Here is a 72089-nt window from a genome sequence, read left to right as displayed (position 1 = left end):
AAGCAAACCCCAAATTAGCCTGTGCTCTTCCCCATGGTAGCTTAGCACAGAGCAGTCAGGCTTAACTTGGAGGCAATGTGTAAAGTATTTGTGCAACACTTAAAACAGTAACACAATAAAAACACCTCACAAAAAAGGTCCCACATCAAGTTAGAATGAGTAGAACAGGAGCTATGCATTTTTGAAGATTAAAAAGTAAAGTATTGCCAAGAAGCATAAAGTGCCAACGAGGATATCTGGTTGGGCTGGACCAAGTCAAAGTCACATTTTCAGGCCGACCGAGATGGAGCGCAGGTCAGCTACATTCACCATGTAAGGCTTGCTGAAGTTTTGCTTTCTCAAGTTCATGCCAAGAGTCACATTGCATTGAGGAGGGCCATGAGAAACAGGGAGAGCATCATAGGAGGCGAAGTGTGAGGAGCATGCAAGCATGGCAGGCAGGCAGTGCTTGAGCTTCGCGGTGGTGGTCCCTCAAGTGGTCAATGCTGCTGTGCAAAGAGTCAGGCTGACAGAGCTTTGAGCTGGTTTGCAGTGCGAGAAGCGAGGTTTCTGTGTGAATGGGCCCGTTTGCGGCCATGAAATGCTCAAAATCTTGATTTCAGCACCCTTGATCCATACCAAGTTTCCAAGACCTGAAAGGCACCACTTGAGGGGGAGGAACTCACTGCAGCTGGGTCCAGGAGATGGTGCAAAATGTTGGAGGGCCTTTTATGTCCCCGAGGTTCAGATCAGGAGGCCAGCAGACTAGCCCTTGGAGTCACTCTGAGGTCCTGGGAGCACGATGAAGTTCCAAGTCCAGTTTTTCCTCCCCAGGTCAGCACAGCATAGCAGTAGTTCCTTCAGAGCAGAAGTCATTGAAGCACCACAGCAGTCCTTCTTCCTGACAGAGCATCCACAGGTCCACAAGTGTATTGAAGAGTTGGTGTTTGAGGTCCTGTACCTTTGAAGTGAGGAGAAGCTTTTAGAGGCATGCCTTTGAAGTGAACACAAGGAGATGATGGACAGAGTGCTGAAACTTTTCAGACACTCACCCTCAGTCACAGATCTGGGTTTAATCCATCATCATTTTTAGCTCACTTTGCCACCCCAGTTCAGACCCAGCCATATGCAAATCAGGCTTGACCCTGGTCCTTATATGAATAACCCAGCCCGAATTGCCAAGCCAGGTCTTCCCTGGACTGGAATCAAGAATCCTGGGACTGGCTTCAGGGTTTCACCCCTCATCAGCCAGGCTAGCTTGAATCCAGTGGTAAAGTGAGCAAGTAATGTTGGGAGCTCCATTGAAAACAATGGAATGCACCAGGCTTTAAATGGCCGGTAGAAGCCCGGAGTTCCAACATTTCAAAGTTATCTTTCACAGCTGTAGCTGTGAACAAAGGCCTCACAGAGCACACTCATACTCCATGAGGGCTTTGTTTTATTTGTTAGAAAATTCTGCCCTCTAGTGGCAGAATGTTCTAATAGCCTTATGGCCTCCGTAATTGGGCTATGCCGGCATTAAAGTCCTGCTTTCTTGTTTCTTTGGAGCGGGCCTTTAATGGCCGGTATTGCCTGCTACAGCAGGCGATAATGCTATATTAGAAATCCAGCTGGACTGCAGCCTACACACAACCTACTGAGCAATACTGTGAAGGGAGTGTTTTCTGGAAACGTTTCAGTTTCATAAGATAATTTCAGGGGCATCAGTGGAACTCAAATCCCTCTTTCTTTAATGAATCACACATTTAGGGCGTCACTAGAAATGAAATGTGCATTTAAACTTTTTCTTTTAAAATTCCTATTTTAGTGTACACAATATTGAATGGTAACATCACAAAAGACAGTAAATTAAAACACTAAAGCATTTCAAGAAGAGTGAAAACAAAAGGGAAAAGTTGTAACATGGTCACTGAGTTTTGTAGCCAGAACACCCTCAATGTGCTCTCTCTAGATACCGTTAGGTCTAGCAGAATCAATAAATAATAAGCCTGTCTTTGAGTTTCAGAGGTAGTGTGCATACCTGATTTGGGATAACAAAGTCTGTTGTCTGCCTAAAATAGCTTGAGTGCTATTCTGAGCACAAGGCAAGGACATTCTGTCTGTACGAGAACAAATAGTCCTGGCACCAGGCAGTGAAGGTTAGATGCTTCCCAGAACATCGGATGAGTGTCCCCGGAGCGGCCTCTGATTAGGGTGGAATCTGGTGCCATGCTGCCTATCTTGATCTTCGCCCACTTAAAGTTCTTGGGGCGGATTTACAAGCCCCTTGCGTCACTTTTACGCTGCTGTTGCAACACTTTTTTGACGCAACAGCGGTGCAAACAATGCGGCCTATTTACAACGTGACGCATCTAGGGAAATGTGTCACGTTGTAAAGCCCTGCATCACATTATACCTGCGTCAGGTATAATGTATGCAGGGTGGATTTTCCCACGCAGGAAGGCCTCGTAAAAGTGACTCAGTAAAATCTACAAGATTTCACTGCGTGACTTTTAGGACGCCACTTCATCAAAATCTTATGCTTGCTTGAAGCAGGCGTAAGTAGTGACGCAGTGTAGTGGGAATAGGCCTCAAAATGCATTGCTGGAGTTGCGTCGTGCTTGTGACACGACTCCAGCAATGCGTGACTTTTCCGCCAACAGATGCGTCAGAATTTCTGACGCATCTATCAATCCTTGCGCCATAGTGCGCCGTATTTCTAAGGGTGGCGCAGGGAAAGTGACGCATCTGTACAGATGCGTCATTTTCTTGTAAATCTGGCCCCTTATCCTATCTATGGTAAAAAACCTGAGGTTTTACATGATTCTACCCCTGATTTTATCTTGTATTTTTTAAATAAAACAGGGCATGCAGACTCAAAGGAGCCTACATGCCTAAACTAACATGGCGCACAATACGTCATCTCTATCCACATATTTACATTATGGGAAAATATGTCAGCCTACACAACGAGCAAACATGAGGATAGCATCAGTTCCTGTCTGCATTTCAAGAACTTCACAGTTTCTTCTACAAAGAAATAGAAGAATATAAAAATGCATTTCTGAGCATGCAACACTTTCTATTAAAGAAATGGAAACATCTGAAAAGACAAGCGATGAAAATAGAATAGTTGAGAGAGATAAATGATTGAAATAAAAGAATCTGAATGGGAACAGTTATTAGGCCTCATTTATAAAAAGTGACGCATCGCTGCGAGAAAACAGCGATGCGTCACTTTTCATTGCGCCCTCCTTGCGACACCAATGATGCGTCATATTTACAGTATGACGCATCATGTCGCAAGGAGTTACAGCTACATCAGTATTTCTGACGTATCTGTAGGCGCAAAAATGACACATTGCTGGAGTGTGTGACAAAAGTGATGCAACTCCAGCAATGGGTCATTACACATGGGCAAGTCTCAAGTTAAATGTGCCTGCGTCAGTCTTACACGTGCCATGAGGCAGGTGTAAGATATTGATGCATTCGTGTCCTAGAAATGGTACTGTGAAATCTTATATATTTCACGGTGTCATTTCTATGAGGCTTACTTGCGTCAGAATGCCCCCCTAAAGACATTACACCTGGTGCAGGTATAATGTGACGCAGGGGTTTACAAAGTGACGCATCTAGGTAGATGCGTCACTTTGTAAATATGGTGCAAAAAGGCTCACTTTTTATATCACTGGTGCGTCACAAAAAGTGACGCACCGGCGGCACAAAAGCGACGCAAGGGCTCATAAATAAGCCCCATAGTGTTTAAGACATCTGTAGAATAACTCCTGAAGCAAAACAACAAACATGGTGCCTCCAAGTGTTCTTGTAGCTACTTGTTGAACATTTCTAAACAGTCACGTAAATATTTAACCATTATGAATGTGTGTTTCTGAAGCTTGATTACCACTTCATTACACTTTTGCAGAACTGAAGAATATGTTAGAAAATATGCCAGTGTCAGAATTGTGCCATTAGTGCCATGAATATGCCATGAATGAACTTATATAAAATAAATACCTATGGTATGGCCAGCACCCACAGCCAAATGGTTTTTAAGAGTTTTGCCTCCAAGGGAGGAGGTTAACTCATGCTGATGGAGGCCACAAAGCTGCACTTATCAAAAGCCCCAGTGTTGAGGAGCAATTTACATTTTTGCAAAAACGGACATTAAAATCACTCACATGAAGTAGCTAAGTGTGATATAACTTTTGTGAAAGAAACAATGCAGATTTCAACTTTATTCGTTTTCTTTAGCCAAACAAAGAGCTTTGAAGTGTTCAGAATATGACACTATATAAAACTGTTATAAAAGATACAACTAAAATGTATAACAACAACATTTCTAAGAGCGAACGAGCGAAGAACACATTTATTACCTGCCTGTTTCTAGGTGGATGGAATTGGAATGCAATTCACCTGTTCCTGGAATTACATACATAAATAGTATAGATTAGAAAACGTATGCCTTAGAGAGCAACGCTTGCCTGTACAAATGTAAAAGGTAAACCTCTGTGGCAAACGTATGAGCAGTGCAGCTTTTAATTAGGGAAGGAAATAGCAGTACTTTAAAGCTCAAATTACAGAGGAATTCAGTAACAATACTCATTGAGGCTGATTTGTTCCTCAAAAGGGCTATTCTGCAGGGCAGAAGAATAAATGAAACATTTTAACTTTCCTTTTACATGGGAGATAACATTTGACTTTTCTGCTTTTTACAAACCTCAAAACCTCAGGCACAAGCTCCCAGACAGGCTCCCAGACTGCACTGCGGCCAATCCTGAAGCTGCTTTCATATATGAGAGTAGCTTCAGGATTGGTATTAGCGCCATGAATTTTCACCCCCAGTGAAACTGGGAGCCTGTGCCTGCTCTCTTCAATCCGGCAATGCAGCTTGAGTTGGAAAGAGCTTTAGTGCTCATGGCGGTTTAGCCAGCCTGAGACGGTCGGCCAAACCGTCATGCACACTGATAACAGTGGCCTCCACTCACCTCCAGTACTGTCACCTCCATGGCCCCGTCCCCAAGACTCACAAGGAAAAAAAAAAAAGACGGGTTTTAAACTTGTTTTATTATCATTTTATTTTTCATGTTCTTGAGGGTGCTGGCGGGGGGTAGACGCTCCTCCGCCAGAGCGGAGGAGCCGCAGCTGAAAGGATGAGGGCACTTGTTGCAGTGGCAGCAGATTGCTCACTCTCCCTAGATGCCTGTTTTAAATACTTGCATTCTTATCCAGTCTGGAATGGTCCTCATAACAGTTGAAACTGGAAAGGAATAAGTACTGCTGTACTCATTTTGCACTGCCCACTGTGCCCAGGATGCTGAGAACTGAGACGTGTATAGTGGGTCAGCGAAATGCGTTCTGATGACTGAGCAGGCACCAGCCCTCAGTTTATTGCTTGCAGCCATGCTAATTGTTAATCCCACCTTTCACGATCCGTCACAGAGTAGGGTAGGGTTAGTGAGGCTTGATGCCCCTATCCCCCCTGTGAGAAGCTGTGAAAGAATGTGTTGTGATCTGGCTTGTAAATAGTGATTGGCATGATTACTGTGCGTTACAGTGTTGAAACCTGAAACGCCCAGGCCTCACTTTGTCTGCGATGCAGCTAGTGGTGGTCCATCAACGTGGATGGACAGAGTTTTGCTGGGTTTATGAGATCAGGGCCCTCAGGGCTGTGATGACTGATAGCACAGCAGGCTATAGTGCACGCATGAGAGGGGACTAAAGATAGTCGCTTGACACCCACCATCAGACTCACCCGCCGGCATGAGGCTCAAAGGTGGTTCTCACCCGAACTGAAGTCTCAAAAACGCTCCCTTCGCCAATCAGAGAGAAAATGGAGACAGAACTATTTACCAGAAGGGAAAGATATTTATGTCAGAGCCATGAAGGAATATAAAAAAGCCATCATCACAGCAAAGGCAACTTACTTCTCTTCACGTATCCTTAACTCTAATAATCAAGTCAAAGAAATCTTCTCTATTGTAGATGAGCTGTCGAACCCAGAGAGAGTATTAAATAAACCGAAACTCCCTGAACACCTACCTTATCGACAAAAATAAATACCATCAAAGCCAGTATTCCCCCCATAACCTTACAAAACACTGTCTCACCCACCTTCAGGAACCCCCACACAACTGATTCCTTCACCCCCATCGACAGAGAGACTCTGAACGAACTATTGGCCAAGGTCAGATCTGGCTCCCCTCGGGACCACTTCCCCCCTCATGTACTGAGAACAGCCTTCATGGCTTTCCCAGACCCATCTCTTGCCCTCCTCAACCATTCCTTGGACCAATGCCTTTAAGGAAGCCATTTTAGTCCCCCTCCTCAAAAAACCAGGTGACGACCCACAATTGCCAGCCAACTACCTCCCCATTTCTGTGCTCCCTTACATGGCCCAGTTATCGGAAGCTCATGTGGCCAGATGCCTATATAACTTCCTGGAATAGACAGACTTCCTCGACCCCAGTCAAGCCGGCTTTCGACCAGCACACTCCACGGAAACTGTGATCTTAGCTGTACTTGACTCCCTACATGAAAAATCAGATATAGGCACGTCACAGTCTCTGGTGTGGCTGGATCTCTCGTCGGCCTTCGATACGGTCGACCATGGGATTTTGGCCGACCGGGTCGAGGAGGCAGGCATCAGGTGCCCAGCTCTCTGCTGGATCAAATCCTTTCTAAACAACCGCTCTCAGGCAGTCCGCTCTGGCCCGTTTACCGCCCCCAAGCTAATAACAACTTGTTGGGTTCCACAGTGCTCGTCCCTCTCCCCCACCTGTTCAATCTCTACCTCCACCCACTAATAAGCTCCCTCAAGGAAAGAAGAGTTACCATTTTTAATTATGCCGACGATCTCCAACTCCTGTTCCAGACTGACAACTACCCCCAGTCAATCTCTGACTTCCAAGACACCATGATTTTCATCCGCCAATGGATGGATCACAATCATTTAAAACTGAACCCCAGCAAAACTGAACTAATACTGGTAGGTACTGCACAAAGACACTGGGGCCCACATTACTGGCCAAACAACCTGGGCTCCTCACCCTCTCCCGCCACCTCAGAAAAAAGCATTGGGGTTACCATAAGCAATGACCTGTCCCTTAAAGCGCACATAGGCACCACCTGCTTCCTGCAGCTTCGCAAAATAGGGAAAATGAGCAGGCTTTTATCCCAAACTGCACTGGTCGAGGTCGTGATAGCCCTGGTTCTATCGCGGCTTGACTATGCAAGCGCCACCTTCCTGGGACTCCCAATTGGACTCATCAAACGACTACAACTAGTTCAAAATCAAGCGGCAAGACAAATTTAACAACAACCCAGACGCCAACACGCCTCCCCTCTCCTCAGGAAACTCCACTGGCTACCAATTCCCCAGCGTTGTGCCTTTAAAATTGGCTGCCTGATGTACAAATCCCTAAACAGTCGCAGTCCCAAATTTATCACCAACCGCATTTCCCGTTATACCCCCTCGGACAACCTCCGCTCAGCCCATCTTCACCTACTCGCAGTGCCCACTTTTAAACTGAAGCGGCAAGGGGGATGCAGGTTCGCGACCCTTGCCCCACGACTATGGAACTCCATCCCACTGGAAATTAGATTAAGCACAAACCCGATCAATTTCAGAAAGTCTCTCAAAACATGGCTTTTCTTATGCGCCTATAATTAATCTGTTCGGACTGCCTCATTAGCGCCAAGAAACCAACCGGTGAACGAGCGCTCTACAAAACCTTTCTAACATAACATAACATAACATAACATAACACCCGACTGGACCAGCATGGTATAGGCATATTTTATTTATTCTTTCCTGATTGTAATACAAAATATAAACCAAAAAAAGTCAGAAAAAATAGTGAGGACAATGCCCTGACGCTCACTTTTAGTAGCTACCCATAGCAATGTGTGAAGTATTTATGCAGCACTTCAAACAGTAATAAAGTAAAAACACACCACAAGAAGAACTCTACACCAATTTAGAAAAATAGAGTTAGTGAATTTATTAAATATTTGACACCAAAACGTCAAAAATCCAATCTGTAGAACTTGAGTTATGAAATTTTTAAGATTTTTTGCTAAGCATAGCGCCTAAAGGCACAAAGCACCACTCACAGTTATCTGATCATGCGAATTTGTATCTAAACACCATGTCTTTATTCTTCCAATCAAACGTTGTCACTTATTAAATGTAATAAGTTAACCCAATGTTATCCTATGTGCAGGCAGGCCTAGCAGTAGCGAAAAACGAATGTAAGAGTTTATCACTACCATAACATGTAAAATGGAAAAATACGTTTTAAATACACTGTATCCTACCCCCTGCCTCCCCTTTCGGTTGCGTAGGGCCTACTCTAAGGGTGACTTATATGTATTAAAATGGAAGTTTTATTTTGCCAGGTTGAAGTGGCAGTTTAAAACTGCACAAACAGGCTGCAATGGCAGGCTTCAGACAATTTTTAAAGGGCTACTAGAGTGGGTGGCACAATGAGCGCTGCAGCCTACTAGTAGCATTTAATTAACTGGCACTGGGTAAATGTAGTGCCACTTTACTGGATACAAGTAAATGAAATATGGCAAATGGGATAAACCCATGTTACAATATTTAAAGAAGAGTGCACAGGCACTGTAACAGTAGTTAGCAGTGGTAAGGTGGACAGAGTCCTAAGGCCAGCAAAAACAAGAGGCTAGAAGGCAAAAAGTTGGGGGAAAACGTTGCTGACAATGTCAGGTCCAACGCATATTGACCCAGAAATTCTAGCTGGTTGAACCCGTTTGTTCATTAGGTAGCGCAAATAGTGCTCTTTTCACGGACGACGTGGGTCGATTCTCCTATGCATTGACCCAAAGCTGTGCAATTTGGCCACTAATGAGGTTAGCTAAGCCACATTACTAAGCAGCTGAAGGTCTTTTATTTGGAGAACTCGCTGTCTTCGGTCATCTTATGTTAATGTTAAAACGGGTCTTTTATAGCGCACGGCTACTCCGAGGAGTGTCCCGGCGCTTTAGCAAAAACCCGTGAGGTAAAACAGGGTAGATGGAGCAGCCAAAGATTACTGAGAGAAAAGCCATGTTTTCAACTCTTTTCGGAAGGCCAACTGGGTGAAAGTACCCAGGATTAGAAGAGCTAAACTTGGGGAGGGCAAGCCTTCAGTGTTGCTGCAGCACGACTCTAGAACAGCCGACCAACGGAGTTGCGACAGATGAAAGACCTACTGTCGTTCAGAAAGAAAATTAAGACCTGGCTCTATCCTAGAGTATAATAATAGTCTTTTTTCTCCATGCCATCCTCTGGACCCGTGGTTACAGGTCCCCCGTCTCTCAGCGCCAGGATACCCGTTGGGGCACAGTGCGCTTTACAAGTAGTGTTTACATTATATTACATTACATTTGTTAAAGAAGTAACAAAGTTTGTCAGTACTTTCACCTTTTTCTAAAAGGCACCAGCAGCCTTCTAAAAATTCTTCAATCAGAACCTTTTTAACAGGGCCAGGGGAGGCAAGGGGTGCTCTACTGCCTCAAAATACCTCCCAGATCCTTTACAGAGGTTTCCCGGGAAGCCAAGGCATGTGGGCAGACTATCAATGGGGAGAAGGCTTCTTATCCTCTAGATCCAGATCGCACAGAGGCCTAAGATACTGCAGACATGCCAGCCAGAGGAAGAACATCCGTTCCCTTTTTCTCAAGTGAGATACTACATTTATTTCTCTATTGAACTAGGGGGCTATGGAGGGCCAGTCATAAATAAGGCTTGGGAGGCTTTTCCAGTTTGTGTATATTGGCTATTTATTAGCGCTGCTCAGGACAAATGTATATGGGGACATGACCAGATTGTATAAGCAGGGTTCTTTCCAGTTGATAGTACTCCTGTGTAGCCTCTCCTTCTTTGGTCTTGATCATGCATGATGCCCGGGGTAATAGACTTTTTCTTTTCCTCTTCTCCAGTTCCTATGTAATGGCTGCCAATAGCCTCCTCAAAAAACAGGAGAAGTCTAAGTTAAATGACTCATAAATACTGTAGGAAGTACTAAACTACTGTGATGAGATCCTTGCTTCCTGTACAGTAGTCCCAAATGTGATCCTTTTAGCCAGTCAAGTGGGTTCCTGTCACCAGTGCATATCGCGCGAACACAAGGGAACCCCTTTTATCCTTTCGTGGGGGGTTTAAGACAAAGGTGTGCAGGCTTAGGCTATCTTATAATCTCGTAGGGTCTGGCCTCTTTCTCCCAGGTACCCTGAACCAACCAGGGCTGGGTTTTATTGTCCTCCAAATGTCCTTGGCTTCTCCTAGGCCTGGTAGCCACTTTGGCGCATGTGAATAACCCTCCCCTTTTGGGATTCCTGCGGCTCCCCTTTTGAAGGTGCCCCCTCCCTCTTTTCCTCCTTCCCCTTTGTGCTGGCTTTTGACCCTTGTGAAGGATGGGGCCCGTCCCCCTCCCTTTCACTTACTGCCATAGCCACAACTCGCCGGAGTTGTGGCAGGTGTCTCCGCATGGGCTGATGGTGACCGCCACCCCTCCAGCCAGCATTCATCGTCCTATTACTCTAGGTCCTAGTAGATGTCTGCTGCCCATGTTGCCTTCCTCAATTCATGGGATCTCTCCTCGGTCATCTCCTTGCCACTTACCAGCATCCCATGGCAGTCCTCACGGTTCTCCTCTGTGTCATCATCTTGCGTGTCCTGCAAGTTGGCGTCCCTACCATCATCCGTGTCAGCATCTCTCCTCTCCCCAGAGACCCCTTCCTGTGCATCCAGCGTCCTTTTCTCCATCTTTGCTTCACCCCCCCTTGTGCTGCAAAAAATAGTCTGCCATCAGCGTTGGAGTTTTTTTGGTTGACATGTTAACCCCTTCCCATTTCCAAATGCAGCGTTTCTTCTTTTGTTTAACTGCTACCAGCGTTCCTGGGGGAGCTCTGTGATATTTGCACTTAAGCTATCAGGCAAGTGGGGGCGGGGTGGGGTCGTACTCTTTCATAGGGGCAGGATTCACCTATTTTGCCAGAATTGGTTCCAAATCAGTCATCACGCATTGGTGCTGCATGCTGTACCTATGTTAAACCTAGAATTTTGCAACACTCCTTGTCAAAGCACCTTCCCAAAATAACTATATTTTGTCTCTAGAGAAACAAACCTTTGTCGATCAAACAATTTAGTCTTTAATTCAAAAGAAAGCGTTGTGAAGCATAGTACTGTCTAATAGCTATTGTAAAAGAAGTTACAGGGTAGTTACCAACCTCAAAGAATTCAACACATTGTTACTCTACAGACACTTCAAGATGAAGGATATCCACCTACTGAGAGATATATTGAGAGGAGGAGACTTCATGGTCCCTCTAGATCTAAGAGACAAGTATCTCCCAGTTCCCATTTTTCCACTGCCCACATGCATCCTCCAGTTTCTCTGGAAGGATTCTATTTACCAAATTGATTAAACCAGTGATACAACTCCTTGTGGAACAAGGAATATGCATCATAATATATCCCAACATTATATAGGTCATGGCACAAGGCCCAACTCTCTTACACCAACATCTTTATTGAACAATCTCTGTCCTCTAAGACTTGGGATTTGTGATGAATCTGAACAAATACTTTCTATCTCTGAGCACTCAAATCAAATTCCTTATTTTTGCACGGATGTGACCACAGCGACTCATTCTTTGCTTGCGCTAAAATCCAAAGCCATCTAAAAAAAGAGATTTGCAGAGTTTTGGCAAAAATCTTGATTACTATCAGGTGAATAGCGAGTTTGGAAAGGTCTAATTCCCCCCTCCATTCTAGTTATCTTCCCAGGTCAGCTTCAGTACTGAGTATTACAAAGACTAAAAATCCAACAGTTGCAGAAAGGTATATGCTCAGGTTATTACATGCCCTCCAGAGGTGAAACAATAGCTTTAATGGTGGTTAGCCCACATGGAAGTCTGGATTGGCTGGGCCATTTTCAGATGGACACCAGATTTAATAAAAAATAGGATGCCAGCTCCATTGGCTGGGGAGCAAGAAGCAGACTGATCTCTACGGGAGGCAGATGGTAGCAGGAAAAGTGTAGGTTGCTTATCAATTACCTTGAGCTTCTGGCGGAATCCTTTGAAATTCAATTATCTTTTCCCCAAGAGATCTCAATGTTGCATCCTTCTTTACATGAACACTATTTCAGCAATTCAGTAGATCAATTGCCTTAAAGGAACAGGATTCCGATTCTCAGCCGACATTGCAAAAGAATTCTAGCAATTCTGTTTGACCCACAATGTAACAGAGTAGCAATTCATCTTCCAGGAAACGACAACCAGATTTCAGCCTGGAGATCACAATTCCTTCACAATTTGAGCATGTGGAAACTCCACCCACCTTTGTACTCAATCTTAATGGACAAGTGAGGTTCATGCAATGTCAACATGCGTGGATCTAGATTTACCTTTCAAATACCGTTATTTAACAGCTGGTGACCAGATCCTCTAGCCCTGGCAACTGATGCCTTTCTCCAGTAGAGGAGAGGAGACAATTACTTCTACCCATATTATTCTTCCTTGCATCCTATTGAACAATCTCCAATGTTAAGGTTTCAGATCTAGCAGGTAGGTGCTTTACTCCAGAATAAGTCGCTTTTATCATTTCCAGAAAGGCAAAAGCAGACTCAAAGCAGATCAATTATCAATCTTTCCCCACTTTGTGTTATGGCTTGTTTACATGCTTATGAAAATGCCACAAAAGCAATCCGATCTTCTCTGTCTGGCCCAGGTTTAATTTCACATCTCTGCTCTCAAAACCCCTTTTGGTTCCCAAGCTAGCCAAGTTGGTTTGTGGGATTTTTTCTCAAGCTGGCATTGATGTGTCCAAATTTGGGGCTCATTCGGTGAGGGGTGCTATGGCCTCTAAATCCTTTCAATTGGGCACAAACTCTCACAACATTATACACATGGCTGATTGGTCACCAGATTCCACATTCAAACAATTCTACTTAAACCAGTAAGTAATCAATTTTCAAATATTATTATTCAGCTTTAAACGTAATCCAAAGCCTCAGGTTCCCCAATAGCATTGAAAGTTTTCTAGCATTTGTGAACAAGAATTTTATTACGGCCATGGAGGCAAAGATTATCCCACCCTCTAATTTATCAGGGGTATTGTTGTGGTTCACAACCTATTATGTGCCAGGTCATAAATTTGTTTCCCCACTCTGGGTGGAATTCCTCCACTTGCCACACTGAGTGGACTGGTTGTTCCCAGTCTGAAAACTCTGAACCTAATATTACAGAGCCCAAAGCCATTTGGAGCCAATTTCACAGGTTCAGATGTCTACTCCATGAAACCAATGGAGGGACACAGGGCAGGAGGACAAGTCAAAGCTCTGCCCGTCCCCAAACCCTGCAACTAAATGGAGAGGCCATACCACCCTTCAAACCCTCGGACCCCCACCACGATTCCCTGCCAGCCAGGAGAATGACAGCCCTAGGCCAATTATAGAATTCGGAGCTGAGTGACCCATTTACCCCCAACCCAGATCATAACACAGAGGAGCACACGCCGATCCCTTTGGACTGCCCTTACTATCCCCCAGACCTTTTGACACCCGCCTGTGCATCACTGAGCCCAAGTTCCAGGCCCCCAGAATCACTGCACTAAATCCAAACACATTTGAGATGAGGACCTCTCAACTCAGAGTGCTGGCTTTAAACAAAAAATACACACAGCACCTGTGTCTCACTATATTAATTTATAGGAAATGTTTATAGAAAGAAATCGTGTGATTTGGTTCCAAACACGGGAACACACAAAAAAGAACAAGTGTTTGGAACAAGCAATCCATTTTTTTACCAATGTTACTTCACCACTAGGCTTTTAAGTACCATCTTTGCAATATGTCACAAAAATCTGGGGCCAATCTCTAGCATTGAACCCTGAAAAGTTACTTTTATATCCTATACAGCTTTAACCATTATTATAGTTAAATATCCTCCAAAATGTCACATGCATCACTTTTTCTAACAAATTCCTTGGAATAGAGTCCACATTGCACGTTATAAATCTTTCATTTCATCCTGTTGTTTGTTAACCTATGCAACTGATGCAATGAGCATTAAAACGCATTAATAATCATCTGCCCAGGTTTGATCTATGTACCGAACTGACCCGATGTATAACTGCCCTTAACATTTCTTTAGAGGAAAAACCTGAAACCTATAGGCAAAATTGGCCTCAGCTCTCATCCAGTTTTGACTTATTTTTCTAGTTAAAGCACTTTAAAATGTACTAATGTCCTCATTAATATTTAATCTTTCTTTTTGGGAGAGCCACCGAAGTTCTTTAAATCCTATCTACTCATGACCGGTATTTCAGATTAAATCATTTCTTATAATTAACAGAGTTTCACCTGAATCGATAACTCTAAGTGGAATTCTGCCAGCCTCATTTCTGAATCTATGGTCTTAAAATTACGATGGCCACAAAATCTGGTCCTGATAATTCCAGTACACAGAAGGGGGTTTGAGGAGATTTAATGGACCGGTGAGGGCACTCTCCCCAATACAGACAATTTACAACACAACGAGCCCTCGGGTCCGAATAATTGACTGACATTTGTCCTAGTGGGAGAAAAAATAGAAAAAACACTACTGTAGAAATGGGGAGGGGGTGTCCCTTTTAAGGACAGTTTCCCTCACACACCAAAGGTGTCATGCTTCATCATGGGGATACCTCCTCGCGTCACGAACCTAGTCGTGACGTGGGCTACAAACGTCTCGCTGCGAGAGAGGAGCTCAGGGATGTTTTTAGTGAAGAAGAGGGGTATACCGAAAACCCAATATGAGCGAATGTGTGGATGAGGTAGTGCAGTGCTAATTAAATAGTGGTGAAACAAGGTGGGTAAAAGTAGCTACAAGGTAAGACTACTGTGGTTTATTGATGCTTCCTGGTGCCAAGGTTAAAAACAGATATGCAGGCACATGCATCAAACATGCCATTTGCGATTCCTTATCAGCAAAAAATAAGGATTCGCTAATAAGGAAGCGCAAATGCCTATGCATGTAGGAATCGCTGAGAAAATAGCGATTCCTACAAATTCCTTAATTGCGATTCGCAAATTGCGAGTCGCAATTAAGGAATGGCTCCCCATTCATTCCTATGGGCCTACAGGCCCAAAGGAAGGAATGGGAGATTGCATGCGCAATTTGCGAGTACCAATAGGTACTCGCAAATTGCGCATGCAGTTTCAAGGGTGCAAGGGTGTCAAAATGACATCCTGTTGCACCCCTGATATAGTGATGTGCACCCATGTTGCGCACACACATGCCCCAAGGGCATGTGTGTGCGCAACATGAAACTTTGAAAAATGCACTAAAGTGCATTTTTCAAAGTTTTTGCAAATTACCATCAAGTTCAACTTCATGGTAATTTGCGCCCCCTATTAGCTAAATCGTATTCTTAAGTGGTTCTTGCATTGCATTTAAGGAATCGCAAATTGCGATTCCTTAAATGCAATCGCAATTTGAGAAATCGTATATTATTGCGAATTCTCAAATTGCGAGTTCCTTGAACCTTGATGCATCGCAAATGCCCTTTTTGCGGGAGCAAACAGACGATTTTTGCGAATCGCACCGTTTGCGCTCGTTAAATGATTGATGCATGTGCCTGATAGTGTAGTGTGGCTGCCATCATTAGAAACAGCTACACACAAAAGTGACCTGATAATTCCAGACCTGGATAAACTGGACTGTTTTAAATTCTGCTGGGGCTTCGGCCCCTGCCCAATTCTTGAAGTAGCATAAGGAAGCAGACAGCCCCCCCTGTCAGAGAGGCTGAAGCTGCCCTGACCCATGCCACCCCCATATCCATCACACTCCTCAATGGCCCTCTCGTTGACACTTTCCTTCTGCTCTGAGCAGGGAGAAAATGTCTGCAAATACGACCCCAGAATTGGGAAGAAATTGAGCTATTCTGCCAAATTGCAGGGATTTAGGGGGATATGTACAAGGAATTGGCGGAGCGCACCATTAGCCTCCTTGGCTTAACGCCTCACTCCACCGCTTTTGAAATGCAGGGCTGCATCATATTTACAATAATACGGTGCAGACTTGCGATTCCCCATGTGCTGTCGCTAATTTAGCTGCCTAGCGCCAACGCAGGCACCCTTGCACCATAGTGCAAGGGTGACTGCATTGAGGGGGTGATTGTTTGTGTGAACGAGGGTCTCCTTTCCTGCACATATACAATCTGAAATGGTGTTTTGAAACTTCTATAAGTGCTTCACAATGCAGCACACATAGAAGTTGCAAAAAATCATTTATTTTATGATTGTTTATGTGCAGGAAGGGACACCTTTCTGCACATAAACAACCAATGGTGTTTTGTGTTTCTATGTGTGCTGCACAATGCAGCACACATGGAAACAGCAAAAACGAAGAGAAATTAAACATTTTTCCTCATTGCGCCAGGGTAAGACCAGGTTTTCCCTCATATTAATTTTGACACTGTCCCATATTTTCGCCACCCTTGTAAATATGGAGCAGCATCAAAATCAATGGGTGTTGCAGTAGAACCCATTGCCTGCCCCTTTTAAACTCAGTTTAGCGTGAAAGGGTGCCTTATTCACAAGGTGGTGTTAAGCCACATTAAGTTTAAACCCTGTTTAATCTTAACATGGAACCCCTGACTGTAATCCTCAAACACTCCAACATTTCTAGCCATATGTACGCTGATGATACCCAATTGTACATGAAGATTACCTCTCCTAACGACATCAGCACTCTCAATAACATCTTGAACAAAACTCAACACTGGTTAACACTTAACCACCTCAAACGTAATGCCCTTAAAACTGAATTCCTATTAATCTCACCTCCCAACACCACCTCTAACATCAAAGACTGGCTGCCACTACTCACCGCTTGAACTGTACCCCACATATTGTTGATTCAGCAAAATCCCTAGGAATAACACTAGACAACAACCTCTCCATGATGAATCACATCAGCTCCACAACCAGAGCGGTCAATTTCCATCTCCACATCTTAAGAAAACTAAAGCCTTCCCTGCGCCATGCAGATCTCAAGATGGCGGTTCAGGCTCTTGTGATCTCCAAACTTGACTATGGGAATGCTGCCCTTGTTGGCCTACCGGAAATAAAACTAGCGCCGTTGAGGGCTACCCTCCATGCTGCTGCACGGCTCATCACAGGCGTAAAAAAAAATGATCACATCACCCCAGCCCTCCACTTTCTGAACTGGCTACCTTATGAATCTAGGATCCACCTAAAAATAGCATGCATGACATACAAGCCATCCACCACAACACTCCTCGCTACCTGGCTCAGAAACTGGTGCTGTCCGGAAGGAAAAGAGCTTCTCATAGTACATGCTCCCTACTGCTGAAACCCCCAAAAAGTAAAAATGAGACTACTGAATAAGGTCCTACCTATCTGAGGCGACTATCCATGCCAATTTGATTTCTTTGCTGATGTTTTCACAATGTCTCTTTGTATTATCTTTTCATGCTGTATTTTCTATATTTTGCTCCTTGTATATTTAATGCTATTTATTAGGTTGTACAGCGCTCTGACACCAACATTCTGGTCATGTTTGCGCTTTATAAAACTTTATAAATAAATAAAATAAATAAAAATGTAAATAAGTTGAAGCCCATATCGCAACCAAAATGTCAAAAAAGTGATGTTGTGGTGGCGATCGGGGCTTGTAAATATGCCCCTTAGTGAGGGATACTGTCCAGAATCGAAGTTCCTAGACTCCTGGTATCTTTTCAACAAATTGCGACACATTCATAATGAGGGCTTCAGTTTGCTTTAGAATGTCCATTTTGCCACAATGTTCTTGTCTATGTTGGAAAGCCTCAGAAAATGTGTTTTAAAAGCAGACTAAAACTGTGTTAATTCACTGACAATCATTTTCAAGTGATTAGATTGCACATAATGCTTAAGAAAGAATTCAAACTAGTCACTGTACCCTATAGATAAACAAATATAGATCATCACCTTCAGTGCATATAGCTGCAGTTTATGGGCCAGATTCACAAAGTAATAAACTTACACTTGCGTTTAAAAACGCACGTTTTTTTCAGGAAAAAAAATGTTTTTGCTGCAGGGAAAATATTTTCCTACAGAGAAACCTGGGGGCATATTATCCAGGACGGCGTTAAAAATTATCGCCGGTTTAGCGGCCGAAAACTGCCGCTAAAGCGGCGATAAAGGGCTTGATAATATGCCCTTGAGAATTCCAATAGAAGCCCATGTTGACATCAGAATTTATGGGAATTCTCCAGGGCATATTATCAAGCCCATTATCGCCGCTTTAGCAGCAGTTTTCTGCCGCTAAACCGGTGATAATTTTAACGCCGTCCTTGATAATATGCACCCATATCCCTTACATCCCCACCAAATTTGAGGGTGATTCAATCCCAGGAAAGGGATTTTACTAGATTCTGATAAAAGTAAGAATATGCCTAGTGACCACACCGTCATCCGCTTCAGTCAACACGCATACACAGACGTCACCCAAAGATTACACTGACACTTTATTTGTGGGTGAAGAACTGCTGCAGGTTTATTTCATACAACACAGTATGATAATAAAATTGGGTTATCTTACGGGCGATCCAGGGCAGGCAGCCCCTTGCTGCTCCGCCCGCCTGGTGAGCCAGCACACACGGTGGGTCGATGCCCGGCAGTGTGGCACATAATTATTTACAGATCATCCACTGGGTCACGTGATCTGTCTCCTACTCCCGCCCCTTCCGACAGGGGCGGAGCGTGTTGTGGCACACCCCCGGTTGGTCAGGCCCCCCAACCGCCCGAAGGACTAACGGGGCGCCGTCGCGGTCTTCCCAGAACCCCCTTCGGCTCCTGGACCTTGGCTCGGGCACCCTTACTGTGCCGGACAGGGGTACCCTTACTGTACCGCCTGTCGCAGAGGTACCCTTACTGTACCCGTCTGCATCCAGATCGCCCTGTAACTCCGCCTGCAACGCAAAAAGAAAACATTAAAACATTCCAATAACGCGCTGTGCCTGACACGTGGGGTAAGTGGAAAGGGTGGGATAACGCGTGTCCAGGCTGGAGCGGCGCGCGGGGAACAGAGGAGGAACTGGGCAAGGGGGCCTCCTAAGTAGAGGGGGCAAGCCGCGCCCCCCCCGCCCCCAACGGCCCGCCTCCAGCTCCACACAATTGGGGGTCATAACCCTAGTGGGCGTAGCCTCGCGCGCGAGGCAGCAAGGGGGAAGGCTCCGACGGGCGGCCACTAGAGTGCTGCCCTGCTGATGTCCCACTGCTTGGGACGCGGGCAGCGGCATAGTGACCACACCGTCATCCGCTTCAGTCAACACGCATACACAGACGTCACCCAAAGATTACACTGACACTTTATTTGTGGGTGAAGAACTGCTGCAGGTTTATTTCATACAACACAGTATGATAATAAAATTGGGTTATCTTACGGGCGATCCAGGGCAGGCAGCCCCTTGCTGCTCCGCCCGCCTGGTGAGCCAGCACACACGGTGGGTCGATGCCCGGCAGTGTGGCACATAATTATTTACAGATCATCCACTGGGTCACGTGATCTGTCTCCTACTCCCGCCCCTTCCGACAGGGGTGGAGCGTGTTGTGGCACACCCCCGGTTGGTCAGGCCCCCCAACCGCCCGAAGGACTAACGGGGCGCCGTCGCGGTCTTCCCAGAACCCCCTTCGGCTCCTGGACCTTGGCTCGGGCACCCTTACTGTGCCGGACAGGGGTACCCTTACTGTACCGCCTGTCGCAGAGGTACCCTTACTGTACCCGTCTGCATCCAGATCGCCCTGTAACTCCGCCACAGCTCTGGGGAGGCTACCGTCGCTGCCAGAGCCCCCCTTCCTCCCTTCGCTGTTATAGGTGCCCACCCTGCGAGCCAGCTTTTAGTGGGCTAAATTATGGGTCCTGTTCTGCAACCAGTAAATGACGGCAGTAATTTGCAACATTACTCCGGAGCCCAGGGCAGACTACCAAAGGATGTCTTTGGGCCCCACTGCCGTTCAGCTTAGACGTTACTGGTGTTCCTAACTTTCTTAGCGATGCCACTGCAGATCTTCCTAACGTATTTATGGGAAGATCTAGCACCTACATGTGGAGCCAGAACTGAACCATAGCTGAATTCGTCAGTCCATCGATTCCCTTCACATCCTAGCACGAAGAAGGTTTTACTTTCCACCTTGTCTACAAAGGTGATGTATAGATAGCGTCATGGTTCCTGAATTGCTGCTGCTGCTGCTGCGAGGGGTGCATGATTTCTCAGCAGGACAAAACATTTTAACGTAACTGCTAAATGGCCGGCTTTTATCATGCCTCCGGATAAAGCCAATGTGACTGACTGAGCTGCCGAAGAATACATCTCTCAGCTCGAGGACTAAATTTGTGAACGTTTCCCACCTCCCTGGCTCCAAGGAGAGGCTGAGCGAGAAGAGCAACACCTAAATCTGTTTCTCAGGCAGGAAAATATGGCATGGGTAACAAGGCATTGGTGAAATAGGCGCTTATGGACCTGCAATCCTATTAAGATTTTTCAATTGGCCAAATTAGGTGCCTTCCTGGCTTGGAATTGTGTTCCCAACAGCTACAGCACAATAAGCAGGGTGAAGGTAACGTGTGAGTTAACCACCTTACCTACGTATATAAACACAAGCTGACATCACAGGTATCTCAATTTTCTTCCTTTCACATCTTATTATCCTACTGTTTGCTACAAACTGACCCATATCTTAGCCACATCTCCTCGTTATAGCCTTTCTACTTGCAAATTAAGTTACATTAAATTTGACGATCGAGTCTTATACTAGTCCCGCTGTTATCCCAATCTTTTCTTACTCTCCACTGGGACAGCGTAACCAATTCCTTGCTTGTTGAATAGAAGCTAGCTTTTGGACTTTATTGCTGCTGAAAGGAGTTAATAGGTTTGCCTACAGTCCTTGTTATACCGGTGTTGCTGTGCTATAGGTAATTCATTGCACCGACATCGTGGCTTGAAAATGAAACGTCTTATTTTATCAAATAATAAGTTGTGAGCCACAGTGATGATTTCGTTCATATCTTCATAGTTGGCAGTGTCTCTATCTTGCCAATACCTGGGTCACGTCCGCCTTAAATGACGACAATACATCTGGCTTTTCCGCTAGCCTTGCCCATTAACCTGTCAAATGACTGTGGAGAGCAGCACATCTCTGGTCATGCTCAATTCAGAAGGTGTTAAGCCCTTTCCATTACTAGAAAGTTTAAGTGCAAAATTCAAGAGGTATGGTCGCTCTCTGCTCTCTCAATCATTACCATGTAGCTGAGGGCATGCCATTCACGGGAGTCTGGTTGAAGTATGCACAGGTCATTGACACTCTCCCACGTGCAGTGCTGTGAACCGTTTGAAGTAGTTCATCAGATTCAGCCAGCCACCCCCTAGGTGGAGGCTTGCACTCCCAAACTTCTGCTAGTGTAGAAACCTGGCCACACCTCCAGTTCAGTGAGATTTAGTAGTTCACGACACTGACAACCCCAACGCAGGTAGAATAAAGAGTTATCCAGCCCTCCTTACTTCCTTTCCCAGTTCGACACAGGTCGAAGAAGAATGCCCCTTCCAGAAAGGTCATGGCCTTAACCCTGAAGCCTATCCATACTGCATTCTACCGGAAATCTACAGCATTGCTTTGTAAAGCTTTTTCTGGTTCCACAATTATTTTGTGGTCGATATGCTCTCCCTCAGTTTGAACAGAATCTTAGCTAATCGTACGCCTGCCTAATTCCCAGGGCTGTCTGGCTTAATGCTTCCCGCCTGGAATTGCCCCATCAAATGTGGCCTTGCACTGAAACTTAACTTGGTTGTCTCAACTTGTTTTTTTTTTTTTGCATAATTAGAACCAATATTTGTAGCAATCAATCAGTTTTAATACGTGAATTGGCTCGGCACCTCCTTCCCCAATTCAAAACCTAATGCTAACCACAACAATCGGGAACATATGTGCAAAGTCTTTTAAGAGGCACTGAAAATGTTACCGTTTGTGTACTGATCGTTATATAATGTTGTTATTTGATGTTATCGACTGCTACAACTTGCACTGCAATTTAGAATTGCTTTTGTTAAACGATGTAACCTTATCTCACCTTTAACCATAACTATCCGTCCAACATATCGTTAAACTTGTTGACTTCCATTCAATTAATTTCAAAATAATGTAAATTCTTTTTCCGTTATTTGTTTATGCCAACAGTACGGCTTGCTGTCACCTTGTGAAACATCCTGTGTGGTTACACAGCTCTGTTTTCGAATCTCTCAGTTTGTGCAACAAACACATTATGTTCTGCTCCTAAAAGATTATGAAAACCTATCCAACATTTGTTATGTTATACCAAATTTGATGGGCACCGTACCAAATTGGTTCCCTGGCGCTACTCTGAAACCGGTTAGGGTGGTATGTTACTCATGTACCTGTCTAACTAGCCATGTTTTAAAGACTTTGCGGGAAGTCATGAGGTCTGTGCGGGACCTAATCTCTGGAGGTGGGGAGTTCCAATATAAGTGACCTGGTGCGCTAAAGCTTGTTCCACCAAAGAGTGTCCCTGTAGAGGATCCCTGGGGAAGCCACATGTAGTTTTATTCTTGTGGGTCGTGACGTGGCCAAGGTGAACATTTCACGTCAACACATTAACATCGCTGAATGTATAAGTTAGAGCAGTATTGGTGGATTACCTAACAAATTGACTTTCTAGATTTTGCACCATGACCCCTTGATGTGCCATTGGCTTGCCTATTTGGCAATGTCCTTTTCGCAGGAGTAAAACTCTCAGACGTGTATGTAGATGCCAAGGCATTGAAACGCTACGCATGAGCCCAGGTACATTACATATTCATCGCAGCCATTGCGTCCCTATATTTACTACAAAAAGGGGGGGCACTACCTCCAACAAGCCCAATTATTGGCTGATCCCCAATCTGCGGATAAGTAAACAATGCACAGGAAACCAGTGCGCCATGGGCCCGAAGGCCTAGGAGCGCTTGACATATCGCCGCATTTGCACTTACACTCATAGGCGAGGAGGAATATAATTGCCCCCAACAATCATTCGCCCCACATAGTTACAACATAACAGCATCAACACACTCCGCTGCGCATTGTGCTTGTTGTGGGTGTAATGACTCAAGACTGCCTTCCGCATGTCTCAAAACAGCTCAGGCAGCTGCCTTCCTGTATAGACTAAGCTGCCACTATGACTGAGTTGCAGAAAACATTACCCCAGCTGCTTCCGAATAGCAAGGCTAAAGATGAAAGGCAGCCGCATCTCTTGACTTAAGCGTGGAACTCACAATAATAAATACCTTCCAGATGTTATGTATGACACACAAACCCAGGCCTACCACTTGTCTCAAAACGGCTCAGGCTGCAGACTTTTCTGTATAGACTAAGCTGCCACTATGACTGATTTGAAATGGACCTTACCCCAGCTGTTTTCGAATAGCAAGGCAAAGATGAAAGACAGCAGCATCTCTTGACTCAAGCGTTGAACTCACAATAATAACATTGGTAGATCGATTTCTGTGTTACACCTTTCCACAAGCTGACCATTGCATTTTGGTTGAGACTGGGTTTTGGGCTGAACCTTGACATATTTGTACTCCTGCTACCAAGATAACATATCTATATATACTCCCTTATCCTGTTGCACCACTTGGGATCCATAACTTCGTCCCTCGTACCTACAGGCATTGAACTAATGCCAGTGAGATTCCCCACTTGTACCGGATAACCCTAATAAATGCTGGATTTTGGGACAAAGATACCAGGGAATAAATGTAAAGGGGGCCTTCCAGTGCGTGTGAACCCATGTCATTGCGATTAGTAACTGTCGCTCAGTTTGAGCTAAAAACATGCGACTTCATTCATTTAATCAATTAATCAGCAAAGCATGCTGGAGATGAAGGAACGTGTGGCCGGCCCAAGGATATACAAAATGAGCCACGGCATAGCATGGTACCAGAGACATGGCTTAGTGAAGCGGCCTCACGACTTTTGTGACCGTGCAGCGTAGGTACGACTGCCCCTCAAAATTTAATATAACTGACAACACAAAGAAGAAGCCCTACATGTGTACATACGGACAGCTGCTGTATTGCCGGCGGCGCCGGAGTCTGCATAAGACACTGCATAGGGGCATAAGCAATGTGGGTTTTTATTCCTATTGACTTGTAGTGATACATAACACCTGCTGCAACCCTCGGATATTGTTGCACTTTGATGACCAATTCCTTCTCATTGAAGATCTAGTTTGCTTTCATTTCAAAGATGCTCAGGATCTAATGACCCACAACTTATCATCTACTACCGTCACCATGGTCTATGTAAGTCTAGGGCACCCTATAGTCGCCACAATTACATTATATATGTCTTAGCCTCTTCCTCCTCCATGAAACACTGTTTCATAATATGCAAAGTCACCAAAGTCACTTTCGCTCGAAAGGTAGGTAAGGTATAACACCTGGTGATATGAAAGCAAAGTGCTGTAGAGAGTATGAACAAGGCCACGGTATCCCTAGAAAATTATACTTAGTTGCCGGAAATAATTTGGTTTGTATCCTGCGCTATGCTGGTTATGATTAATGTAATTCGGCACGCCCCTAACAGTGTTGTAGAACTCACGCACTCTCGCGGTAAACAGCGATGCCGGCCTTGGCAATGGTGGCGCCTTGTGCAAGAATGTCGTTGGCGCCCCCCCAATGCCGCCTCCCCCACGGATTCTCTCACTAGCCCCCTTTAACAGTTGACCAAGTCTCCATAATCACACTCCCAGTTGCATTGAATTAGTTATAAAGCGCCACTCCTACCAGTGTAGGGTGTCCGAGAACTTTGCATCTCACACAAAAAACCGCCGGGCCAATCAATCATATGCATGTGAATCTGTGTACAGGGAATGTTACCTGAGCCAAAGGACTCAAAGTGTAGGAGACTCATGTCATCCCTACTGGCGATCTTTTGATGAGACTGACTAAGAATAATTTCCCCCATTCTAAGTCTTAGGGATCGGGGAGGACTGGGCAGAACGGCGCATGTAGTGACTGCCCTCTACAGCTTCCCAACTGAAGCTGAGTCATCCCGGTCCTCAGGGCACAGTATGCTTAACACAGACATAAACATTCGCCTTACCCCTCCGTGCAACAAAAATTGTACAAAGAACGGAGGAGCCCTAAGAAGCTCAGACATTATCCTAAAATAGATAACATTCCTAAAACCCTTCTGGTGTAGCCAAACGTTCACCGACGATGTGTGCTGCGTGAAAGGACTTTGAGAAAAGTTGTCAATAAAACCAATAAATAGAGCGGTGTGTTTGGTATCTGCCGTCGGAAGATAACCCCTGCAAGTTACGAGCTCGCATCTCATCCAATTATGATAAGAATGTGACAGTCACCAATCGTAAGATTCCAGAAATACATCATCGCGCTATCATTAGTTACAAGATTCGGCTTCTCATTGAAGAGAATCTCTGATAATCCGTGGGTTTTATCCTCGTTGTCGCGGAACATGCCTTGTGTCTCAACTGTCTTCTTGACCAAGTTGTACACTCTAACCTTCAGCATGCACACTCCTGCAACCTTCTCTTGGCTTCTCGGTATTGTGAGCATTCGCTTTAATAAATACACAGCAGTGCAATAAACCCGTAGGAACCCTAGGGAGTTCTCATTGACCCCCGAGCATTGGCCATTGATGGGGATGCTACGGCCAGCTGCTCATCCCTATGTAAAACCAATGAGACTGTCAGACCTGACTGGGGTTCTCACGACCCGACTTTTAAACATGGGAATGGATTTGTTAGGGGGCTGGGACGCTTCACGACTAACAATGGCGAAAGCTGTTTTCTGACCGGTTACCACGAGCCGGCGGCCCAAGAGGGGGGCCAGCGCCCCGACTGGACAGCAGGTCACCGCCACGCTGCTCCCCCATTGCCCCATTCACTATTGCGATCTGACAAGCACCAAAATGAGGCAGGTTTCCAACCACTATCAGAATCCCACTCTGGCCCTTGATTTGCCCAGAATCACCAGATGTTTTATCGTAACTACCGAGACTCGAACCCAGTTTCCCCCGGTCCGAGGTAGAGCGCCCTAGCCGTTAGGCCAACTCCTCTCCCCTTGACTTAGCTGGAAAACGTGAAGTCCCCCATTGGCGCGCAGAGAAACATGGCAAGGTGCCTGAAATCACGCAGCACCTCTGAATTGCAAGAAACCCATTACAATCGGGACAACAAAACTCTAGCCCGTACGGAGACCGTACATGAGGAACAGTGCCACCCCGTGGCATAAACACCTAACTGCACCCAGGGTATTATACATGGACAAGCAATCGGTGTAGTGCTGGTTGGATACTATCATTACAATGATTTTGAACATCCTCCTCTCCCTGTTAGTGGACAGACCTACTATTTACAAGGCAAAGTAAAATTAGAGTGCCGACACGACTGGTGCTCAGTGAGCACCGTTCCCTCAGCTCAAATGACCCCAATGCTCCGCTCGCCGTATCAGAAACCACACGACAATTAAACGAGTCGCGAAAAACCGTCGGCGCCAAAGTGCCCCCTTCAACACTAAACCGAAGCAGCCTGCCTCTCCTCCTCTCGCCGCATGAAGTTAAGGGCAGCCGTTCCGCAGGTCGCTGTACCAAACTGATCCCCACTCAGCCAAACACCGTAGCAAAAGGCTGCCAAATGCCTGCTTCTAGATTAATGCCCCTCACTGCGCTTACCACAGTGACAAACATGATCGCTAAATATGTATAGCTGCGCTGCCTTTAAGCGTCTCTACAGCCGAGAAACAGAAGCAGTTCACGCTTTGCCTCAATATGCTCGCAACCATTTTTTAAACAAAACAGCTTCCTTCCCAGCTGCCTCAATATGCCCGCACGCGTCTTAAAAACAGTGCTTCGTTCCCCTCATACACCAGCAGCAGGAAGCGGCAGCCTGGTGCCACACCCGCGCTTACCGGCTTCCCTCAGGATCCCGTAACCACGATCGGCTTCCCCTGGACGCGCAGCATCCTCTGCTGAACGAGGCGCCACGAATTGACGATGTGTCGAGGCCTCCTCGAATCCGCAACTTCATCTCCGCCCCTCCGATCCAGGAACAGCTGATCGGACCGGCTCCCCTCCGGATCCCGTAACCACGATCGGCTTCCCCTAGACGCGCAGCATCCTCTGCTGAAGGAGGCGCCACGAATTGACGATGTGTCGAGGCCTCCTCGAATTCGCAACTTCATCTCCGCCCCTCCGATCCAGGAACAGCTGATCGGACCTGAAACGATAAAAGAAAATACATTACGGGCCGCTGGTGGCCCGGGTGCTGTGCCCGTGGGGAGCGATCTCGCGCGGCCAGGAGGGACCACGCGTGTCCAGGCTGGAGCGGCGCGCGGGGAACAGAGGAGGAACTGGGCAAGGGGGCCTCCTAAGTAGAGGGGGCAAGCCGCGCCCCCCCGCCCCCAACGGCCCGCCTCCAGCTCCACACAATTGGGGGTCATAACCCTAGTGGGCGTAGCCTCGCGCGCGAGGCAGCAAGGGGGAAGGCTCCGACGGGCGGCCACTAGAGTGCTGCCCTGCTGATGTCCCACTGCTTGGGACGCGGGCAGCGGCAAAGTTCAGGCAGGAAATAGGGATGCGAACAGTGTGTTGGGTTGCATTTTTGGTCCTGTCATGAGCATGGCCCACACACTGGCTGAGCCACTTGGCAGAGCCAGACTGTCCAGTAGACCAAACCCTCGCTGGACAAACGTTCTTGTTTGTGGACGTTCACAGGCTTCCGTGGCTAGACCACATCTTCTGAGAAACGTCTGGGTGCAGCATCTCAGGGCTCCTGGCAGAGATCTCCACGAATTCCTTACAGGAAGGAGTCCGTGAGCGAAACTTAGTCGTAAACTTGCGTTTACAACTGGAAATACCTTTGTGTGTAGTTCCCTACAGGTTTCCCATGAAGGTGGCCCCAACACTTGCCAAGTGGAATGTTGCATATTTTTCAAGAATTCTGAAAAGGCAAACAACCAATTTCATGCTCTAATGCTGTTACTATAAAAAGAAGAGGGAGAGATAAAACATGCCAATCAGCTAAATAAACAGGAATGTTAAAAAACCAATATGCTTCGTGCTACTGTAATCCGTCCCTGGTGGTGATCAAACCACAAAATGGAGGTAAGTGGAAAATAAAGTTCATCTCGTCATTAAAATCGGATTTGTTTCGTTATCTTTGTGGCGCAGAGTCGAGCTGAATAACTTTAAAAAAAAAATACACGTAGGTAGGGCCTGTATTATTAATAATTCATGCTGCCTCCAAAGGACACAGAGTCGTAAACACGTTTATTTGCTTTTCCGCCCGTCTCTTTGAAAACCGGTCACACTTCACAATGGCTGACAGGCAGCAGTGACAGTGACTCTGGGCGACTATCTGCGCCTATCAGCTGCAGACACGCATCTCTGCCCTTCCCCTTTCATTCGACTCCTGACATTGCTGTGACAAATGTCGACATCCAATGTTATCCTGTCAACCTCGGATAAGGGAATCTGCCACAACACTTCAATTGACGCACGGCTGGCTCCATTCGAGACGCCGGTATGCTAATGGCCCCCGGTGATGTATCATTGGTTTGATGGCTGCTTCCTCCAGTCACATATCTGCTTCGACCATGCCTCGAAAGCAATGGAGACTTTACTGAAACATTCGCTCTGAGATCGCCCCTCAGCCGAGCCCCGTCGACGGCGAGATAATGGTACCCCAAGGGGAAGAAATGCGATGTTCGCTTATGCCGAGCTATGAAAACGGAACTAGACAAGGGACCATAAAAGGGAAGCTGTCTCGAGAGGGCTGCAGAGTTTTCAGAATGTTTGCAGCTTTTCAATCTGCCCTTGTCACGCTGATAGCCTGCATTTCCTTTAACGAGCAATGTGACCTGTTGATATATTTCCTTTTCAAGGGGCTGAATGTGTGACAGTGAGAGAGCGAAGCAATTAACTTCGAACGTATCATTTTTATTGGACTACACAGACAGTATGTTTCTTAACTGACTGTCACAAAACATATAGTCAAGATTGGAATATTTCTAATTCTCTTAATGAGAATCGTTTTACCCCATCGCGTTTTACAATTCAAGATGGGCCAGGGTTTCGAAAGTTATCAAATGTGACGTCTTCACAGTGCTTACACATTTTAAATGTGGCAGCAATTTCACATAAAGAGGACGGCAAAGCATATAGAAACAGAAGGGTGCCTTACAACACAGTATTTACCACACAATGCCTTTACCACACAATGCCTTTACCACACATCCTTTACCACGCATGCCTTTACAATTAAATTATAAGTCTATATAAGGTAGGTAAAGGCATTGGGTGGTAATGGTATTATAAAGATTTTTGGTGAGGGTATTGGGTATTGGGTGGTAAGGTTATCTTTATGGTTTAGGTGTGGGTGAGGGTATTTATTGTCGAGGGTTTTTTAGGAGTTAGGTGTGGGTCGGGGTATTGGGTGGTAAGAGTGTTTTTAGGGTTTAGGGGTGGGTAAGGGTATTGGGCTGTAAGGGTATTTTTAGGGTTTAGGGGTTGATAAGAGAATATGTATATTTATATATGCAAATAAATATATATAGATATACACACAAATATATTACCCACTGGCAGTCGCCAGTAGGTAGTAATAGTTAGGACCTAATTTTTATTAAAAAGCTGTTTTTCAGTTGCCTATATTTTTGGTGCTGGTTGACGAATCTTCACTAAACAACTAGACTCTCACTTTAGCTGCTGTCTGTAAAGTTTCTGGTGATCTGTGAAGTGGGGGCCGAGAAGAGTTGTGGCCACCATTTTGTTTGTCAGAAAATGGTCCCTGGCGCTGAAAACTTTGGTGCAAAGTGAATAAAGGGGTCATGTTAGAGGTACCCTTCTCCCTATCGTTGTATTAGATGGGTCCCAGAGGGACCCATAAAAGCCAATAAATTGCCTTAGAAGGTTTTTTTCTGAACGTACATGAATCCACAGATCCCCCGCGGAGCTTAGCACGACCCTGTCCCCGGATGAAGTGCAAATCGTGACGCACCTCATCAGAGGCCCTGCTCCCTTTCTCAACCACTCTGCAGATGTGCCTGCTGGTGTTTCTCGGAGGCCTCACCCCTTTCTCAACCACTCTGCAAACACCCCTCCTGACAGACTGCTCTTGGGAGATGAAGTCTAGGGTTGAGTGCGCCAGTAAACTCAGCTGTGCCAGCGGTTGGCAGAGTTTTTACCAAACTCTGCATTCTAAGCAGAGTGACAAAACTCAGCAAACTCTGCTGGCAGAGCGGAGTTTACCGCTCACCCCATGAAAGACTCACACACCCACTCACAGACCCACTCAGACACTCATATACCCACTTACAGCCCCACTCAAACTCTCTCACACCCACTTACAATCCTATTCAGACACTCATGCACCCACTGAGGAACTCATGCACTTACTCACACACTCATTGTCAAAGATCAGTGGTTACAGTTGCAGTTAGGAAATACAATTGATAAAACCCTACAAATTCACTTAAAACTAAAGGTTACAGGGATGTTATAGTTAGGAAACAGATTTTTTTTAAGAGTAGAAATTCACTAAAAAAACATTACAGGGACGTTATAGTCAGGAAATAGAATTTCAAAAACTTTAGAAATTCATTGAAAAAACAAAGGTTACAGGCATGTTATAGTTAGGCTCAGATTTCACTCATATAAAACCAGTGAAATTCAGCAGCTGTAGTTACCTGAGCTAACTATAACGTATGCCCCTGCAATGCACTGCTTATGACCTCACATATTGTATCACTCATAACATGGTCAGTGACATTACTCATGACACCACTAATATCTCAAATAACATCACTGATGACATTATCTATAGAACCACTCACATACCTTCTTACACTGCCACGCAACCTCTCATATGCCCACTCACACACCCACACAACCACTCACATTCCCATTCACGGACCCATACAAGTACTTACACAACCACCGACTTATCCATGAACTACTCACTCACTCATAGAGCCTGGTCATACAACCAGTCACTCACCCATACAACCACTCACACAGGCACACTCACCCATGCAGCTATTGACACATACAGTTATTCCCATATACAGCCACTCACACACCCACTTACTCACTCAACAGAGCCGCTTACTCACCCATATGACCACTCACACAACCACTCAAACACCCACACAACCACTTACATACTTATTCAGACATCCATACAACCACTGACCCAGCCTTTCACTTACCCATACAGTCATTCCAACAGATGCTTACTCTTTCATACAGCCACTCACACACACCAACTCACTTAACCAAAAGCTCACTCAAACAGCCACTCACTCATCCATACAGCCACTTACACACCCCATCACTTACTCATACAGCCATGCAGACAGCCACTCACCCATAAAGTCACTGACACATATACTCACTCACCCATACAGCCGCTTACTCACCCAACCATACAGCCATTGACACACCCACTAATCGACCCACACAGCTACTCAAACACCCATTTATACACCCCTACAGCCACTCACACACCCACTCACACACCTGTACAGTCACTCAGACACCCACGCACACACAGATACACATAGTCACACAGCGACTCACATACACAATGTTAAAAAAAGGAATCATTCATTAGTAATACACAAAGTATACTGATCCAACTTTTGTGGCACCTTAGTATATACGTTTAATAAACAAAAACATTTAGAAAACCCTCTCAATCACTGTATGATGTCATCAGTGATGTCATTTGAGATGTTATCAGTAATGTCACTGACCATGTTATGAGTGATGTAATATGTGAGGTCATAAGAAGTGCATTGCAGGGGTGTATGTTATAGTTAGCTCAGCTAACTATGACTGCTGAATTTCACTGTTTTGTACGCGTGAAATCTGAGTCTAACTATAACATCCCTGTAACCTTTGTTTTTTTCAAAGAGATTCTAAGTTTTTTAAACTGTATTTCCTAACTATAACGTCCCTGTAACCTTTGGTGTTTTAGTGAATATCTATGTTTTTTTAAATTCTATTTCCTAACTATAACTTCCCTGTAACCCCAGTAACCTTTTTTAAGTGAATATATATATATATAAAGCACCCCTTTGTATGGATTATCAGCGCCAAATTAAGAACATTGGTTCCCACAGCAAGTACTCACCCGGCCAGTGGCTGTAGTCCAGGACTCGAGATTGTAGAAGAGACTTTAACAATCTAAGTGGGGACAGCTGAACTCCCACCAATGGGAGAGCCGTAAGAGTTTCAAAGGTAGTGTGGGTGTTACCTTTGATTTATCAGAGGCATCTGAGGAAGGCAAATGTGCCGAAATGCATTATGCCGGTGGTGTTCAATAAATGGATTTCCTGCTCCCCGCTGTGTCCTCTGGTTGCTTTGATGGAGTGATCGTTGGTGTAATGTTTTACGCGCCTTCCAGGAGCGCGTTTAGAGGACCCGTCCTGAAGTGTCATGGGCTTTTCTGGCAATGTTGCAATTTCTCTCAAGCGATTGAGCAGCTTAGGACCGCCTCGCGATCGGGCCAATCAAGTGGCGTCTGCCAGGAGCAATCCGTGACTTCACGGGGAAGGCAGTCATTGTATTAGCATTCCGCGGCCTGGCTGACTCTCGTAATTGGGGCCGGACGTAGGGGACCCAAGGAGATCTAGGACACCCCCTGACCCAGGTTCACCACTAAACAACATAGCACCCCTTTGTACGGTATATCAGCGTCAAATTAAGAACATTGGTTCCCACAGCAAGTACTCACCCAGCCAGTGGCATGCTGGGAGCTGTAGTCCAGGGCTCGAGATTGCAGCAGAGACTTTAACAATCTAAGTGGGGACTGTCGTGTCCCCACAAAGACGAAGGACACAGGTAAGGGTTATCTCTCTTCTTTATTTCGTGCCTACGCAGCGCTGCTTGTGCCCACGTCTGCCCATGCTCCCTCGTCCCCTCAACTGCCCCTACCCCACACCCTTGACCGGATGTAGTGTCTGGTTACCCTTGAGTCCACATTGCCCACTGCAGGGTCCTAGTGCCCTGTCCCAGGTCACTACATCTCCCCCCTGTGTCACAAAGAATGACGAGAAAGTGACAATACACAGGTCTGTCATGGCATAGTTCAGTATGCTCCCCATCATTACATTTCTCCTATTAGTCTCTTTGGGCGCCGGCATGTTCTTCGCGGGCCATCCTCCGTCCGTTGCTCTTCCTCTAGCCGCTCTCTATTTTTTGTTTCCTCCTTGTCGTGCTCCTGCATTCCTTGTTCTGCTGTCTCCGTGTCATCTTCCTTTAGTCCTTTGAAGTGGGAGCTATTTCTTGTTATCCTCTGATGCTCTCACTATGCCGTGATCATTGGGCCATTCACTCTTGTTACTGTTAGCGGGTCTTTGGAGAACATGCTGTCGGATTTTCTTTGTTGCCGTTGACGCACAACTACCGTGTCTCCTTCCTTTATATTCGACGGGATGGTGTGTCGCTTGGCGTCTGCATATCTTTTAATTTTTTCTTTCGCCTCTCAGTCCCTGTCTGCAATGCTGCTGTGATTGGGTGGCACTGTTGCTTCTATCTGCGGTAGCCTCGTCCGACTCGTTCTTCCCAGTACTAGTTCTGCCGGGCACCTTCCTGTGGAGTTGTGGGGTGTGTTTCTGTAATCACGTAGTACTTGGCACAGTGCTTGACTAAGTGATATCTACTCTAGCTTTGCCCTTTGAGCTGCCTTTTTGATGTTCCCAATGAACCTCTCCACCATTCCATTCGCTTGAGGCCATATCTGTGTTGTTTTCCTGTGGCTTATCCCTAGATAGACCATGAATCGGCGGAACTCTTCTCCTGAGAATGGTGGGCCATTGTCTGTTTTTAGTGTTTCTGGTGAGCCCCATGCTGCAAAGATGTCATCCAATATCGGTAGTGTTGCTGTGGCTGATGTTGATGAGACCTGGCATACTATCGGGAACCGTTACTATTCGTCGATGACTACAAGCAGGTATTTGCCTGTGTCCTAGGAGCCCAAAGAAATCAGCTGCTAGTGTTGTCCATACCGCTCTTGGAAGATCCGACATTTGTAGTGGCTCATGCTTAGCCGGTGGTCCTATCACTTGACAGAGGTGGCATGTCGCTATAGTAGTCTCTTCTACCATGCGATCCAGGCCGGGGAACCATACTTTCTCTCTTAGTAGTTTCTTGGTTGCTACCACGCCTCGGTGTGACTCATGAGCCAGATTGACCAGTTGTCGCCGGAGTGAGTTTGGTATCACGATTCTTGTCCCTCTCATCATGATCCCTGTGTCTGTTTCGGACAGTTCCTCATGGATCTTATTGAGAGCCAGCACTTCTTCTTTGCATACTCCTGTTCCCCAGGTGCAGTTGTTGTTGACGTTCTTCCACCTCTGCTTTCTTGTTATGTCCATTGCTGTTTGCAGTGTGGCATCGCCCTTGCTCTCCTTTGCTAGTTCGAGTAGTGTTATCGACGCTGGGGTGTTTTGTTTCAGTATGAAGTTGAGGTATTCTTCCGCCATTGATGTCGTCTCGTGGACCTGCGGCAAGGGGTGTCTCGACATGTAGTCTGCCGGATTGTGTTCTTTCCCTGGCTTGTGCACAATCTTGAAATCATAGTCCATCAGTCTTATGCCCCAGCGTTCAATCCAGGGTGGCATTTTCGCTGATGGGCTGCCGTAGATCGTCACTAGTGCCTGATGATCAGTTATTATTGTAAATGATTTAACATAAATAAACATGTGGTAGTGTTCACATGCCCATACCACTGCTAAGCTTTCCTTCTCTGGTTGCGAGTATGCTTTTTCAACGTCTGTTAGACTTTTGCTTGCATACGCAACAATTTTCCTCTGTGAGTCTCTCCCTGGCAGGTGATGCGCTAGAATTGCTCCTAGTCCTACTGGGCTGGCATCGACCGTCAGTTCAGTGCATAGTAGCGGGTCGAAGTAGGCCAGGTGTTCCACCGTCATCACTGCTTTTCTTATTTCTTCGAATGCCTTGTGACATTCCTGGGACCAGATGAACTTCTGCCCTTGTTTGGTCAGAAATCCTGTATGTATCGCGCACAGTAGCTAGCGAGGCCCAGGAATGATCTTACTTCCGCAACATCTGTCGGAGGAGTTGCGTTCTTCAGTGTTTCAACCTTGGTGGGATCTGGCCTCATCCCTTGTTTGGAGAAAATGTGTCCGAAGAACACTAGTTCCCCTCTCCCCAGCTCACATTTCTCTCCATTTAATGTTAGGCCTGCTTGCTCCAGTTGTGTGCACACTTGACGCAACGCTGCGTCATGCTCTTTGTCTGTTTTTCCAAATACCAAAATGTCATCACTGTAGTTGAGGCTGTTCCACACTGGCCTTATCCCTTGCCGTATTGTTTCCTGGAATATCTCCACTGCCGATGAGATTCCAAAGCTTAGCCGCTTATATCTGAACAGGCCCAGATGCGTGGAGAATGTTGTGATGTATCTGAACTGGTGATCTAGTTCTAGCTGATGGTATCCTTTGCACAAATCCAGCTTTGAGAACCGGCACGCTCCAGTGAGGCAGCTTATCATGTCAGTTAGGTGTGGCCCCAGGTGACGTTCCCTTGCGGTTGCTGTATTTGGGATCCTCATGTCCACGCAGATGCGGATCTTTGAGGTGTTTTTCTTGGGAACGGCCACGATCGGAGACACCCACGGCATTGGTCCTTCCGCCGGTTCAATTATGTCTTGCACCAGTAACTAGTTATTTCATCTTCAACTTGTGGTTGGAGATGTATTGGTACTCGTCTATGATGCTGAGCTACCGGCTTGATCGCTTCATTGATGTGCAATGTTATTTGTTTCCCTTTCAGCGTACCAAGATCTTTTAGTATGGCAGGGTATTCTTGTAGAATGTTTTTCGTTTCTGACATGTGGTATGTCATTGCTAGTAGCCGCATCATCTGTGCCGTCACATTGCTGAGCAGGCATGGTGCTGGGATGTCTCCTTTGAGCACATGTATTTCTTCTTGGTAGCATCTGTCTTTGTACGTCAAGATCTCCGTGAATTTTCCCATGTTTTCTACTGGCCTTTTGGAACCCAAGTGAACACATCTTCTGTTGACGGTGATAGTTGTGGTTTCACTCTCATTTTCTGGTATTCTGACATGCACATGATGTTGCATGTTGCTCCACTGTCAAGTACAAACTTAGCTTGGTGGCTCCCTAGGCCAATGTCCACCGTGGCAGTCTTCTTTATTTGTTGTTTTTCCACAAGATGAATGTGTTCTGTCTCTTTTCCTTCTCTTGGTGCATCTGACATGAGATATAGTCTTTCTTGCGACGCAGGAGTTGCCGTTTCTTCTGCTTCATCGGAGGAGCTGAGATTTGCTGTTTTCATGTGTCGTGCGTACCTGTTACTGGTCATCCTTGGTCTCATTGTTCTGCCTCTTTCACTTCTGAATTGTCTAGTCATGCACGTGCTTGAAAAATGATTGTCCCTGTTGCACTTCCTGCACTTTTGACCCATAGCAGGGCAGGCACCGACATGTGGGAATTCGAGGCTGCATCGGTAACATGTTTGTTCGCCCTTCTTTTGTACAGTCTGCGCCTGGAATTCCTTCTTTTTGAAGTTCCCAGTGACGCGATGTGCTACCGCTACTTTCTTCTCTTTTCCTAGCTCCATCTGCTTGGCGTGCTCTGTGGCCCTTGCTTCCATGCGAGCCATCGTCAATATTTTTTCCAGCATTGTTGGTTCCTTCAGACTGCGTGCTCTGAACTCCACCGATTGACAACCTTCGATGATGCGCAGTCTTATTGCTTGCTCATTGTCAAATATGTCAAACTCGCAGTACGTGACCAAAATCATCTAGACTCTCTTCTCCTTGTTGGCATGCAGCATTGAATGTGTACCTCTCGAAATCAACATTTCGTCAAATTTTTGGGTGAGACACTTTATCACTCCTTTGCAATCCGCCGTTTGATCGGCGGGGAATGTTAACAATAAATTCTCTATTTCATCCTGTGCAAGATTCAGAAGCAGGTGTAGTTGCTTGCTGTCCGGGACATCAGTGGCACTCATGTAGTGCTCAAATTTCCTGATCCATCTTTCCCACTGGATGCCCACTTGTGGCTCCGATAGACTGAACGGTAGAGGCCTGTGGGATATGGCTTGCGTGCTCATCTTCTCTTCATTGTCGCTCATTTTCCTTCTCTCGTCGTTATTTTATTTATTTATTTGTGTTTATTTATTTATTTATATTACATCACTGTATTTAGACACTTATTTACACATGTCTTCTTCCATTAATCTTTAGCTATACATATCTTACAAATATTTATTTTTCATAAAGACACATATGTCATCAGTAATGTAATATCTGACGTCATCAGCAGAGGATTACGGTCCCGTGAGTTATAGTTGCCTGCACTAACTATAACGGGGGAATTTCATTGGTTTTTTACGAGTGAAATGTCCAGCTAACTATAACATGTGTGAAACCTATGGTTTTTTAAGTGAATTTGCAATGTTTTTTAAATGCTAATTCGTAACTATAACGTGTGTGAAACCTATGGTTTTTTCAGTGAATATATATATATATATATATATATTATCTACTGGCGGTCGCCAGTAGATAGTTATAGTTAGGACCGTGTTTCCATAGGAAATCTCAAAATTCTATTTTGAATAACTTTGGCGCCGGTTGACAAATCTTCACGAAATTTTCAAAACTAATGGGGCGCTCAGCTCGGCTCCTACCCTGAAAGTCTCGGGGGATTCGTCAAGCGGGGGCCGAGAAAAAGGGGGTCCCAAAATGCGTTTTCCCCATGCATTTTCCCATAGGACCTTTAGTCGAAGGTACAGCCCGAACGGCTGAACAGAATTACTTGAAATTTGGCAGAGAGGTAGTCCTCAGGTCAGGGATGTGCCTTTTGCATACATGGAGTCAATCTGTTCATTAGTTCCTGAGAAAATTGCATTTAAAAGCACATACATATCTATAGCACCCTAACGTGCGCGAGCGTAATTCTGATTGGTTGTTACATGTCAGTCAACGTTCGAATCGGTCAAAATCAGGAAGTGTCGGCCGCCATTTTGTTTGTTTTCAGTGCGAGAGTGGAAAAGGAAGGTGGCGAACGTGAAAAAGGGGCAGGGTAGAGAGTTCCTGACCCCCTAGCCTTTGTCAGGGGGTCCATGAAGGACCCCGAAGGCAGAAAAAAACATTAAAATGTTTTTTTTTTAAATCGCGGGGGTGCGCGCACCGTGCTTGCATGGTGAAAAACCATTAAAAAAAAAATTAATACGTATTTTATTGAAAAATAAATATATAAAAAATAATAATAATACATAAATAACTTAGCATTTAAAAACACCATACAAATTCACTGAAAAAAACATAGGTTTCACACACGTTATAGTTAGGAATTAGCATTTAAAAAAACCTTGCAAATTCACTTAAAAAACCATAGGTTTCACACATGTTATAGTTAGGTGGATATTTCACTCGTAAAAAACCAATGAAATTCCCCCGTTATAGTTACTTCAGATAACTATAACTCGCGCGACCGCCACTCTATCACAAGGATGATGTCATCAGTGATGTCAAGAGTGATGCCACTGACCATGTCATGAGTGATGTAATATGTGACGTCATGAGCAGAGGATTGCGGGCGCGCGAGTTATAGTTATCTGAAGTAACTATAACGGGGGAATTTCATTGGTTTTTTAGGAGTGAAATCTCCACCTAACTATAACATGTGTGAAACCTATGTTTTTTTAAGTGAATATATACACACACATATACATTTATGTATATATGAATATATATATATGTTACCTACTGGCAGTCGCCAGTAGGTAGTTATAATTAGGGCCTATTTTCCATAGGAAATCCACAACATTCAATTCCCAATAACTTTGGTGCCGATTGACGAATCTTCGCAAAATTTTCAAACTTTTGGCCAGCTCCGGTCCGCTCCTATCCTGAAAGTCTCGGGATGATTCGTGTAGGCGGGGCTGAGATAAAAGGGGGGTCCCAAAATGTGTTTTCCCCGTGCAATTTCCCATAGGACCTTTAGCCGCAGCTACAGCCCGAACTGCTGAACGGAATTACACCAAATTTGGCAAAGAGGTAGTTCTCAGTTCAGGCTCGTACCTTTTGATTAAATGGTGTCAATCTGTTCAGGAGTTCCGGAGAAAATTACAGTTAAAAGTACATATATATATCTATGGCCGCGCTGGATCCGCGCACCCTGAGCACACCCTCCCGATCACGCGCTGAATGCTAATTGGCTGTCAAGTGGTTGTCAACATTCGAAACCAGGAACTGTTGGCAGCCATTTTGTGCCTCGGTAGAAGCGAGGCTGAAGAAGTCTGTGGTATAAGTGTGCAAAACGTATAAAGGGGGCAGGGTAGAAATACCCTGACCCTCTAGACCTGCTTAGGGGGTCCCAGAAGGACTCCCAGGTCCCCCATTTTTTTTTTAAACCGCAAAGTGCGCGCAGGGTGTGCAGACCCTGCCGTAAAAAAGAAAAAAAAAGAAACGGGGCAAAATTAATTAATTTAAAGGGGGCCCGATTGCCCCCCAGTCCCGGGGACCGCCAACCCCCCCAGGGCTACAAAATAAATGGGGAGGGTCTCGAAAGCCCTTCCCAGTATAATTTGGGGGGGAGCTCAACGGCCCCCCAAACCCCACAACTTCTACGCGTCGGATGCACGATTCTAGCGCGTTGGGTGCTCGACTCCAAGCAAAAAATAAGTAATATAAGTATATATAAAGGAATATAAAATAATAAAAAAAATATATATTTATTTTAAAAAATATATATTTTTTTAAATATGTGTAGAGTAATTTAAACAAATATATATATAAAAATAAGTAGATTAAAAAATGGATTTAAAGAATATAAAAAAAATGAGAACAACTAATACATTTTAAAAATATCATTTAAAAAACCTTTCAAAGTCCCTGAAAAAGCCATAAGTTTCAGACACGTTATACTTGAGAATTAGCATTTAAAAAACCTTTGAAATTCACTGAAAAATCCATAGGTTTCAGACATGTTATAGTTAGGAATTAGCATTTAAAAAACCTTAGAAATTCACCGAAAAAAACATAGGTTTCAGGGGTGTTATAGTTAGCTGGACATTTTACTCATACAAAACCATTGAAATTCCTCCGTTATAGTTAGTTCTACTAACTATAACTCACGCGCCCGCAATCCACTGCTGATGATGTCACATATTAAATCATTCATGACATGGTCAGTGACATCACTGATGCAATCTCAAATGACATCACTGATGACATCACTGATGACATCACTGATGACTTCATCTAGTAGATGTAATATGTGACATCATCAGCAGTGGATTGCGGGTGCGCGAGTTATAGTTAGTAGAACTAACTATAACGGAGGAATTTCAATGGTTTTATACGAGTGAAATATCCAGCTAACTATAACACCCCTGAAACCTATATTTTTTTCAGTGAATAGATAGAGAGATAGATAGATAGATATTCCTGGCAGGCTGGGGTAAACCATAAGTACTCCAGATAAACTCACACTCCACAATTTTAGATTTCCAAGTTATTTTAATTGGCAACGCATTTCACCCTCACTCGGGCTTCATCATGACCTGTTACACACAGAGAGGTAGTGCCCCACTCACTTTAAAAAACAGACGTTTTCACAGGAAGTAATAGAAATAGATGAAATCTATGAAACAATCACAGTAAAATCTTTCCTTCAAAATATCAAACCCATGAAAACAAATTAATAATTCTCACCATGGTACACTACATCATACACAGTGTATATGGAGCACTTTCAGACAAAAAGCAAATAAAACTATTAAGACATTTGTTCAACTCTTGTTAGGAACAGGATATGGCAAAAAAGAAAGTAAGTAGGTACCATACTTGGCATGAATGTACAAAATGCTAAATGCATATTTTCCTTCCTGCTCATAAATATTTTTCTAAAGAACATTACTGAAACACCCAGTGACTCAAATACATATAGTTACAGGACTCAAAATCATGATGAATACTCTTAAAGTTTAACCAAAATCGCTCCTACACCGGTGATAACAGCGCACAGATCGGATGATACCCCAAGTGGCTCAATCATCAAGCAATCATATGCTGCCAATATACAAACAACGCCGTCACAAAAAGATCCCATATGCTATAAGAACACAAATAGCATCTATTCTGGGTCAATCAAAGAAAAGAAAGCAAAAAGAAACAAAAAAACATATACACAAAATATCATGCATCCTCTGTCAAGTAACCAAATTTACTCCCACACACTGTGATCATTATATGATGCATATCGCCTTACAGCCAATCAAAAATGACACATAAATACCAGCCGGTACTTCATGTGAGGAAGATGAGGAAACCACACAGAGGGGAGGTCTCCAATCCAGAGAAACCACATTAGAAAAGAAACGAAAGGCCAGGAGAAGGAAAGATTTCAAAGCTCAATATTATAAATGAGGGAATCCAGATGCATCTGATGTCCCATCAGCTGATGTGGACAAAAAGTTCTTCATCCTCATTGAGACCTCTGGGGTATTCACTCCCAGGCAGGATGATTTATTCCGATTCTAACATTCTGAGTTTCTTCTCTCTGTCATCTCCGCAAACATCCTGTGCAACCCTGTCAATACCAAATGAACACAATAGGTCAACATCACGATTATTCTTGCTTGCCCAGTGTCTCGCTACTGGATAACTCATATCCAAATTCCTAATGGCTCTGTAGTGTTCCAAAACCCTCTTCTTTATGGGGCACATGGTACTCCCCACATATTAGTAGCCACGGGGACACAGAGGGACATACACACTGGCAAATTTAATAAATTTGCTAATGCGGCGTGTTCGTCCTGTGGGAAGTTTGTATTCTCTCTTATCGGTGCTATGTTGGCAAGCTTTGCATGATCCACATTTGTAAAACCCCTCTGTTCTTGTGGTCATCCCCTCTGGCATGTGGCCGTAGTGGTGTAACTATGAACCAGCAGGTCCTTTAAGGACCATAGATTACCGGTGGATGTGGCAGCATAACCTTACCAAGGACTGAATCAGTTTTGATCAAATGTCAAAGTTTATTTAGAATCTTTCTTACTGAACCTGATTCACTATTATAAGTAGTGATCAGTCCAACCAAATGGGGATTCTCGTTTCTTCTTTTTATGTGCCAGAAGTTGATCTCTAGGTGATGGTTCTACCTTGCTTCTGGCCTCTCTGAGAACTTTGTAAGGGTATCCTCTTGCTCTGAATCTAGGTGTCACGCGGTCTTCCTCGTTCTGAAAACTACATGCTCCTTTAGCTCCCAAGAACTCCCCATAGGGGATCCATCACTTCAAACTACCTGGGTGCTGTCTTCTGGCAAGAAGAATACTGTTGCCAGCAGTCTCTTCCAGGTACAAGCTAGTTTGGATGTTTCCCTCCACTATTTTGACTGATACATCCAAAAAGCCCATCTCAGTGTTATGTGTTATGTGTGTGAAGCACAAATTCACAGTATTATTAGCAATATGTGACCACGAAATCATGCAATATGGTTTGGTATGTAAAGTTAATAACTGTCATAGGATTCTCACCCATTACCGCTTCTTTGTCAGCCTTGTGTTTCTCCCATGAGTCAAATTTTCTTTCGCTGTATCCCCCTCTTCTGTTTGCTTTCCTCTTCTACTGGTTCCTCCTCTTCCTCTTGGAGGACTTCCACTCACTGTCTAGCTTGCCTGTAAAAAATGATACTCATCCATGTTGGTAAGAGATGGAGCTTCCTGGAAGATGGGGATGTTTGATCATCCAATCAATAAATATCCGCCCCTGATTAAGAGGTGACCGGTTCTTGTTGCCTCATGGCATCTGCTTGTTTGAACTGTCTGATTGATCCATCAAATTTCCTCGCAACAGTAGGAATTTGGCCATTGGCATAATCATACTTGTCCCATGAGAATTTACGTTGTTTTTTGCTTTTATTTAATTCTCATATTTCTCCAGACGTTTCTCCATTTGGAGAAAGAAGTAGCGGATTTCTTCCTGTTCAGGATTCTTTGTTAGAGAGTCCTTTAGATGAGCAATATCTTTGATAACTTGATCCAATTTGATATCTGCATTTTTGGCTATTAGGCCCATCATCTGTTTGCAAGTGGTGGCCATTAGCTGTGACCACTCCTCCAATAATTTGGGATTAGGGTTCTGATAAGTCGGAGTGATGAGTACCCTGAGGCCACGTGGTACTCTCCCTACCTCTATGTAGTTCTAAAGGGATATGACTTCCCACCATCTGTTTATATCCTTCTTCCAAAGTTTTTCATGTTCTGTTAGTAGATGTTTCAGTATCTTATCTTTTATCTGAGCTCCTCAGAAACCATTAACATTATCCAAATCTAGGCTTTCTTCATTAAAAAGGCAGTGTGCCTCTTCAACTCTTCTTTGGCGTGATTAGGTCATGGCCGTCACATGGACTATTCAAATGTTCATATAATAAATGGTATGTAAGGCGATATAGCAAGCAGTTCCAGCAGGATATAAAATTTGTGCTTTCACACAAAATTGGTGAAGTGCTCTTGCCGCATGTTAAGTACTGAAATATTTGCTGCGCAGATGGGCAGCTGCCCTCAGAAACCTCCCTGCCGGCGAGCTCGCTGCTTCCGAAATCGCTGTCTTTAGCCGGTTGTGTCCGCTGACATGGCAATACAAAAGACGGCTGCTAAAGAATGAACATTTAGTCTGTCTGGTCGATGGCTGTAACAAATACCATACCCCCATGATTGAAAGGAAATAGCTGATGAATCTTTCCAGTCTTTGCTGAAAAGCAACCGCCAATAACAGATCGATAATATTCCTAGTACAAAAAGAGTGATTCCAATATTCTGATAAACTTCCTTGAAATATATTTGAGTAGAAAAAGTGCATATTTGTATGAGTATGAAAAGTATCATTATCAGGGCAAGAGATTATGAAATACATCAGCTGAAGGAGTCTTACAGGATTAAAAACCAGTGGAGATAGTGAAGTACATTTTATTTAAATACATGGGCATTAAGTGAAGTCTATTTAATATTTAAAAAAAACAATGTTTGGATACTGTTTGCTGCTCGAGATGATTTACAGATTTTGATCTAAATTTTATTCCATAAAGATATTGACCATGAGATATTAAAATCTGTTTCCCATTGGAGTTTGATTTTAGCCTTAGTTTGTGAATTTAGGAATGTATTGAGAGCTCTATAAATAAAGGATACTGAGGATAAGGATAATTTGATACAGGTAAGGTGTGACTGAGAAACTTCAAACCTACCTGTAGAAGGGAAGGTCATTAATGAAATGGTTTCTGTTAATAATGTATATTCGGAGCATAAAAATCTGATAAATGGAAGCGAGATTCAGCTTGCTAACAGTCGCCTTCATCAACAAGTTGTTTAACCCATAAGAGTCCTTTATCTCTGCAGGATTTCAAAAAAATGGTTTTGCCTTTAATTACCACATGGAGGATTCTAAGAATATGTCTCTTTCATTTAAATGGGTATTCATGATGGGGCATAGTATTTTGAAAGAGGTTTTAAGATTATGATGAGAAAATGAGGTAGGTTTTTTGAGTAAAAGTACAAAATTAATCAAAGTTCAAGTTCTGTTGACAATGGCGGAAGATCAGCAGAAGCATCTGTAAATGACTATTTGGGATTTATTTAAGTAGTTTGTAGCGTGATAAGACAGAACATTGGGAAAATGTACTCCACTTAACGCTTTAGTTTTATGAAGTCTACAAAGACACATTTAAGTTTTTTATTGTTCCATAAAAATGTAGTAAATTTAGCATATATGGGCTAAGAGTGATGACCTGGAATCTGTACAGGTAAATTAACTAAATGGAAAAAAATAACAGGTACCTGCATAATTTTATTGAATCGAATGGGCCCCACCACAATAAGAATGAGGGATTCAATCTAAAGAGGAAAAGCAGGAGCACTTCCGGCAAGGGCCTCTCAGTCCCAGAACTCTGTGGGGCAGGTGAGGAGCCCCTGCTGCCAGCACACCTGGGGCCTATTAGCACAATATATCACCTTTGCACCTACTGTGAGGCTGCAACCGGGCGAAGCCTGGGTCAAAGGCTGGCCCATTCCCCCCGGTCAGTACCACGAACAAGAAGGGCAGGGCCACCCCCCATGGGCCTTTAAGGGGGCACCAGTGAGTTGAACTCTGCAAGTCAGCTTCATCTGTCTGTCGGATTGAAGAAGGGGGCATTTTTCCTTTTGGCGGTAGGAGGGTCAAGGTGCTATACTACTTTTCCAGTCTGCTTTATTTATCAGAACGTTTTTTCAACCATGCTGGTGCAGATGTGTACTGGCAGCGAGACTCCTTTGTCCATGCCATGCTAATATTGATATTTCAGAACCAGCGATCCTCGCTATGAGAACTTGGCTTGGCTGGCTGTTTGTGATTGTTTGAGCCAGGAAGGAACTGTGTCTGCTGTTCATCCCACAGAGGTTTATTACTGTGTGTCTTAACTTGTATTAGGGCTCCAGAATGTTTACAGTCTAAAGGTAGTTACATTGCAATACATGAGAAAAGGAAAGTGGAGGCAATTAATGTGATGGACAAATGGCACAGAACCAACAACACAATTTTGTCTTTTTTAAATAATGCGGTGGGTGCACGTATGGAGGAAATCTCTAGTGCGTAAGAGCAACTCATCCAAACTCAACAGGTCGCGGGCTCTTCCACATTAGCCCTGTTATTGTTCTGTCTGGCCAGTCACAGTCCACCTCCCTCTGCCACACCCACCCTGAAAGCCTTAAGACTCAGGACAAACTTTCCACTACTGACCTGCGAGGTTGTGGGGTAACTTGGAGAATGGCCTAAGCTATTGGGGAGATTAGTGGAGTGCGGACAAAAAATAGATGGGGGATATCTTTACAAAATCAGAGCTTGGCAAAACCAAAGCAAGTGGAGGGTAAAGGGGGCCCACAATAAGCAGGACCAGAGAAATGCATCTCACAGGAAGTCTTCCAAAGGGTGCAAAGTGAGGAAATATGAATTTTGTGATCAGTTATGTCCCCTATCGTAGACCCCAACGGCTCCATGTGCATGCTATAAGTACATGTATGTTCCCTCCAGTTCCAGCTTTAAAGACGCAAATATATGTGCGTCCACCGTCAACATGTCCTCTTTCAGATCCGCCCAATGAACCTCTCCACCATTCCATTCGCTTGAGGCCATATCTGTGTTGTTTTCCTGTGGCTTATCCCTAGATAGACCATGAATCGGCGGAACTCTTCTCCTGAGAATGGTGGGCCATTGTCTGTTTTTAGTGTTTCTGGTGAGCCCCATGCTGCAAAGATGTCATCCAATATCGGTAGTGTTGCTGTGGCTGATGTTGATGAGACCTGGCATACTATCGGGAACCGTTACTATTCGTCGATGACTACAAGCAGGTATTTGCCTGTGTCCTAGGAGCCCAAAGAAATCAGCTGCTAGTGTTGTCCATACCGCTCTTGGAAGATCCGACATTTGTAGTGGCTCATGCTTAGCCGGTGGTCCTATCACTTGACAGAGGTGGCATGTCGCTATAGTAGTCTCTTCTACCATGCGATCCAGGCCGGGGAACCATACTTTCTCTCTTAGTAGTTTCTTGGTTGCTACCACGCCTCGGTGTGACTCATGAGCCAGATTGACCAGTTGTCTCCGGAGTGAGTTTGGTATCACGATTCTTGTCCCTCTCATCATGATCCCTGTGTCTGTTTCGGACAGTTCCTCATGGATCTTATTGAGAGCCAGCACTTCTTCTTTGCATACTCCTGTTCCCCAGGTGCAGTTGTTGTTGACGTTCTTCCACCTCTGCTTTCTTGTTATGTCCATTGCTGTTTGCAGTGTGGCATCGCCCTTGCTCTCCTTTGCTAGTTCGAGTAGTGTTATCGACGCTGGGGTGTTTTGTTTCAGTATGAAGTTGAGGTATTCTTCCGCCATTGATGTCGTCTCGTGGACCTGCGGCAAGGGGTGTCTCGACATGTAGTCTGCCGGATTGTGTTCTTTCCCTGGCTTGTGCACAATCTTGAAATCATAGTCCATCAGTCTTATGCCCCAGCGTTCAATCCAGGGTGGCATTTTCGCTGATGGGCTGCCGTAGATCGTCACTAGTGCCTGATGATCAGTTATTATTGTAAATGATTTAACATAAATAAACATGTGGTAGTGTTCACATGCCCATACCACTGCTAAGCTTTCCTTCTCTGGTTGCGAGTATGCTTTTTCAACGTCTGTTAGACTTTTGCTTGCATACGCAACAATTTTCCTCTGTGAGTCTCTCCCTGGCAGGTGATGCGCTAGAATTGCTCCTAGTCCTACTGGGCTGGCATCGACCGTCAGTTCAGTGCATAGTAGCGGGTCGAAGTAGGCCAGGTGTTCCACCGTCATCACTGCTTTTCTTATTTCTTCGAATGCCTTGTGACATTCCTGGGACCAGATGAACTTCTGCCCTTGTTTGGTCAGAAATCCTGTATGTATCGCGCACAGTAGCTAGCGAGGCCCAGGAATGATCTTACTTCCGCAACATCTGTCGGAGGAGTTGCGTTCTTCAGTGTTTCAACCTTGGTGGGATCTGGCCTCATCCCTTGTTTGGAGAAAATGTGTCCGAAGAACACTAGTTCCCCTCTCCCCAGCTCACATTTCTCTCCATTTAATGTTAGGCCTGCTTGCTCCAGTTGTGTGCACACTTGACGCAACGCTGCGTCATGCTCTTTGTCTGTTTTTCCAAATACCAAAATGTCATCACTGTAGTTGAGGCTGTTCCACACTGGCCTTATCCCTTGCCGTATTGTTTCCTGGAATATCTCCGCTGCCGATGAGATTCCAAAGCTTAGCCGCTTATATCTGAACAGGCCCAGATGCGTGGAGAATGTTGTGATGTATCTGAACTGGTGATCTAGTTCTAGCTGATGGTATCCTTTGCACAAATCCAGCTTTGAGAACCGGCACGCTCCAGTGAGGCAGCTTATCATGTCAGTTAGGTGTGGCCCCAGGTGATGTTCCCTTGCGGTTGCTGTATTTGGGATCCTCATGTCCACGCAGATGCGGATCTTTGAGGTGTTTTTCTTGGGAACGGCCACGATCGGAGACACCCACGGCATTGGTCCTTCCGCCGGTTCAATTATGTCTTGCACCAGTAACTAGTTATTTCATCTTCAACTTGTGGTTGGAGATGTATTGGTACTCGTCTATGATGCTGAACTACCGGCTTGATCGCTTCATTGATGTGCAATGTTATTTGTTTCCCTTTCAGCGTACCAAGATCTTTTAGTATGGCAGGGTATTCTTGTAGAATGTTTTTCGTTTCTGACATGTGGTATGTCATTGCTAGTAGCCGCATCATCTGTGCCGTCACATTGCTGAGCAGGCATGGTGCTGGGATGTCTCCTTTGAGCACATGTATTTCTTCTTGGTCGCATCTGTCTTTGTACGTCAAGATCTCCGTGAATTTTCCCATGTTTTCTACTGGCCTTTTGGAACCCAAGTGAACACATCTTCTGTTGACGGTGATAGTTGTGGTTTCACTCTCATTTTCTGGTATTCTGACATGCACATGATGTTGCATGTTGCTCCACTGTCAAGTACAAACTTAGCTTGGTGGCTCCCTAGGCCAATGTCCACCGTGGCAGTCTTCTTTATTTGTTGTTTTTCCACAAGATGAATGTGTTCTGTCTCTTTTCCTTCTCTTGGTGCATCTGACATGAGATATAGTCTTTCTTGCGACGCAGGAGTTGCCGTTTCTTCTGCTTCATCGGAGGAGCTGAGATTTGCTGTTTTCATGTGTCGTGCGTACCTGTTACTGGTCATCCTTGGTCTCATTGTTCTGCCTCTTTCACTTCTGAATTGTCTAGTCATGCACGTGCTTGAAAAATGATTGTCCCTGTTGCACTTCCTGCACTTTTGACCCATAGCAGGGCAGGCACCGACATGTGGGAATTCGAGGATGCATCGGTAACATGTTTGTTCGCCCTTCTTTTGTACAGTCTGCGCCTGGAATTCCTTCTTTTTGAAGTTCCCAGTGACGCGATGTGCTACCGCTACTTTCTTCTCTTTTCCTAGCTCCATCTGCTTGGCGTGCTCTGTGGCCCTTGCTTCCATGCGAGCCATCGTCAATATTTTTTCCAGCATTGTTGGTTCCTTCAGACTGCGTGCTCTGAACTCCACCGATTGACAACCTTCGATGATGCGCAGTCTTATTGCTTGCTCATTGTCAAATATGTCAAACTCGCAGTACGTGACCAAAATCATCTAGACTCTCTTCTCCTTGTTGGCATGCAGCATTGAATGTGTACCTCTCGAAATCAACATTTCGTCAAATTTTTGGGTGAGACACTTTATCACTCCTTTGCAATCCGCCGTTTGATCGGCGGGGAATGTTAACAATAAATTCTCTATTTCATCCTGTGCAAGATTCAGAAGCAGGTGTAGTTGCTTGCTGTCCGGGACATCAGTGGCACTCATGTAGTGCTCAAATTTCCTGATCGATCTTTCCCACTGGATGCCCACTTGTGGCTCCGATAGACTGAACGGTAGAGGCCTGTGGGATATGGCTTGCGTGCTCATCTTCTCATCATTGTCGCTCATTTTCCTTCTCTCGTCGTTATTTTATTTATTTATTTGTGTTTATTTATTTCTTTATATTACATCACTGTATTTAGACACTTATTTTCACATGTCTTCTTCCATTAATCTTTAGCTATACATATCTTACAAATATTTATTTTTCATAAAGACACATATGTCATCAGTAATGTAATATCTGACGTCATCAGCAGAGGATTACGGTCCCGTGAGTTATAGTTGCCTGCACTAACTATAACGGGGGAATTTCATTGGTTTTTTACGAGTGAAATGTCCAGCTAACTATAACATGTGTGAAACCTATGGTTTTTTAAGTGAATTTGCAATGTTTTTTAAATGCTAATTCGTAACTATAACGTGTGTGAAACCTATGGTTTTTTCAGTGAATATATATATATATATATATATATTATCTACTGGCGGTCGCCAGTAGATAGTTATAGTTAGGACCGTGTTTCCATAGGAAATCTCAAAATTCTATTTTGAATAACTTTGGCGCCGGTTGACAAATCTTCACGAAATTTTCAAAACTAATGGGGCGCTCAGCTCGGCTCCTACCCTGAAAGTCTCGGGGGATTCATCAAGCGGGGGCCGAGAAAAAGGGGGTCCCAAAATGCGTTTTCCCCATGCATTTTCCCATAGGACCTTTAGTCGAAGGTACAGCCCGAACGGCTGAACAGAATTACTTGAAATTTGGCAGAGAGGTAGTCCTCAGGTCAGGGATGTGCCTTTTGCATACATGGAGTCAATCTGTTCATTAGTTCCTGAGAAAATTGCATTTAAAAGCACATACATATCTATAGCACCCTAACGTGCGCGAGCGTAATTCTGATTGGTTGTTACATGTCAGTCAACGTTCGAATCGGTCAAAATCAGGAAGTGTCGGCCGCCATTTTGTTTGTTTTCAGTGCGAGAGTGGAAAAGGAAGGTGGCGAACGTGAAAAGGGGGCAGGGTAGAGAGTTCCTGACCCCCTAGCCTTTGTCAGGGGGTCCATGAAGGACCCCGAAGGCAGAAAAAAACATTAAAATGTTTTTTTTTTAAATCGCGGGGGTGCGCGCACCGTGCTTGCATGGTGAAAAACCATTAAAAAAAAAATTAATACGTATTTTATTGAAAAATAAATATATAAAAAATAATAATAATACATAAATAACTTAGCATTTAAAAACACCATACAAATTCACTGAAAAAAACATAGGTTTCACACACGTTATAGTTAGGAATTAGCATTTAAAAAAACCTTGCAAATTCACTTAAAAAACCATAGGTTTCACACATGTTATAGTTAGGTGGATATTTCACTCGTAAAAAACCAATGAAATTCCCCCGTTATAGTTACTTCAGATAACTATAACTCGCGCGACCGCCACTCTATCACAAGGATGATGTCATCAGTGATGTCAAGAGTGATGCCACTGACCATGTCATGAGTGATGTAATATGTGACGTCATGAGCAGAGGATTGCGGGCGCGCGAGTTATAGTTATCTGAAGTAACTATAACGGGGGAATTTCATTGGTTTTTTAGGAGTGAAATCTCCACCTAACTATAACATGTGTGAAACCTATGGTTTTTTAAGTGAATATATACACACACATATACATTTATGTATATATGAATATATATATATGTTACCTACTGGCAGTCGCCAGTAGGTAGTTATAATTAGGGCCTATTTTCCATAGGAAATCCACAACATTCAATTCCCAATAACTTTGGTGCCGATTGACGAATCTTCGCAAAATTTTCAAACTTTTGGCCAGCTCCGGTCTGCTCCTATCCTGAAAGTCTCGGGATGATTCGTGTAGGCGGGGCTGAGATAAAAGGGGGGTCCCAAAATGTGTTTTCCCCGTGCAATTTCCCATAGGACCTTTAGCCGCAGCTACAGCCCGAACTGCTGAACGGAATTACACCAAATTTGGCAAAGAGGTAGTTCTCAGTTCAGGCTCGTACCTTTTGATTAAATGGTGTCAATCTGTTCAGGAGTTCCGGAGAAAATTACAGTTAAAAGTACATATATATATCTATGGCCGCGCTGGATCCGCGCACCCTGAGCACACCCTCCCGATCACGCGCTGAATGCTAATTGGCTGTCAAGTGGTTGTCAACATTCGAAACCAGGAACTGTTGGCAGCCATTTTGTGCCTCGGTAGAAGCGAGGCTGAAGAAGTCTGTGGTTTAAGTGTGCAAAACGTATAAAGGGGGCAGGGTAGAAATACCCTTACCCTCTAGACCTGCTTAGGGGGTCCCAGAAGGACTCCCAGGGCCCCCATTTTTTTTTTAAACCGCAAAGTGCGCGCAGGGTGTGCAGACCCTGCCGTAAAAAAGAAAAAAAAAGAAACGGGGCAAAATTAATTAATTTAAAGGGGGCCCGATTGCCCCCCAGTCCCGGGGACCGCCAACCCCCCCAGGGCTACAAAATAAATGGGGAGGGTCTCGAAAGCCCTTCCCAGTATAATTTGGGGGGGAGCTCAACGGCCCCCCAAACCCCACAACTTCTACACGTCGGATGCACGATTCTAGCGCGTTGGGTGCTCGACTCCAAGCAAAAAATAAGTAATATAAGTATATATAAAGGAATATAAAATAATAAAAAAAATATATATTTATTTTAAAAAATATATATTTTTTTAAATATGTGTAGAGTAATTTAAACAAATATATATATAAAAATAAGTAGATTAAAAAATGGATTTAAAGAATATAAAAAAAATGAGAACAACTAATACATTTTAAAAATATCATTTAAAAAACCTTTCAAAGTCCCTGAAAAAGCCATAAGTTTCAGACACGTTATACTTGAGAATTAGCATTTAAAAAACCTTTGAAATTCACTGAAAAATCCATAGGTTTCAGACATGTTATAGTTAGGAATTAGCATTTAAAAAACCTTAGAAATTCACGGAAAAAAACATAGGTTTCAGGGGTGTTATAGTTAGCTGGACATTTCACTCATACAAAACCATTGAAATTCCTCCGTTATAGTTAGTTCTACTAACTGTAACTCACGCGCCCGCAATCCACTGCTGATGATGTCACATATTAAATCATTCATGACATGGTCAGTGACATCACTGATGCAATCTCAAATGACATCACTGATGACATCACTGATGACATCACTGATGACTTCATCTAGTAGATGTAATATGTGACATCATCAGCAGTGGATTGCGGGTGCGCGAGTTATAGTTAGTAGAACTAACTATAACGGAGGAATTTCAATGGTTTTATACGAGTGAAATATCCAGCTAACTATAACACCCCTGAAACCTATATTTTTTTCAGTGAATAGATAGAGAGATAGATAGATAGATATTCCTGGCAGGCTGGGGTAAACCATAAGTACTCCAGATAAACTCACACTCCACAATTTTAGATTTCCAAGTTATTTTAATTGGCAACGCATTTCACCCTCACTCGGGCTTCATCATGACCTGTTACACACAGAGAGGTAGTGCCCCACTCACTTTAAAAAACAGACGTTTTCACAGGAAGTAATAGAAATAGATGAAATCTATGAAACAATCACAGTAAAATCTTTCCTTCAAAATATCAAACCCATGAAAACAAATTAATAATTCTCACCATGGTACACTACATCATACACAGTGTATATGGAGCACTTTCAGACAAAAGCAAATAAAACTATTAAGACATTTGTTCAACTCTTGTTAGGAACAGGATATGGCAAAAAAGAAAGTAAGTAGGTACCATACTTGGCATGAATGTACAAAATTCTAAATGCATATTTTCCTTCCTGCTCATAAATATTTTTCTAAAGAACATTACTGAAACACCCAGTGACTCAAATACATATAGTTAGAGGACTCAAAATCATGATGAATACTCTTAAAGTTTAACCAAAATCGCTCCTACACCGGTGATAACAGCGCACAGATAGGATGATACCCCAAGTGGCTCAATCATCAAGCAATCATATGCTGCCAATATACAAACAACGCCGTCACAAAAAGATCCCATATGCTATAAGAACACAAATAGCATCTATTCTGGGTCAATCAAAGAAAAGAAAGCAAAAAGAAACAAAAAAACATATACACAAAATATCATGCATCCTCTGTCAAGTAACCAAATTTACTCCCACACACTGTGATCATTATATGATGCATATCGCCTTACAGCCAATCAAAAATGACACATAAATACCAGCCGGTACTTCATGTGAGGAAGATGAGGAAACCACACAGAGGGGAGGTCTCCAATCCAGAGAAACCACATTAGAACAGAAACGAAAGGCCAGGAGAAGGAAAGATTTCAAAGCTCAATATTATAAATGAGGGAATCCAGATGCATCTGATGTCCCATCAGCTGATGTGGACAAAAAGTTCTTCATCCTCATTGAGACCTCTGGGGTATTCACTCCCAGGCAGGATGATTTATTCCGATTCTAACATTCTGAGTTTCTTCTCTCTGTCATCTCCGCAAACATCCTGTGCAACCCTGTCAATACCAAATGAACACAATAGGTCAACATCACGATTATTCTTGCTTGCCCAGTGTCTCGCTACTGGATAACTCATATCCAAATTCCTAATGGCTCTGTAGTGTTCCAAAACCCTCTTCTTTATGGGGCACATGGTACTCCCCACATATTAGTAGCCACGGGGACACAGAGGGACATACACACTGGCAAATTTAATAAATTTGCTAATGCGGCGTGTTCGTCCTGTGGGAAGTTTGTATTCTCTCTTATCGGTGCTATGTTGGCAAGCTTTGCATGATCCACATTTGTAAAACCCCTCTGTTCTTGTGGTCATCCCCTCTGGCATGTGGCCGTAGTGGTGTAACTATGAACCAGCAGGTCCTTTAAGGACCATAGATTACCGGTGGATGTGGCAGCATAACCTTACCAAGGACTGAATCAGTTTTGATCAAATGTCAAAGTTTATTTAGAATCTTTCTTACTGAACCTGATTCACTATTATAAGTAGTGATCAGTCCAACCAAATGGGGATTCTCGTTTCTTCTTTTTATGTGCCAGAAGTTGATCTCTAGGTGATGGTTCTACCTTGCTTCTGGCCTCTCTGAGAACTTTGTAAGGGTATCCTCTTGCTCTGAATCTAGGTGTCACGCGGTCTTCCTCGTTCTGAAAACTACATGCTCCTTTAGCTCCCAAGAACTCCCCATAGGGGATCCATCACTTCAAACTACCTGGGTGCTGTCTTCTGGCATGAAGAATACTGTTGCCAGCAGTCTCTTCCAGGTACAAGCTAGTTTGGATGTTTCCCTCCACTATTTTGACTGATACATCCAAAAAGCCCATCTCAGTGTTATGTGTTATGTGTTATGTGTGTGAAGCACAAATTCACAGTATTATTAGCAATATGTGACCACGAAATCATGCAATATGGTTTGGTATGTAAAGTTAATAACTGTCATAGGATTCTCACCCATTACCGCTTCTTTGTCAGCCTTGTGTTTCTCCCATGAGTCAAATTTTCTTTCGCTGTATCCCCCTCTTCTGTTTGCTTTCCTCTTCTACTGGTTCCTCCTCTTCCTCTTGGAGGACTTCCACTCACTGTCTAGCTTGCCTGTAAAAAATGATACTCATCCATGTTGGTAAGAGATGGAGCTTCCTGGAAGATGGGGATGTTTGATCATCCAATCAATAAAAATCCGCCCCTGATTAAGAGGTGACCGGTTCTTGTTGCCTCATGGCATCTGCTTGTTTGAACTGTCTGATTGATCCATCAAATTTCCTCGCAACAGTAGGAATTTGGCCATTGGCATAATCATACTTGTCCCATGAGAATTTACGTTGTTTTTTGCTTTTATTTAATTCTCATATTTCTCCAGACGTTTCTCCATTTGGAGAAAGAAGTAGCGGATTTCTTCCTGTTCAGGATTCTTTGTTAGAGAGTCCTTTAGATGAGCAATATCTTTGATAACTTGATCCAATTTGATATCTGCATTTTTGGCTATTAGGCCCATCATCTGTTTGCAAGTGGTGGCCATTAGCTGTGACCACTCCTCCAATAATTTGGGATTAGGGTTCTGATAAGTCGGAGTGATGAGTACCCTGAGGCCACGTGGTACTCTCCCTACCTCTATGTAGTTCTAAAGGCATATGACTTCCCACCATCTGTTTATATCCTTCTTCCAAAGTTTTTCATGTTCTGTTAGTAGATGTTTCAGTATCTTATCTTTTATCTGAGCTCCTCAGAAACCATTAACATTATCCAAATCTAGGCTTTCTTCATTAAAAAGGCAGTGTGCCTCTTCAACTCTTCTTTGGCGTGATTAGGTCATGGCCGTCACATGGACTATTCAAATGTTCATATAATAAATGGTATGTAAGGCGATATAGCAAGCAGTTCCAGCAGGATATAAAATTTGTGCTTTCACACAAAATTGGTGAAGTGCTCTTGCCGCATGTTAAGTACTGAAATATTTGCTGCGCAGATGGGCAGCTGCCCTCAGAAACCTCCCTGCCGGCGAGCTCGCTGCTTCCGAAATCGCTGTCTTTAGCCGGTTGTGTCCGCTGACATGGCAATACAAAAGACGGCTGCTAAAGAATGAACATTTAGTCTGTCTGGTCGATGGCTGTAACAAATACCATACCCCCATGATTGAAAGGAAATAGCTGATGAATCTTTCCAGTCTTTGCTGAAAAGCAACCGCCAATAACAGATCGATAATATTCCTAGTACAAAAAGAGTGATTCCAATATTCTGATAAACTTCCTTGAAATATATTTGAGTAGAAAAAGTGCATATTTGTATGAGTATGAAAAGTATCATTATCAGGGCAAGAGATTATGAAATACATCAGCTGAAGGAGTCTTACAGGATTAAAAACCAGTGGAGATAGTGAAGTACATTTTATTTAAATACATGGGCATTAAGTGAAGTCTATTTAATATTTAAAAAAAACAATGTTTGGATACTGTTTGCTGCTCGAGATGATTTACAGATTTTGATCTAAATTTTATTCCATAAAGATATTGACCATGAGATATTAAAATCTGTTTCCCATTGGAGTTTGATTTTAGCCTTAGTTTGTGAATTTAGGAATGTATTGAGAGCTCTATAAATAAAGGATACTGAGGATAAGGATAATTTGATACAGGTAAGGTGTGACTGAGAAACTTCAAACCTACCTGTAGAAGGGAAGGTCATTAATGAAATGGTTTCTGTTAATAATGTATATTCGGAGCATAAAAATCTGATAAATGGAAGCGAGATTCAGCTTGCTAACAGTCGCCTTCATCAACAAGTTGTTTAACCCATAAGAGTCCTTTATCTCTGCAGGATTTCAAAAAAATGGTTTTGCCTTTAATTACCACATGGAGGATTCTAAGAATATGTCTCTTTCATTTAAATGGGTATTCATGATGGGGCATAGTATTTTGAAAGAGGTTTTAAGATTATGATGAGAAAATGAGGTAGGTTTTTTGAGTAAAAGTACAAAATTAATCAAAGTTCAAGTTCTGTTGACAATGGCGGAAGATCAGCAGAAGCATCTGTAAATGACTATTTGGGATTTATTTAAGTAGTTTGTAGTGTGATAAGACAGAACATTGGGAAAATGTACTCCACTTAACGCTTTAGTTTTATGAAGTCTACAAAGACACATTTAAGTTTTTTATTGTTCCATAAAAATGTAGTAAATTTAGCATATATGGGCTAAGAGTGATGACCTGGAATCTGTACAGGTAAATTAACTAAATGGAAAAAAATAACAGGTACCTGCATAATTTTATTGAATCGAATGGGCCCCACCACAATAAGAATGAGGGATTCAATCTAAAGAGGAAAAGCAGGAGCACTTCCGGCAAGGGCCTCTCAGTCCCAGAACTCTGTGGGGCAGGTGAGGAGCCCTGCTGCCAGCACACCTGGGGCCTATTAGCACAATATATCACCTTTGCACCTACTGTGAGGCTGCAACCGGGCGAAGCCTGGGTCAAAGGCTGGCCCATTCCCCCCGGTCAGTACCACGAACAAGAAGGGCAGGGCCACCCCCCATGGGCCTTTAAGGGGGCACCAGTGAGTTGAACTCTGCAAGTCAGCTTCATCTGTCTGTCGGATTGAAGAAGGGGGCATTTTTCCTTTTGGCGGTAGGAGGGTCAAGGTGCTATACTACTTTTCCAGTCTGCTTTATTTATCAGAACGTTTTTTCAACCATGCTGGTGCAGATGTGTACTGGCAGCGAGACTCCTTTGTCCATGCCATGCTAATATTGATATTTCAGAACCAGCGATCCTCGCTATGAGAACTTGGCTTGGCTGGCTGTTTGTGATTGTTTGAGCCAGGAAGGAACTGTGTCTGCTGTTCACCCCACAGAGGTTTATTACTGTGTGTCTTAACTTGTATTAGGGCTCCAGAATGTTTACAGTCTAAAGGTAGTTACATTGCAATACATGAGAAAAGGAAAGTGGAGGCAATTAATGTGATGGACAAATGGCACAGAACCAACAACACAATTTTGTCTTTTTTAAATAATGCGGTGGGTGCACGTATGGAGGAAATCTCTAGTGCGTAAGAGCAACTCATCCAAACTCAACAGGTCGCGGGCTCTTCCACATTAGCCCTGTTATTGTTCTGTCTGGCCAGTCACAGTCCACCTCCCTCTGCCACACCCACCCTGAAAGCCTTAAGACTCAGGACAAACTTTCCACTACTGACCTGCGAGGTTGTGGGGTAACTTGGAGAATGGCCTAAGCTATTGGGGAGATTAGTGGAGTGCGGACAAAAAATAGATGGGGGATATCTTTACAAAATCAGAGCTTGGCAAAACCAAAGCAAGTGGACGGTAAAGGGGGCCCACAATAAGCAGGACCAGAGAAATGCATCTCACAGGAAGTCTTCCAAAGGGTGCAAAGTGAGGAAATATGAATTTTGTGATCAGTTATGTCCCCTATCGTAGACCCCAACGGCTCCATGTGCATGCTATAAGTACATGTATGTTCCCTCCAGTTCCAGCTTTAAAGACGCAAATATATGTGCGTCCACCGTCAACATGTCCTCTTTCAGATCCGCCATGAATGGGTCAGATATTCCATTCCTAAGTATGAAAGGCCACCGACTTTATGTGGTTCACTTTCCACATTTTACAGACTCAGGCGAGTAGGCCCTGAATTCTGCCATCAAGCCTTTTCCTGCCTTCTGCCTCTGAAAGCTCCAGCCCGAGCCTGCATCTGTATCCATGAACTTTGTCCTACTCCCTGCGCGGCTAACGGTGCCTGATCCAGCCTATTGCCTGCCAAAAACTGTATTTCACCTTCAAGATTATCTGCTTCGCTCCTCATCCGATGCATTCCTGTCTAGTAGTTTAGGTAAACATTCTTCCAGCTACCATGCAAAGGGCCAGGCCTCACTGTCTTGCTGCAAGTAATTCATAGCCCCTGTTACCATGGAAGATTCCTGCCCCCTCGCATCTCATACAGACACTTAGACGCTTCTACACGCACTAACAGTCAGTATAGAATAGATTCTATCCTAGAGACCTTTCCTTTTGGATAACACAGTTCTTTAAACATAGGATATTAGATATGATTTGGGATTAGGTTGACATAACCCCCAGACTTCTGTCTCCACATGTAGAGCTAAATGTCAAGTCCCCTTCACCCTCTAGTTGCACGTCAATCACACGTCATGCGGCTGCGCACGCATCTCTGCCAAATATTTCTGCTGATCTTGCAGGATTCTCTTATGGATCCACCCACTTGTGACATCATGTATAATGACGTTTTCTAAGTTACGCCTATATGTCCGCCTTTTTGGTTACGTATGCATATTTTATCTCTCTTATCAACTGTTACGCCTCCTGCATCTGTTACACTATAATGTATTTCTTATAAAAGTTATTACCTGTCAATAATGTAGGGCCTTCCTTCCTGAACTCTCGTGGTGATGGAATTTGAAGCCTGCAATTCGAATTGTATTTCCTTTGTCCAGGAATAAAGCCTTTAGAACCTCTAATACCACGGATTCTGCCTCTTATATTTACTGAGTTATTCTTACTAGATTTTACCGCATAAAAAATAGTACCGGTAATGAAATATTTACCACAAAAGTCATATTCTAATATTCTAGTTGTGCTTGACGCCCTTTATATGAGAGTTGCTGAATTGGAATAAATAGTAGGCACTTTAGGAAAAGCGTTTGGGATCTTATATCAACAGTTGGAAGCATCTGTTCTGAAAGGACCACTCTCAGTAACTACCCCCCCAGGCCTTACCATTCTCCCTATAGAAACTAGGATGTAAGTAACAGATTCATCCCATATCACAGCTCAGGTTGAGGGTCTTAGGTCGGTAAATATCAGTTCTAATGACTTCAGTCACCCCTTGACAGACCCAATGCCTCCCAGGTGTCATCTCCAAGAGTCGTCATTGAGAGAAAAGTGGGCAACTCTTCCATGAACTGCCATGTAAGATACCAGTAGGCCTTTAGTTGGAGAAAGAATTTGTAAGCCCCAGTTAGAAGTCCCTTATGCCCTTCCACAAATGATATTATTGTTCAACTCCTTCCAGCATGCACACCATATTTTTTAGTTTTGTCTAATGTACCTCCAAAATGTACCTCCATTAAAACGCTGAATATGAATCTTACAGCCAAGTTAAAAATAAGGTGGTTCACTGGTCAGTGGGGAGGTTTCCTAACCATAAAAGCCAGCTGTTTGAAGAAATAATCATGATTAGAAAATTAGGTTTGATTGGGAATAATTTTAAGGCTAGCGAAGGGGCTTGTATTGTGGTAAATTCTGCTAATCCGCATAGGGTAGGCACTATTTTGAGGGAGTCTAAGCTTAATCCACCCTCACCTAGTAGAATTACAGTGCTTCCACTTGGTTTCTTCTACAAGCCTCCTATGGGGAGGGAGGCTTGTCAGAGGGAGACTACTTTTGTATAAACGTTGGTGCTTGCTCCCACTACTTTTCAGCCACAGAGACAGTCTATCAATCAATTTGAGCCTTTGAGTGGGCTGAACGAGTAAGATTAAGTGGGCAATGGAACTATTAATATAATTCCAGCTAGTGCAAGTACTTATATGAGGGTGCTACAGGTCTGGAGTTGGAATAAAGTGGGGTTATATGCAGGGGGTGCATGGGGGGCAGGGGAAATCAGGGTACCCTGCGTGGATTCGCTTTCTAAAATCCCATGACATTATCAATTTACGGGAAACCTGTGATTCAAAATGGAACTACACTTCAATGGTTATGTATCTTTAAATGTATGAAGGGCATTCCATCCTCTAGTGGCCGAGCAAGAGCGGGTCTCTCTTCGCTTGTCAGATTAGATCTGGATTGCAACCCGAAAGTGATTCCCTCCAACTCCCCTTTTTTCTGAGTCTTGTCTTTTGATCATTATTTTAGTATACTCTGTATTACCATCTTTAATGCTATTCATGGTAAAGAGTTTATTGATGTTCTGGTTAAGCTTGGAAAGTTTTTAAATGCTTTCTTTCTTTCTTGTCTCACACAAGATATTGTATTAATGCTTGCCGGGGACTTTAACCTTCATCCATGCAGGAATTGTTATCTGTATGATCCCAAGGACTCAGAGGGTTCCCCCTTTGATCAAGACCATGTTAAGCACACTGCTCAGGGAGAGTTTCTAAAAGATCTGGCTGCAGATTTTAACCTGGTCAACTTTCTCTGTGAAAGATCTCTTGGCTAGGCGGCGGGTGTGCTACCTTTGAAGGACCCAGGGTGTGAATCTATTGTTAATTATATGTTTGTGTTTAAGGGTTTTTTCTACCTTTTTAAGCTTTTCAGCAGAATGGAATGCTTACAGTGATCACAACCCTTCGATCGCTCCCTTCTTATGTGAAGAAAATCAGTTGGGCATAAGTGCCCTCTACGAAACTGTAGTTACCACTGACGATAAGGGACGCAGGTTCAAATGGATAATGTTATCCCTGAGATATTTAATGCTGAAATGTTACAGGCATGGCAGTGAGATTGTAGGACCTTCTGATGAGACCCAGGATGCCGATATTCGAAAAGCTTTTGATTCTATTTGTGAATATATAAACCTTGCCCTTACCAAGCCTGGGGTGGCAGGTCCGCTCAAGCACTGTAAACGGTTTGAAAATAATTGCTCAAGGACTAAGAATGAGCTCTTGATGTCATTAAAAAGTACACCATAAGACAGGACAGAGGTCAAAAGGTGTAGGGCAGTCTAAAGAGCTGCATTCACAAGCAGGAAAAAGTTGCTAAAGAATGAATTGTGGAATGACTTGGTTTCTGATCAGGCCGCTACTGTGCCTGCTGAGGCCTGGGTGAATCATTTGTCAGCCCTGTATGACTATGAATGTTCTGAGCTTTTGCCTTATCCCACCCCCAGGACTAACAGGCTTATAATCCATTGGGAAGAAGTGAAAGAGGCAATACTATCCCTACCTCTGAACAAGGTGCACAGAGCTAATGGGATCGCAGATGAATAGTTGAAATCTCTAGTGGACTTATGGGCACTTATCATTGCTCTACATGTTAATGTGGCCATCAGAGGTCCTTGCTCAGAAGAACAGAGACTATCAGTAATAGTGCCTGTGTATAAAAAAGGAGACAGAGCAGACCCTGCCTGTTACAGGCCAATCTCATTGAGAGAGAGAGAGTTATCATCGAGAGATTGAATGGCTGGGCCAATGAGAATGATTTCTTGTCCAACCTACAATATGAGTTTAGGCCAGTAGGGGCACGTTTGAACAGGATCTGAATCTATAACTTTTGATCCCCAAATACTCTTGGGCGTAGTGGGAGTGGGTGTTCGGTACTTCTGACCTTTATGTACTTCAGCTCAGCCTTTCATAAAGTTAATAGAGATAAACTCTGGCTTGAGCTGGGGTCTATCGAGGCTGATTAGGCACTTGTGATCTTTGTGAGAGACCTCTATAATGGTTTGATAGGGTGGTCAGTTATGAATCTAATGGTCAATGTACTCAGACTTTTAATTTAAACAGATGTGTTGAATAGGGCTGCATCCTCGCACAATTTCTATTCTTTATGTATATCAATCAGCTGGAGGGGGTGTTATCAAATACTGCAGTTTTAATTGCTTGTACAGCCTGGAGCCTTCAATGACTTTTAGATTTATTTATTGCTTTTATGGACACCTTCGATTTAAATAAATCGTACTTTACGGTGGCGGGTCCCAAAAACACTAAAATATACCGTTTTTTAGCCCACGGTCAGTCCCTAAGTAGTGTGAAAAGCATTTCCTACCTGGAGCTATTACTTAACTCTGGTCTTAGCTGGAAACCTTTATTTGAGAAAAATGTAAGGATTTCACAAAGACCATTTCAGATCAAATTGATGTTGCCAGCCGCCTTAAGACCAGGCCTCCAAAACTCGTGCTAGACATATATAAGGCCAAATGTTTTCCAATGGCCATTTTTGGCTGTGAGAGTTGGGTGTACACATTTATTAATCATGTCCAGGTGACTGACTGATATGTTTTTGAAGAAATTTTGCGCTGTGGGACAGGGAATCCCTGCTGAAAACATACAAGAAGAAGTCGGAATTACTTTTATCATAGATTTTATTCGTCCTCAACTGCTTTTACTTTGTCGTTCTCTATGGTACAAGGAGGAGCTAAAATTAAATAGGCTTATTCCTCAGGACTGCTTGTCATTGGATAATGTATCTGACATTCCATAGATACAATATATTAAGACATCTTTCAAAGACTGAAGGTGACAAGGTCTATTTTCCGATCCCGAGGGTATAGTGAAAAAAGATCTTGCTTATGTTAAGCAGGCTCTCTCCCTTAGGGTGACAGCAGAATGGGAGAGCTCTGCCTTACACAATCAGTCGATACATAGGTATATGAGGGTTAAATCTGTCAGTGGGATTGAGCCTTACCTCCTTTTGGATATGCTCAGCCATCATCATCACCTTTTGCCTATTTCAGGCTTTATATGGATATATTCCATCAGTTAATGTTTTCGAAAGGGGTCGGTTTTAAATCATACAAGCTGACTCCTTGCAGTTGCGATAGCGCTTCAGTCTGTGATACTATGCATTTAGTCACTATCTGCCCAAAATGCTCCGCACTCTGCCACAAATATTTAAGCCCCTCCATACCTCTGGATTTTAAACAGATCATACCTGCATATCTACATTTGCAACTTGTATCTACTTCCAAACTGTGTTTTTTTGTTTCTTCTTTCCTGGATGGTGTTATTAAGGTAAGTTACAAGCACTGTGATTCCAGGTCCTAGCTTTTTCTATTGTCTTGATTGATATTCTGTCAATTACTGTTTTAGTGTTTCTACTTGTTTATCAATTTAAATTACTTGTTGACAAATTTTTAACTAATTTATGTTTTATAAATATTTTTCTCTGCGTGGTTGATCACTCAAACAGCCCCTCACTCATCCATACAGCCACTTACACACCCCGTCACTTACTCATACAGCCATGCAGACAGCCACTCACCCATAAAGTCACTGACACATATACTCACTCACCCATACAGCCACTTACTCACTCAACCATACAGCCATTGACACACCCACTAATTGACCCACACAGCTACTCAAACACCCATTTATACACCCCTACAGCCACTCACACACCCACTCACACACCTGCTCAGTCACTCAGACACCCACGCACACACAGATACACATAGTCACACAGCTACTTACATACACAATGTTAAAAAAAAGGAATCACTCATTAGTAATACACAAAGTATACTGATCCAACTTTTGTGGCACCTTAGTATATACGTTTAATACACAAAAACATTTAGAAAACCCTCTCAATCACTGTATGATGTCATCAGTGATGTCATTTGAGATGTTATCAGTAATGTCACTGACCATGTTATGAGTGATGTAATATGTGAGGTCATAAGAAGTGCATTGCAGGGGTGTATGTTATAGTTAGCTCAGCTAACTATGACTGCTGAATTTCACTGTTTTGTACGCGTGAAATCTGAGTCTAACTATAACATCCCTGTAACCTTTGTTTTTTTCAATGAGATTCTAAGTTTTTTAACTGTATTTCCTAACTATAACGTCCCTGTAACCTTTGTTTTTTTAGTGAATCTCTATGTTTTTTTAAATTCTATTTCCTAACTATAACTTCCCTGTAACCCCATTAACCTTTTTTAAGTGAATATATATATATAATGCACCCCTTTGTATGGATTATCAGCGCCAAATTAAGAACATTGGTTCCCACAGCAAGTACTCACTCGGCCAGTGGCATCTGGGAGCTGTAGTCCAGGACTCGAGATTGTAGAAGAGACTTTAATAATCTAAGTGGGAACAGCTGAACTCCCACCAATGGGAGAGCTGTAAGAGTTTCAAAGGTAGTGTGGGTGTTACCCTTGTGTTATCAGCGGCGTCTGAGGAAGGCAAATGTGCCGAAATGCATTATGCCAGTGGTGTTCAATAAATGGATTTCCTGCTCCCCGCTGTGTCCTCTGGTTGCTTTGATGGAGTGATCGTTGGTGTAATGTTTTAGGCGCCTGCCAGGAGCACTTTAGAGGACCCGTCCTGAAGTGTCCTGGGCTTTTCTGGCAATGTGGCAATTTTTCTCAAGCGATTGAGCAGCCTAGGACCGCCTTGAGATCGGGCCAAGCAAGTGGCCTCTGCCAGGAGCAGTCTGTGACTTCACGGGGGAAGGCAGTCATTGTATTAGCATTCCGCGGCCCGGCTGACTCTCGTAATTGGGGCCGGACGTAGGGTACCCAAGGAGATCTAGGACACCCCCTGAACCAGGTTCACCACTAAACAACAAAGCACCCCTTTGTACGGATTATCAGTGCCAAATTAAGAACATTGGTTCCCACAGCAAGTACTCACCCGGCCAGTGGCATGCTGGGAGCTGTAGTCCAGGACTCGAGATTGCAGCAGAGACTTTAACAATCTAAGTGGGGACTGTTGTGTCCCCACAAAGATGAAGGACACAGGTAAGTGTTATCTCTCTTCTTTATTTCATGCCTACGCAGTGCTGCTTGTGCCCACGACTGCCCCTTCCCTACACCCTTGACCGGATGTGGTGTCTGGTTACCCTTGAGTCCACATTGTCCACTGCAGGGTCCTAGTGCCCTGTCCCAGGTCACTACATCTCCCCCCTGTGTCACAAAGAATGACGAGAAAGTAACAATACACAGATGTGTCGGTAGGTGATAGATGCAGGTCTGTCATGGCATAGTTCAGTATGCTCCCCATCATTACATTTCTCCTATTAGTCTCGTTGGGCGCCGGCATGTTCTTCGCGGGCCGGCCTCCGTCCGTTGCTCTTCCTCTAGCCGCTCTCTATTTCTTGTTTCCTCCTTGTCGTGCTCCTGCATTCCTTGTTCTGCTGTCTCCATGTCATCTTCCTTTAGTCCTTTGAAGTGGGAGCTGTTTCTTGTTATCCTCTGATGCTCTCACTATGCCGTGATCATTGGGCCATTCACTCTTGTTACTGTTAGCGGGTCTTTGGAGAACATGCTGTCGGATTTTCTTTGTTGCCATTGACGCACAACTACCGTGTCTCCTTCCTTTATGTTCGACGGGATTGCGTGTCGCTTGGCGTCTGCATATCTTTTAATTTTTTCTTTTGCCTCTCAGTCCCTGTCTGCAATGCTGCTGTGATCGGGTGGCACTGTTGCTTCTATCTGCGGTAGCCTCGTCCGACTCGTTCTTCCCAGTACTAGTTCTGCCGGGCACCTTCCTGTGGAGTTGTGGGGTGTGTTTCTGTAATCACGTAGTACTTGGCACAGTGCTTGACTAAGTGATATCTGTTCTAGCTTTGCCCTTTGAACTGCCTTTTTGATGTTCCCAATGAACCTCTCCACCATTCCATTCGCTTGAGGCCATAGCTGTGTTATTTTCCTGTGGCTTATCCCTAGATAGACCATGAATCGGCGGAACTCTTCTCCTGAGAATGGTGGGCCATTGTCTGTTTTTAGTGTTTCTGGTGAGCCCCATGCTGCAAAGATGTCATCCAATATCGGTAGTGTTGCTGTGGCTGATGTTGATGAGACCTGGCGTACTATCGGGAACCGTTAGTATTCGTCGATGACTACAAGCAGGTATTTGCCTGTGTCTAGGAGCCCAAAGAAATCAGCTGCTAGTGTTGTCCATACCGCTCTTGGAAGATCCGACATTTGTAGTGGCTCATGCTTAGCCGGTGGTCCTATCACTTGACAGAGGTGGCATGTCGCTATAGTAGTCTCTTCTACCATGCGATCCAGGCCGGGGAACCATACTTTCTCTCTTAGTAGTTTCTTGGTTGCTACCACGCCTCGGTGTGACTCATGAGCCAGATTGACCAGTTGTCTCCGGAGTGAGTTTGGTATCACGATTCTTGTCCCTCTCATCATGATCCCTGTGTCTGTTTCGGACAGTTCCTCATGAATCTTATTGAGAGCCAGCACTTCTTCTTTGCATACTCCTGTTCCCCAGGTGCAGTTGTGGTTGACGTTCTTCCACCTCTGCTTTCTTGTTATGTCCATTGCTGTTTGCAGTGTGGCATCGCCCTTGCTCTCCTTTGCTAGTTCGAGTAGTGTTATCGGCGCTGGGGTGTTTTGTTTCAGTATGAAGTTGAGGTATTCTTCCGCCATTGATGTCGTCTCGTGGACCTGTGGCAAGGGGTGTCTCAACATGTAGTCTGTCGGATTGTGTTCTTTCCCTGGCTTGTGCACAATCTTGAAATCATAGTCCATCAGTCTTATGCCCCAGCGTTCAATCCGGGGTGGCATTTTCACTGATGGTCTGCCGTAGATCGTCACTAGTGCCTGATGATCAGTTATTATTGTAAATGATTTTCCATAAATAAACATGTGATAGTGTTCACATGCCCATACCACTACTAAGCTTTCCTTCTCTGGTTGCGAGTATGCGTTTTCAACGTCTGTTAGGCTTTTTCTTGCATACGCAACAATTTTCCTCTGTGAGTCTCTCCCTGGCAGGTAATGCGCTAGAATTGCTCCTAGTCCTACTGGGCTGGCATCGACCGTCAGTTCAGTGCATCGTAGCGGGTCGAACTAGGCCAGGTGTTCCACCGTCATCACTGCTTTTCTTATTTCTTCGAATGCCTTGTGACATTCCTGGGACCAGATGAACTTCTGCCCTTCTTTGGTCAGAAATCCTGTATGTATCGCGCACAGTAGCTAGCGAGGCCCAGGAATGATCTTACTTCCGCAACATCTGTCGGAGGAGTTGCGTTCTTCAGTTTTTCAACCTTGGTGGGATCTGGCCTCATCCCTTGTTTGGAGAAAATGTGTCCGAAGAACACTAGTTACCCTCTCCCCAGCTCACATTTCTCTCCATTTAATGTTAGGCCTGCTTGCTCCAGTTGTGTGCACACTTGACGCAACGCTGCGTCATGCTCTTTGTCTGTTTTTCCAAATATCAAAATGTCATCACTGTAGTTGAGGCTGTTCCACACTGGCATTATCACTTGCCGTATTGTTTCCTGGAATATCTCCGCTGCCGATGAGATTCCAAAGCTTAGCCGCTTATATCTGAACAGGCCCAGATGCGTGGAGAATATTGTGATGTATCTGAACTGGTGATCTAGTTCTAGCTGATGGTATCCTTTGCACAAATCCAGCTTTGAGAACCGGCACGCTCCAGTGAGGCAGCTTATCATGTCAGTTAGGTGTGGCCCCGGGTGACGTTCCCTTGCGGTTGCTGTATTTGGGATCCTCATGTCCACGCAGATGCAGATCTTTGAGGTGTTTTTCTTGGGAACTGCCACAATCGGAGACACCCACGGCGTTGGTCCTTCCGCTGGTTCAATTATGTCTTGCACCAGTAACTAGTTATTTCATCTTCAACTTGTGGTTGGAGATGTATTGGTACTAGTCTATGATGCTGAGCTACCGGCTTGATCTCATCATTGATGTGCAATGTTATTTGTTTCCCTTTCAGCTTACCAAGATCTTTTAGTATGGCAGGGTATTCTCGTAGAATGTTTTTCGTTTCCGACATGTGGTATGTCATTGCTTGTAGCCGCATCATCTGTGCCGTCACATTGCTGAGCAGGCATGGTGCTGGGATGTCTCCCTTGAGCACATGTATTTCTTCTTGGTAGCATCTGTCTTTGTACGTCAAGATCTCCGTGAATTTTCCCATGTTTTCTACTGGCCTTTTGGAACCCCAAGTGAACACATCTTCTGTTGACGGTGATAGTTGTGGTTTCACTCTCATTTTCTGGTATTCTGACATGCACATGATGTTGCATGTTGCTCCACTGTCAAGTACAAACTTAGCTTGGTGGCTCCCTAGGCCAATGTCCACCGTGGCAGTCTTCTTTATTTGTTGTTTTTCCACAAGATGAATGTGTTCTGTCTCTTTTCCTTCTCTTGGTGCATCTGACATGAGATATAGTCTTTCTTCCGACGCAGGAGTTGCCGTTTCTTCTGCTTCATCGGAGGAGCTGAGATTTCCTGTTTCCATGTGTCGTGCGTACCTGTTACTGGTCATCCTTGGTCTCATTGTTCTGCCTCTTTCACTTCTGAATTGTCTAGTCATGCACGTGCTTGAAAAATGGTTGTCCCTGTTGCACTTCCTGCACTTTTGACCCATAGCAGGGCAGGCACCGACATGTGGGAATTCGAGGCTGCATCGGTAACATGTTTGTTCGCCCTTCTTTTGTACAGTCTGCGCCTGGAATTCCTTCTTTTTGAAGTTCCCAGTGACGCGATGTGCTACCGCTACTTTCTTCTCTTTTCCTAGCTCCATCTGCTTGGCGCGCTCTGTGGCCCTTGCTTCCGTGCGAGCCATCGTCAATATTTTTTCCAGCATTGTTGGTTCCTTCAGAATGCGTGCTCTGAACTCCACCAATTGACAACCTTCGATGATGCGCAGTCTTATTGCTTGCTCATTGTCAAATATGTCAAACTCGCAGTACGTGACCAATTTTCTTAGTCTCGTTGCAAAATCATCTAGACTCTCTTCTCCTTGTTGGCATGCGGCGTTGAATGTGTACCTCTCGAAATCAACATTTCGTTGGGGGTTAAATTTTTGGGTGAGACACTTTATCACTCCTTTGCAATCCGCCGTTTGATCGGCGGGAAATGTTAACAATAAATCCTCTATTTCATCCCGTACAAGATTCAGAAGCAGGTGTAGTTGCTTGCTGTCCGGGACATCAGTGGCACTCATGTAGTGCTCAAATTTCCTGATCCATCTTTCCCACTGGATGCCCACTTGTGGCTCCGATAGACTGAACGGTAGAAGCCTGCGGGATATGGCTTGCATGCTCATCTTCTCATCATTGTCGCTCATTTTCCTTCTCTCGTCGTTATTTTATTTATTTATTTGTGTTTATTTATTTCTTTATTTATTTTCTTTCTTTATCCTTTTGTTGCCACTGTATCCTGCTTGCTTTCGCAGTTTTTTGTATTCTTTTATGCCTTTTTTCTCTTGATTCCAATGACTGCCTGACTTCAAAATGGCAGCTGCGCAGTTCTTTGTTCCTATTGGCCCGTGTTGCCTGACTTCAAAATGGCCACCGTAGTCTTGCGATGTTTCTGTATTCTCCCAGTGTGCCTGACCTTTCAAAATGGCCGCCGCGCTGTTCTTTGTTCCTATTGGCCCATTTTGCCTGACTTAAAGATGGCCACCGCTCTCATGAGAGTTCCTTTGAATCACGCGCGCTTTCCCATTCTGTTCTGTTTCTGTACGCTCCGGTGCTGGTGCTTCGTGCTCTTCGCTTCACGGGCGGGGCGCTTAAATTATTTAATTTATTCTGCTGTTTTCAGCGCTCTTACCGCTGCACTTTTCCGTGGCCGTGGTAGGCTCCCGCGTCGTTTCACGCTTCACTGCTTCCCTCAGACCAGGGTGGGCTCCTGGCTTTTTTTTTTGGGATCGGGGGATCGGAGTGATGATCCTGATCATCGCGATTTTTCTCCAGTCATCCAGCGGACCAGGATGGACTCCTTGTTCGTCACACCTGCTTCAGGTGAGGGAGGACGACCATTCTGCTTACTTCTGTTTTCTGTGCATCCCACCTTCGTCGCCAGTTGTCGTGTCCCCACAAAGACGAAGGACACAGGTAAGGGTTATCTCTCTTCTTTATTTCGTGCCTACGCAGCGCTGCTTGTGCCCACGTCTGCCCACGCTCCCTCGTCTCCTCGGCTGCCCCTTCCCCACACCCTTGACTGGATGTGGTGTCCGGTTACCCTTGAGTCCACATTGTCCACTGCAGGGTCCTAGTGCCCTGTCCCAGGTCACTACAAGGACAGCTTAACTCCCACCAATGGGAGAGCCATAGAAGTTTCAAAGGTACTGTGGGTGTTACCCTTGTGTTATCAGCAGCATCTGAGGAAGGCAAATGTGCCGAAATGCATTATGCCGGTGGTGTTCAATAAATGGATTTCCTGCTCCCCGCTGTGTCCTCTGGTTGCTTTGATGGAGTGATCGTTGGTGTAATATATATAAACACAAGAGGCAGAGGGCAGCAGAGGAGAGGGAAAAATTGGCATTAACACCTGAAGAGCTAGACAAAACCATTGTCAATCTCACTGACATCCAACTCAACCTAGCTGAAAAACAACTGCTCTCGTTAGGATTAAGTTACTGTCCCGAGAGCAACTTTAACTGTGTTGAAACAAGAGTTGACGTATATAAATTTATACGCAAACTAAAACTGTCTAAATTCTATACTATCAAAAACCATGGAAAAACTGATCCACACAAAACGACTGAAACTATTCAATCAGTTCTTACCATCCAAGAACTCCCCACTTTGTCAACACTTCACTCCTTGTTACATGAGTCTACAGATAACTCACAAGTTCCACAAAATACTCAAGCAATCGCTGATGTCGAAGGTCTTAATTTAGCGGCTCCTGGGAACAGTCCGTTCAGAGCACCTTCCACCTTTGTTCCAATCATGCCTCGTGACGCGCTAGATATCTTCCATGATCGCATCACTGACGAACTAAAAAAACTTTATGTGAAAACCAAGAAAACAAAATTTAAAGTTTATTCCAAAAAAAAACAAAGTTACTTCCAACTCATGGAAAAATTAAAATCTAATTCGTCAGTGGTCATCAACAATGCAGATAAAGGAGGCAATATCGTCCTGTGGGGCAAACAACAATATAGAGAAGAGGCATATAGACACATCAACGATTTGGAGTGCTATGAACGTTCCAATGCAGCCATTTTTAGAAGAATCATTAAAGACTACAAAGATGATCTAAGTAGTTGGAAAAGAGAAGGTCTAATCTCAAAAGATGAAATGAACTTTCTGAATAAAGAGTTTCCGGTTTTACCTACTTTCTACCTAATACCGAAAATACACAAGCAGGTGGATCCCGTGCCAGGCCGGCCTATCATTTCAGCTAACAACAGTATCTTTGAGAACACTTCTCGCTATGTGGATTTTTATCTTCAAGAACATGTTACTGGTTTGCCCACATATCTTAGAGATACTAAGGACTTTTTATCCAAACTTAATTCCATTCAATGGTCGGGGAATTATTTGTTGATGACCTTAGACATCTCATCTCTCTATACTAGCATCAGGCATCATGATGGACTGTTTGCTGTAGATTATTTCTTGAGGAAACGTAATAT

The sequence above is a fragment of the Triturus cristatus genome, chromosome 5_1 (assembly GCF_964204655.1).
Source record: "Triturus cristatus chromosome 5_1, aTriCri1.1, whole genome shotgun sequence".
NCBI classification, from domain to species: domain Eukaryota; kingdom Metazoa; phylum Chordata; class Amphibia; order Caudata; family Salamandridae; genus Triturus; species Triturus cristatus.
The sequence above is the reverse complement of the archived record's forward strand: the minus strand, read 5'-3'. Positions refer to the sequence as shown.